The 72089-nt window shown below is 38.9% G+C and overlaps 1 protein-coding gene across 1 annotated transcript; it reads right to left on the bottom strand.

The window, feature by feature from the left end:
• Positions 1-42778: 42778 nt before the first annotated feature.
• TMEM242 (transmembrane protein 242) lies at positions 42779-67095 on the bottom strand. Its single transcript, XM_027904934.1, has 4 exons — positions 66945-67095; positions 64830-64930; positions 58750-58887; positions 42779-44010 (listed from the first exon to the last, which is right to left on the bottom strand). Exons 1-4 carry the CDS (start codon positions 67078-67080, stop codon positions 43912-43914), a joined length of 474 nt encoding a protein of 157 aa, XP_027760735.1. The 5' UTR covers positions 67081-67095; the 3' UTR covers positions 42779-43911.
• Between the last annotated feature and the right edge of the window lie 4994 nt (positions 67096-72089).

The following is a 72089-nucleotide window of genomic DNA, read 5'->3' as shown; positions in this document are numbered from 1 at the left end:
AGTACTTTGCTCTGAAAATAAACAAATTCTGAAATTGCCTCATGCTTGGAAAATGATAGTGCAACTAACATTGGTTTTAATGCAAATTCACTGAAATCTTCACTGAGTTTCCCAATGGCTGCTTTGCGATAAAGCAAATGGTACAGGAAAAAGTCTTTTGATAGTCATTTGAGCATTTACATAAGCACAGAATGAAAGCCAGCTATTGCATGAACTCTTTCAGTTTAAATATAGAGTTGCAATTTTAGGGTTTGGATTTTTTTTTTTAATGTCTTCTCAAAAATTATGAATTTTCATTGATAAGTAGTCCTTTCATACTAAAGAAAATGTCGGTTTGGATATAAATGTTACCCTTGCAGGTTTCAGAGGCCTCTGAGTTTTGGGGATTGGGGAGAAACAACTTCTATCTGGGGGAAGGGGAGAGTAGACTTACGATACTGGAGAAAGGACACAACTAATATGGCTAGGAAGAAATAGATAGGAAAATAGTGTGCATTAGAGAGAAATCTGTTTAATGTTGGTCCACTTGTCTTTGCCCATATTAAAACACTGGAGCACTGATTTTTTCCTGAGCTGTTTAGTGCAAGGTCAATGATTATTAAAGCACTGTATCTATCATTTTCCTGCAAGTCCCCCATTCTCACCTCAGTTGCTGCTCTCTGAACTCTCTTCTACCTCAGTCTCCTGCCCACTCTGTTTATCCAGCTCATGTTTCAGTGCCTGTGATTCCTGCCCTTCACAGATGGCATGGAAACAGTAAAATTTTTCATTTCTATTCTTGCTTATTCATGACTTTGTTCTGACAATGCTTCAGAACGAACAGTAATAGTACACTTCATTATAAGTCTTGAAAACAAGGAAATTAAATCAATGCAAACAGTCTTTCTGTGGGAATAACTCTACTCACCTCAAAGCAGTTTTCAGCCTTTCTTTGGATTGATTGATTTTTTTTCCCCTTCACCATTATTATGCCCTGTTATAATGTCCTGTTATTCTTGTACCGTGTTTTGACCTGATTTAGGACAATATTCTGAGAGTCTGAATACAGATATTCAGGTGTGGTACCAGAGAGTAGAGCTTATTCCTAAGACTACTTATTGCTACGTGTTATAGTGTGCACTGCATGAAAATAAATCTTACTTTGCTGATACAAACTGTCAGTATTAGGGGTTTGCAATACTGAAGTTTCTTCAGTGCAGTGTGAATTCCTCTCGTATTCCAGGACCCACAGGATCAAGGGGCAAGGATCCATGTCTTGTTACTGGATAGTAAAATACCATGCTCATAGTAGGGTAGGTATAAATAGCAGATAACCACACTTCCATGGCTTTTTCTCACACTAATTAGGACTGATCTGGACCAATACTGATGTGTGCTTCTTCTCTGGTCTCCTTATGGTGGCATAACTCAATATTTTGGTTCACAAACCTTAATAATATGCAAGGAGACATTTGGAAACATAAATGCATTTCTAAGAATATAGAGCTAATCATTACTCTGAAACTGATCTCACAGAGTATCCATAATCTGGTATCACAAATGCTCCACTGAGACAGTGTTAGAATAGAAAGAGGGTTTGACATTGACATTAATTTGAGGAGAAATGGGATTCACAGGAATGGAAGAGCAGTAAGAAAACGAGATTGATTTCAGAGACTGCAAGTAGGTAGGCCTTCTGAAAGGCTGAAGGGAGAATATAGTCCTTCCTTTTCATGTGAAGGAATAATCTGAAAGCAGCCTGTAGACCTTTAGAGGTCATCAAATCTACAGACAGGAGTCAGTAGGAGACCGGAATTTGCTGATTAATATTACACAAACTTGCTACTTTCCATTTGAAGAAGCTCCAGAAAAGCCCTGATGGCAACCACGGTTTGTCTAAAGACATTTAGCAAGGGAGGGACATGTCACTTCTAAACAGTTCCTGATTCAGTACCCCCTGAGCATGAAGAAATGAAACACTGCAAGAATGTGTGGCTCCTATTGCTTCATTTGCACACTGCTCAGGTCTCGAATCTATTAACACAGCTCCAGGAAATCTTGAATTCCAAATGTCTGTCTGCATTGAGCTTTGCACTTGACTAATCAAGTCAAACATTGTCTGCTAATCAGATTTACAGGTGTGAACCTGTCAGCATGTGGGGATAGGCCACGTAAACATGCAAAGAGATTCAGATAGCTGCCCAGTAATATCTGAAATTACAACCTGACCAAGAGAGCTGAGTATTGGATTCCTAGGCTTCAAGCACAGTGATAGAGGGATTGAGTGAATTATCCGTATTTTCTTCCACATACCGTGCTTCTGATAACTGGTATTTTGAAAATTGTGTTCCTTAGGAAAAGAAATAATCAAGTAGTCCATATTCTTTGATAATCTGTACTTCCACGTAAAATGCCCAAAATTAGAGGCCAAAGGAGGATGAAGTTATGTGGGATCAAAAATGGAGATTCTATTAAAAAAGAGGCACTTAGGGATAAAATTCCCCTTGGACTGTTTACACACAGACATACTCCCTACACAGATACTTACTAGTGCCCAGTATTGTTTCATTTGTTTATCAGTGACTCGGATCAAGGGATTGAGTGCCTCCTCAGCAAGTTCACTGTGAGGGGTAGCCAATACCTCAGGGTGTTCTGTGGTCACTCACAAGTGTCTTGAGAGGTTGGAGGGATGGTCAGAAGGGAAAACTTTGAAATTCAGCAAAGGCCAGTACAGGGTCCTGCACCTGGGGAAGAATAACCCCCTGCACCAGTACAGGCTGAGAGCCAACCTGAGGTTCCTGATGGACAACAAACTGTCCATGAGCCAGCAGTGTGTCCTGGTGGCCAAGCAGGCCAATGGTACCCTGGGATGCATTAGGAAGAGTATGCCCAGCAGGTCAAGGGAGGTGATCCTGCCCCTCTACTCAGCCCTGGTGAAGCCACTTCTGGAGTGCTGTGTCCAGTTCTGGGCTCTCCAGTTCAAGAAAAAAAAGAACTCCTGGAGAGGGTACAGTGGAGGGCTGCAAAGATGATTAGGAGTCTGGAGCATCTCTATTCTTGGGAAAGACTGAGGGAGCTGGGCCTGTTCAGCCTGGAAAAGAGACAACTGCATCTTATCATCTTATCAATGCATAAATATATCTTAAGGACGGATGTCAAGAGGATGGGACCAGGCTCTTTTCAGTGGAGCCCTCTGACAGGACATGAGGCAATGGGCACAAACAATGTATGATTGCAACATTGTTTTCTTTTATTATTGCAACAAGGAGACTTATTTTATTATTGCAAAGCTACTGTAAATTTTTTAAAGGAAATCAAGGCATATTTAACTTAAAATAATTACAAGGCTCCATACACGGTATATATCATAGTAGGCCATCTAGAGTTGCCTTTGACTATACTGTATGATCAAACATCTAAGGACAAAATTATTTGTTATGGTTCTGCGTAAAATGTATTTCTAAACTATGTTCCTGAATGTAGCTGTGGTTCTGTTAGATGGACAAACCTTCTTCAGGTCTAGTTTATTGCTGGCAGAGGCTGCAGTAAGAACCCTTGCACATGATCTCTAGGAAAGTTATTCTGCTGCAAACTGCAAAGTCTGAACGTTACTGCAGTTTTTACTGTAACTATTACTCAGTTTAAACAGAGCTCATGCTTTGCTCTGTGACAACCTTTTATGGAGCTTTTTAATACAGAGAATTTAGCCTGCTGAGGTCTGAGACATTTCAGTATCTCTTCCAGAAAAATTATAGATTGCAAGTTTAATTGAGAAAGACTGACTGTAAACTGATCTCAGGAATTATTATTGCTAATTACATTTTTCCTTTAGTAATTAAGAAACTCTGAAGTATTTCATACATTAGGTGCTTGCCCTCAGTTCCAATGAAAAATACTATACGTTTTCTGGGGACAAGAACAAATATTGTATTTAAAGGCCAATACCTTGTATATAGTCCAATACCATGGTTAATATTATTTATTGTATAATTATTTCACAGACTTTTGTGGGTATCATTGTCTATATGTTTGGAGAAGCTTGAGAAAACTGGAGGTTAAGACTTTCCACTTCATATTTCCTCATAGCATTGGGGAAGGTGGGAATTCAGCAAACCTTGCTTTTCCATAGATAAATCATACAGAGTGCACATTCACTGCTCCCTCCAGTTCCTGACATGACAGAGATCTATACAAATTTGTGAGTAATGTTGAGTTATTATTTTAAAGCAAATATACTCTTGTCTAATACAGAAAAGATGGGACTCATTTTGAATATGCATGACAAATCATGCCTTGTCTTCTAGATTATGCATCTCTATTAATTTAGAAATGTTACAGAAGTGGCAAGTAAGGGCTTACTTTGACCTGTGATGGCCAAGGAATTCCTACTAAAATATCTTAGCAATAAGACATGGATAATTTATGATCAAGAATTACCATGAACACTGTTAAAATAATGCTTTGGAGAAGTGTTTGGCTTGACTGTACTCATTGTAATTGCAGATGGCTAGAGTTCTTTGAGGGCTAAAATTTCCTTACAATGTCTTTCTTTTGGGTTGCTTTGTTTTGGGGGGTTTAGGGAGTTTTGTTTGTTTATTTGGTTGGGGGCTTTGTTTGTTTCAGGTTTTGGCAGGGGGTTGGGGTGGGGTTTTGGATTGGGGTTTTTTGTTTATTCTCAGTAAAGAAATTATTTTGCACTCTTTTCCAGCAATCTGTTCACAGTTTGGGCAGATTCACATTTCTTGTTCTGAAAAGAGAATTTACTAGATACAAATTCCCCACCAGCTAGAGTTTCCTCTTGAGGCTGTGAAGACGAAGGTACAGTCATTCCCAGAATATGTGCTGCCAGTCTCAAAAAGTATTTTCTCCTTATTTGAAAGGGGATATAGAAAATAAGTCACATTAAATATACTGAAGGTGAATATAAAATCCAGAGTCTCTGTTACCTGAACTCATAAAAGAAACTGAACAACTGTCCTTGCTTCACTAGTTTACTGCAAAGAGCTGAATCTTTTAGTTTTAACTTTGCAAATTGAAAAATGCTAAGCCAAGTGAAATCCCAATGTGACTTGGACTTTGTCTGGAATCATGATGTCATCACCTAGAACTCCTTCATTGGTTTAACAACTTTTTATTGTGGCTTTTTTTCAAGCTGTTGCTTTTGGCATCAGATAGCCAGTTTTCTTTTTAAAAGTCATCTTTTTCATCTTGCAGTTGCTGAAAGAGCACAAAAACAGAATCCCTACTTTACTAAAATATTCATCCCAGATTATTAGGTTTTTGTAACCTCATAATCTGCAATGAAGCCTCCTAGTCCCTTGAACCCAACTTAATACTACTGGATTTTATTGTGGTTGTTATTTGATCTTTTGGTTGTGTTTTTTTGTTTTGTTTTTGGTTTTGTTTGTTTGTTTGTTTGTGTTTGTTTGCTGTTTGATAGTTCAATTGAGTGGAAGTAATCTTGTTAATTTAGTGAATTTAACCAAATGGGTCAAGCAGCAGAAGAGCAGAATAAGTATTTGTAGTTGTATCTTAGGATTTTTCTAACTGTTGGTATATCTGATACCAGCACAAACTTACAATTTGAGTCGACCAGTGTTATTTACTGAGAGTCTCCACCTCTGCGAGGTTTCTTCATCTCTTTGCAAAAGGTAAGAAGTGAAGAGGCCTGAGAGGAGTATAAAACATATACCCAGTGCAGGGTATACAACTGCAAGTGAGTGGAGAGCATGGAGGTGCACATCACAGGTGGAAATGCACATTATCCTCAGAACTGCTAGGCAGAGAACCATAACTTAGGCTGTTCTTCATGTCTGCTTTCCAATACCACAGGCCACTCTCACTCCTGTGACACAAAGGGAGTGTCACCCCTACCTAAGTAGTAGAGTAAGAAAGATGGAGAAAAATTTATGACTGTTAGCATATTTTGGGAATGACTTCCAGGTGAGAAATAACTACACTACTTTGGTTCTGTCTGGGGAAGCAAAGACCAAAGATGGTGACAATCCAAATCTGTGAACCTGTGAGATACATGGAGAAGTGAAAAAGGAGTTAGTGCTTTTTCCAACACAAGAAATAGATGCTGCTATTGGAATTAGCAAATGGCTGATTGAAAGCAACGATAAGAGATGCTTTTTAACAAAACATTGTAATTTGGATCTCTTCATGTAAAAAAAAAAGTCAGAAGTATATATGAGTTTCAAAAGCAATTAGCAAGATTCCTACAAGAGGAGTTTGTGATGCAACCTCTGGCTTTAAAAGTACCTGTGTTCTTCTATTGTGCTCCAGGCATTTGCTCTTAAGAGATAGCATTGCATGCCAGACAGATTTCTGTTATGTTCTCTCAGTGCTGCTCCTCTTCAAGTGCAACTGCAGCCCGCAGTTCAGATACATGATTGCAGCGTGATAGTGACTACAACCTCGCAGGGTTTGACATAGGCTGCTGGGCCCATCGGGGATCCTGCATAATATTTGGCAGCTGAAAGCTCTTATCTACAGGGGTTGTAGTTATGCCTCTGAATTGTCGTGCTCCCAAGTGAATTCAACAGGCAAGTTGAGGCAGATCTAGCCAAGGAGGGTAGCGCTTGCCTACTCGTCTGCCAGAGGCTGTAGCCACAGCAGCAGGGGCAGCAGATCAGCGTGCCTGTCTGCACCTCAGCCAGCTCTGTTCACAGCTTGCCACAGTAGCAAAAGCCTCCGGTAACAATGCTGAGATGGGTTGAAGTGCCTGCATGCGTTGTGTTCCATGGTAACCCAAGGCAGAGAGGTGAGTCCAGGGAAACACAGGGAATAATACCCTAAACTGCTGCAGCTAGATTTGTCAGACTTCATCTGTTAGTTCCCTTAAATGCACGAATTTGGAAAAGCGCTTGTTATAGAAAAAGATGATTGCTGATGGAGAGTTTCTCTGGTGGTTTTGCTGTGCATTATAAAGTTTTCACTGCTCTAGGAAGAGGGCTAAATCTTCAGTCTCATTTTTGTTGTTTCTCATAGGATGCTGACTTATCTTTAAGTAATATACTGCTTTGCTTTGTGCATTCCTATCCTCCACGGGAAAGAAGGTGGAATGGCTTTTTTTCAAAAACTAGGTTATTTTAAACTATTCAGTGACCTGCTTGTCAGTGACCAGCCATGATACCTACATGATACCTGGGAGCAGGCTCTTAATTACTAGATTGCACTGTTAGCAGCATACGTGCTTTCAGTTCTCTTGCACGCCACCAGTTTTCATCTGATTCTTGTGAGAGTCTAAAATGTAAAAATTCGCTTGGTTGATTTTTAACCTCATGAGCTGATATCTCATTTGAGAGATAAACAGTGCCAGAATCTCACTGCAGAAGCTATGGTATATCTTTCTCTACAGAATTATATCAGTTTGCTGTGAGACAGATTTCTGAAGAGTCTCAAAGTTAATAAACCTTTTAAATACATTTTAGTAGCCATATTACAGGCTTAACATCTGTGAGAAGACAGCTTATTAAGGGAAAGACTTACCTGGCTGAGCACCAAAACATTGTTAGACACGTACAATGCAAACAGAGGCTGCTTCATGTATTTTTTTTCCAGGAAAGGCAGTAATTGCTCTGCTGATCATATCTGTAATTCCTAAATTATTCAGTAGGAGGGGGGCAGGGGAGCTCTGGTCATCTCTGAACAAAGCCAAACATCCTCATTTCCTGACCTGTCAGTATTTCTGTTTCAAAACCCAAACCATTAGTTGAGTGCATCACCTTGGGCAACTTCTTCAATCCCATCTTCCTGTATCCCAAATGAGTAACCTATCCACGGGATACTCAGTTGATCCATACAAATGTGTTATTACCTGCTCAATATCTTTTTTGTTATTGTGAAAGAGATGACATTAAGTTTACGGTGCCTGGTGATAATTTGTGCAACTAATTAAAGTCTGGGATGAGTTGTACTTCTTTTTTAAATGCTTAATCAGTCACACAAGTGCTACCTCCATTCATGAAAGCAAATGCTAAAGTAAACAGCTTCTTATAATTTATGCTTTAAAATAATAAAAAGCCCAAGGAAGTTAAGTATCAACCTAATGTTAACTTTGAATATAAAACAGTTTGCTGAAACCAGGAAGCAATTAAAACATACTGTTTTATAGAGTCCTTTATAGCAAGATAGTTTTTATAGGTCTATGTCTGCTTTTATTTTGGAGGGTGAGCCATAGTTCAGTTTTGCCCAGGAAATAACAAATGGGACTAAGAACACATCAAAAATGCAGATGTTTTCAGGAGGTAAGTGTGTGGTGGCTTTTTGTGGGGAAGAGGGAGTGAATAAATCCAGCACACAAACCTTGCCGTTACTAATTCTTTAAGGAAAGGACTGCATGCCTTTCAGGGTCTCCAATGTACTCCAGTATATACATATTTGTCATGGATACTGGCTCATCCAAAGTGTCCTTGCACAGGGTGTATGGTTCTCTTGCCTTGTCACGTGGTGCTTAAGAGATGTGCTTTCCTTTACTACTAAAAAATTAAATAATTGGCAACTGTGCTTCTCAAGAGACACATAAGAATAATGATAAATGTGATTATGCTAATAAATATGAAAATCACACAGAAGCAGCAGGCCAGATATAATTCCTTTTTATTTTTCCCCTTTTAACATGTATCTCATATCCACATGGGGAGCCAGTGTTTTCTATGAATTTATACTTTGAGTGTTTGCTTTGCTTGATGGGACCCCTGCAGGAACAAAAGGGATCTGAAATTAAATCATACCTGCTATAGTAGCTGGGTACAATACTGCTGTGTTGGAAAGTGTTAGTAGCTTCTGTCAAGTAAGCCTGTGATCTCCAGGCCATTGCAGCTCCAAGTAAGGGTGCTAAACACCCCTAAATCTGGCTAAAGGGAAGGCTTGATTAAGGCTCTTTATACAAATGAAACAGTTGGAAAGATTAGGAGTTTCTTTCTCTAGCAAAAGGCTTCATGTTAGGGACTAATTAGAAGTCTGAGTTCACCAACTACAGGTGGAGGTACAAGGTGCTTGTTTGGCTCTAACAGGGAACAGAGGAAAGAAAAACACTCTAGGGCACAGAACAGACTGGAAAGGCAAACTTGGCAATCACGAGTGTGAATATCACCTAGATTTATTTTGTGTTTGGAGATACAGGATTGCAGGTGTTTTCAGTAAGTCAGTAAAACTGCATCAGAGAGCTGATTGCATCATTCCTTTCTCCTTTTAACAAAAGTGCTTCCTGGTTTTCTTTCACTGCCAGCGCTAACATGTCCCATGGGCCAAACAGCATATGCAAATGGCAAAGCTTACTTATGAATTTTCAGACAATGAAAGAGAGTATCTGAATAATTTGTGTTATAATTAATTAGAAATATGTGTGCTGCTAGCAATTAGTCACTCAACATGAGTTTTTTTGGGAAGCCCTAATAACCTTCACATGAAGTATTATAGGCTTTCAACACTTTCCGTGCAATCAAAGGTTACTGAGTACAATGCATTGTTCATATCTGAGATCCTTAGTAGAGAAAATATGGAAGGAAAAGTGTCTTCTTTGCTGGTATACACTTCTGAAATTTCCTCCAATGGAAGCTGCCACATTATATCCTTTTAAAAAAATATATCCTCTCTCAAAATCATTGCCATGTCCTAGTTTTTCAGTGGGACAGAGACAACTGCCCTAACACTCAGAATGTCTTTTCCAAAATAACTGTCATCACCCACTTTCCTCCATGGGATGTGGATAACAGTCCTTACTAACAAAGTCTAGTCCCTAACCCCATTTGCTCTTTGTTGGTTTTTCTCTCAAGCACGTGGTGTCAAAAGCTTCTGTAACTCCTCCTGAAGGCAACTTTACTTTGCTCCCATTGCTTTGGGGGAAAAAAAATCAAATAGGGTGACCAAAAAGAAAAATAGGAAGCAGTAGTCATTTTGAAAACATCTTTTGAAAAGAAAGTAATTCTTCTTGAGCTTTCCTGTACAGAAAAACTTAAAAAGATAAACCCCCAAAACTAGAATAGCAAGATTATACTCTGTTTTCTTCCTCAATGACAACCTAAATAAGGAAAAAAAAGAAATGACTTTTTAAAAATATTTTTAAAAAAATCATATACTCTGTTGATTTAATTCTATGTCTTTGTTATATGTTATACATTATCTGCAGTATGTACTGTCAGGCTTGATTCTTTCTTGCTATGTTGATTGGGAATTACTTTATATTTTTAGTTTAAATTTCTTTATTAGACAATGTAGTCTAGTGCTATTAGATATGGGGATATTGCTATTTACTTTTGTTCTTTATGTCCATTAAATCAGACAGATGCCTTATTTTCATTTATGTCACCATTTTTTCCTACTTCCTTTCTTAGCAAATCATTGTCATACCCAGACCTGCAGAGAATGTGGTCATGCATGGACCTTAGTTAAGGCTACTATGAACTTTATGAACTTCTGTAGAGACATTCAGATAAAATTATTAACAGTAGAGAAAATTATGAAGTAAATTTTACTGAGAAATTGAATCTTCTATATTTATTATCAAAACTAGTCCAATTGTTATAGAACAGAATACATAGAAACCTCTATATAGTAAATATTCTTTCCCACTACTTTGTTTCACACTCGAGCTAAGCAGATCTAACTTAAACATTTTATGATGACACATATTTTCACTTCTGTTTCCAGACAGAAGCACAAGCTCCATTCGTTATTGCCATGGTTTTTAAAAGTAATTCCAATTTCAATATTCCACACATCCATTATTTAAAATAAGCATGGGAAAACATTAATTTCAGTTTCTTAACTTCCTGGAATACAATTTTTGCAGACAGTTTGGGTACATTAAAACAGAATCTAAATATATGGTTTTAGACGGCCACCCTTATCCTGCCCCAATAAATCGCCCAAGCAGCAGTCAGTGAGGTCATCAGAACCTGTCAGAAGACTTGTTGCTTCTAATTTCCGCAATTCATAATCTATGGTAACCTAATTTTTCCAAGATAATAATGTAAACTAGATCTTGCCAACTGACTTGTAAATGAAACAGATGCTACTGTGGTCCAGCTCACTCACATGGGCTACCCTTTAGCCCACAGCAATAGGAAGGCAAAGGACTGTAAGGACAAACTGGAGTCCAGCTGTTTGCAATGAATCAGCACAGGACACGAAGGCTGAATGGATGTCAGCATAACCTGTTATCCCCATAAGCTCCCTTAAATTCCCCATAAAAAAAATCACTCTGTCAGATAAGAATGAAGGGCAAAAATCAAGGCAAGATGACAATTCAGGACAACTGAAAGGATCAGAAGGAGTATTAAAAAGGACTATAATGGAAAAGCCCAAGTATATGGATTAAAGCAGGTGTGTTACTTGCTAAGAGTGTAAAGTATTAATAGATAGTTAAGTACAACCAGTTAAAGTTTTTCTTCTATTAAATATAAGAAATAGTTCTTAATATTACAATTTTTACACCTTGAAATGGACTGATGGCATTTTTCAAAAAGGATGGAGAGGAATGACCTTTCACAGCCTACTGGCATAACATTGCTAATGACTGGCTTGTCCTAAGAATGTGTCCCATTGATTTTAATGGCACTATTCATGTGAACAGGTTTATATAACTGAATGCAAGTTTGAATATCTGAGTCTTAAATTAGAAAAGAACATAATGAGGCAAACAATGAGGCAAGTTAAATGAGCATTATAAAATATTTCAAGTTAATATTTTTCCCCTAATCTCATAATGTAAGGATAAGAAAGGAATCATCTGCTCTGCTAGAAATTTCAAACATCATCTTCTTTAAATAACAAATAGGCAGCTATTTAGATTAAAGACTTTTCATACAAGCCAGAAGATTCAATGACCCATTCATCTCAAGAATTTTGGAAAATATTTGTTTACTTCTTACATTTTGTATACTAACTTTTATTTAAATTGTCTTTCTGTTTTAATTCCCAACCTAATAAAATAAAATAATTAAAATATATTTGTATATATTTTAATAACAGCTAGAAATATTTTTTTTCTTGTAAGAAAATATTGTCCCTGACATACTTCTTATGGGAACAAAAAGCAAAGAAGAAATTACAGCAGCTATAAATCAGTTTTGTGGTTTTGATAATTTAATACATTTTTCACGGGTTGCTCTCTCTGTCTGGCATCCTCATAACAACTCAGTTGGCATGCAGCTTTGCAATTTCATCTCTTTCCTCCACTCTCTTTTCCTTCCCAGTATCATATACTTCAAAGGAGTTTAGATTCCAAGAAGTGTTTTACCAGGTGTACAAGCCAAAGGCTCATCTTTTAATCCCTTGCATTTGCATGATCCAATTCTGCAGATTAAAAATTATTTCGTTCTTGTATTGTATGGGCAGAGCAATGAATATTATTGTAGAGTTAGTAACTCTAAGTAGCTATGCTGATGAGCTAACTTAATCCTTTGGAAGGGGATAATAGGGTAATAAAGCACGAAGGAATAATCTTAGTCATGTCTCTCTGGTATTCTGACAATTGCACCCTGTTCAAAAGTAGTCTCATGCAAAGTCACCAAAGAAAAAACGACTGTAGTCGTCAACTGCACAGATGAGGGAAACGTCCGCGGCTGTGTCAGTCATTTTAATGAGTCACAGGAGAAGGGAAAGTGGAGGAACAAATTAAAAACAACAGTATTTTTCTCCCTTCCCCCAACAGAAGAAATGAGAATAGTTACAATTTCATTTGCTTTTAAAGCACAGCACTTGGGTAATAAACGACTCCTGCAAATGTGCTGAGCAAACACCTCCGCATTCATCAATATGCGGAAGCTGTTTATTGCCTCATAAACTTGGAAGCAAGTGATATTGTCTCTTAAATCAATGGTTGCATGGACATCCTAGGCACTGTAACAGAACAGTACATCCAGACAATGCTGATACCTAAATTAATGGTTCTAGTAATGACTGAAAGGTGCTTTGTGACTACTAAAAAAGTTAGATATAGATTAAAACTATGCCTAGGACACAACGTATATATGTTGAAACAGGGACGTGTGTATGTATGTGTCTTGCTATGGTTTTTATTACTGTTTATTACTTTGGGATAAAAACTTACTACTCCATGCAGTTTCGATTTGCATGTGGGTTGGGCTGCCAGTACTAATAAGGTCAAACTTGGTTTAAGCCTAGTTTATGCACAAACCCAGTTTCTAAATCTGTGGGAAAGATGGCTTAGCTTGTGTTAGCTGTATCAATTTTAAACCAGATTAAAGAACCAATAATAATCTGAATTCCATGGTATCCATTATCTGAAAATTATTTATAAACACTATGTAATTAGCTGACATTGCACTGTAAGTTTCTGATCTGCAGTGTCTCAAGCTGATCCTATCTTCTTTATCTGAAAGGAAGAGAATACACAGCTCGAAGGCATTTCTCCTCCTATGCAACTGTTAGTGTTTGAAGGTACAAAGTCAGTGTAGGAAAAGATGTGACAAGATTCAAGGAAGGACTGACTGATCAAGGACTGTGTTTCCCTTTCTGCTACTTGCAGTGTCTATATTGCAACAAGAAGGACTAATTGCTTCCTGATCAACTGTAACTTTAATAACAGCAGTGAAATGCAGCAGAATGTGAATTAGACTTCCACGTAAAATTAGCCACCTTACTATATGCCATTGGTCCCAGGCAAACGTGAGTAGCTTATGTTTTTCACGCTGCTGAGGAAAACTAATTTAGCAGTAATATAGGTACACTTACCCTTGTTGCTGTCACATCTTCTCAAGACAATCAGCCATGCTGCTAGAGCATCCCGTTTTGCAGAATAGTAGCACAAAAGTACTGAAAGAAAAAATATTCCATCTCAGCTTCTGCTCATCTTTTACCACAGAATGATTTACAATTACTAATGAAATACTAATGCTACACTATAGTGGAGGTTTCCCATCTGCAGATTGTTCCAGGCAGATCCTACTTTGTGCATCTAAAATACAGCAGTACTCTACTTGAAATAATTTATACATATTCATTTATTTATGGAGTATTTTCTCCTGATCAAGTGCATTTCTGAAGATCTTATGTTGACATCTAGTGCCACAGGTCTCAATTCTACAAGAAACAATGTACTGTTGATCATCATCATGGCCAGGTTTCGTGAACAAAGATTTGAGAGGGGCTCTACCCACGCTTGCTACAAGCACGCTGATGGCTAAAAAGGCCAATGAGAGATAGGCAAGTCTGGTTGCAAAAGGCACAGTGGAAAGTCTCCTTAGGCAATATCAGTAAGACATAGTTCTTTCTGCATTGTCTTTTCTCCTCAAGAATGATTCTACACGTGCTCTCAAAAGCAGCAGCAGCATTATAGATGGTGTGTCTCCAGGCCTCCCAATTGGAGGCCAGGGTAGACCAATGGTGGTGATCAATATGGCCAAGGCTGAGGGACTGTTTCAGGCAGTCCTTGTATCTCCTCTTCGGGCCTCCTCTCTTGCGGCAGCCAGTGGCAAGTTCCCCATAGAGCACGATCTTAGGGAGGCGATGGTCCTGCATCCTGGAGACGTGCCCTGCCCAGCGCAGCTGAGTCCTCAGCAGCATGGCCTCAATGCTTGGGACTGCTGCCTGTTCAAGGACAGACGTGTTGGTCACATAGTCAGTCCAGTGGATGTTTAGGATTGTATAGAGGCAGCTCTGATGGAAGCGTTCTAAGAGTCGCAAGTGGTGGCTGTAAATGACCCATGATTCAGATCCATATAAAAGAGTAGACAGTACAATGGATCTGTAAACGCTGATCTTTGTACTTTTCTTCAGGTATTTGTTTCGCCAAACTCTTTTGTGGAGTTTACTGAAAGCTCTCTATGCCTTCACTAACCTGTTGTCTATCTCTTTGTCAGTTTTACCATCCGAGGAGATTATGCTTCCCAAATAATTAAACTACTGGATTCACCTGAGCTCTGATTCGCCAGTGATGATATGGGGATAATGAAAGACTTCCTGAGGTGCAGTTCGGTAGAAAACGTACTGCTGATGATGTCCCAGGAAAGTGCAGCATAAACTCCTTACCAAGCCTACATACTATTCTGATTTTAATCTTTGACTTCTAGCCTTTAACAAGTGCACTTTGAATTAGCCATGTCCATTGGAGCATTAGAATTGTTTCCTAATTAGCAAAACTTCCATATTTTGGGTAACTAAAGTCCTAAGTGGGCTTTCTTCAAACTTTGCAAAGCAAAATTCTGTTTTCATTAAGTGAAACTGTTAGCTGCAAAAGGAGATATATATATATATATATAAACAGCTTACAAAGAAAATAAAATAAAATTGTAATTTCTGGGTAAAGTCCACAGTCCAATTCAGATTTCATATTTTTTTAATGACATCATTACTAGCATTCAAGCAGTCCTCAGAAAGAGCATAAACCAGCTGAATAGCCTTATGTCACTGTCTTACATAGTGTTAAAGGGTAATAGTGAACAGAAAATTAAACATGCATATGTAACATGACACAGTCGCAATGAAGCGTAGCAAAATTTCAGGCTGCCTCTGTGAAAGCTGTGCATCACTGAGATCTGTCTTAATAGCCCTCTCTGTGTAGTTCTGTTGTAGCCTGGATAGAATACTAGATATGTTTTTGATTTATCACGTTGCTAGAATGCAGTCGATAAACTAAAGCAAATCTAGAGAAACATAACAGGAAGATGAACTTGCATGAAAAAAAAAAATGATCAAGTGTAAGCAACTTAGGGAAAGAGTAACTGAGATGAAATATAACAAGTTTTAAATTTTTATAGGATGTAAATGCTAAGGAGAAAGAAAAATTACCTTATTTGTAAAGCAAAGACAAAATTAAGAAAAGTACATTAGGAATAATGGAGGGTGATCCCAAAAGGAGAAGCAGAGGACCTATCCATCAGGAATTTAAACGAGTTTTGAGAAGACAATAGAAAATTAATATCAAATAGTGTTCTTTGTTATCAGGATTTGGTTTTGGTCATGTAACTGCTTCTCCCTCTTGCTGCCTCTCAGAGAATGAAATAGGTGCTTTGTTAGTGCTTTCTCCCTTCAGAGAAGAAGAAAATACATTTCTATTGCCTAGTGAAGCAGCAGTCAAATATTTGTATTTCTGCTTGGAGAAGCATTGTAAGATATTTAACAGGTGAAATACAGCTTTCCACATGAGGAGAGGTGCCCCTGGTGTTGTCTTCTCATTCTGGAGAAGGAAGTCTCTAGGCAGGGTTCAGATGTGGCATCCTTGAAATACAGATGCGTGCTAAAGATCCTGAATATTTAAGTATGTAAGTTTGATACTTTCTGGAAACAAAATATATTTTATAGCTACAAAGTAAACAGATACAAAACTATGGTAATATTGTGCCAGATTCCCAAGCACAGTCACAGTATACCTCTCTTTCCAGACATCCTGAGCTTTACTCTTTCTCGCCATGGCCCTCAGTTCAGCCCATTTGGTAGCAACAAATTCTGCTTTGCCTAGAATAGCTCCAAGTTCTCATCGTGTCTTCCTCCTTTTTGCTTCATCTGCAGTGCCTGACAATTTTGACCCTCATCTGTTCCTTTTACAGTCTTCTATGGATATGCTCTCTCATCCACCCTTTATAGCCCTAGTCCTTTCATGATCTTGCTCTATCTGTGGTTTTCCTATCACTCCTGCCCTAATATTCATCAGCTTTCTGTGTTTTCTCCTCTGGTGCTTTTTAAAACCATCTAAATTAGATATGTTCACACAGGCAACATTTCGTCAGCACCCTTTTAGCTGGAAAGTGGCTGCACTACAGGAATTTAAATTAATATATTGCCTCTGACTTAAGTGAGGCCAGGATTTCAATCTTACACTTCTCATATTTCTTGACTGTCTCAAAAGCAGGAAATTACAAAGTCCCTAGGCAGTACAAATATAGTTATTTGTGCCATGCAAAATGTTGCCTGGTTATAAGACTACTACTTGGCTTTTCAGTACTACCAGGATACTTTGGCAAGCTTTCTGCAAAGGTTAACAAAAGTTAGATAAATAAGGGCCTGGTGCACTTAGATACTTTATCATTCCATAATATGTCTTGCTAATATCTGTGTATTCAGCCAGAAGAATGTTGGCCATGTTCCTGTCTCATTTCTAAATTCTGGCAAGCTAACTGTAATCAAGGTATTCCTTTTAACGGGATTGATTTAAGGCTAAATGGGGCTCTCTACTCTTTGCAGCTTTGGGTCCTTCAAAAATCAGGGAACACTGAACTTGTGAATAGAACTAGTAGCACTGCAGTTTTTCCCTCACTACCCTTGTTTTCAATCCTTTTCCCATGTTCTTTATGAACTTTCCCTTGCACCCTCTTTTTTTAATATTTGTTACTCTAACTTGTTCTTCCTCATACTTGAAGGCTCTGTGACATTCAGCCCGTTTTATCCTTGATGCCTGATTTCTGCTTTCTCTGGCCATACCATCATCTTATCTCTTTCTCTAACCTTGAAGGACAGATTAAGAGAGAGGAATAGAGTGAGATGCTCAGTGTAAATTAATCAGAGAAAGAGAAGAATGAGAGAGCATGAAAAAAAAGTGGTTGAGAACACCCAAAGAAAGAGGAATAAAAATAACACCTGAAGGAAGAGAGCAAAGAAAAAAAGAAATAAAGAAAAAAAAAAAGAGGATATGTAATATAACCATGAACTGTGATCAAAATGTATATAAAAGAATTGGTCAGACTTTATGCAGAAGGAAAACAAACCCCAGGAAATGTAGGAAAATCAGGGAGACCCCTTACTAGACAAAAGTAATGGGGTAGGAGCAAAAAAAGAAAGAGGTAAGAAAATGAAATTTTCTATTGCATTGTTTCAGAATTAGATGGAACTGTTACATTCACAAGATCCATACAAGATAATAGACGTACATAAAATCACAAAGATTTAATTATTATTTATGCAAGACACATATAATTTTGTCCCTGATTCAACACAGCACTCAAGCACTGTGGTAATTCCCATGAAGTCAAGCAAAAATAAGTATTTTACTCAAAATGAGTCTAAGCTCCCTCCAGATTACTCAAGATGTGTTGGTTGAATATCCTGCACTGAGGGTTCGGGATTTGCGTTGTTCAAACACAAGAGTTATCGCAAGGTTTCTCAGTGATTTCAGAAAAATATCTAAATAGGAAAGGGCTTGCAGGAGAAGGTGGAGCTGGGCTGAATCACTGAGGGTACAACTTTCTGCTCATGTAGCCCCAGGGGGTCAAAGTTACTCTTTCCTTCTTCCTCCCAGCAGCACCTGTTACTGCAGCGTCTCCTTGGAGGCCAATCTTGCTGCCTAAAGCTCTGACATAGTGAAAGTAGAGGGCATTTTACTGCTATGTGGTGTCCCTAGCCACCTGCTGCTATAGACCAGCCCTGTGCAGTGCTACTCCCTTGCTGTCCTGTGTGCTCCTAACCAGCTTTTGTTCACAGGAAAGCTGGGCACCAGGTCTGGCAATGCCAGGTGCACTAACACAGAACTGACGTCCACAGGATCCTTGTCCAGCTGAGCACTTACATAGTGTTGAGTTTCTTTTTCATCCTTACAGGAGTTCTAGTTCCTTCTTCACCCAGCAACCTATCGGAGACGTCACTGCTTGATATTCCATCGCTGCATGTGCTCTGGGTCTATCATACAGAGACCAACCAAGAAACTATTCAATATCCACAGTTTTTCTGCACATAAACTCATATTCTGTATTATAGGAATTGGTCTGATACCTTCTTTACTCAAGCATGATTTGGTTTTTCAGGTGGGGTTGAGCAAAGCTAGGAGCTGGTTTTGGCTGTGATGAAGTTGCAATCACAATAAAAGTGAATAAACTAAATTCCATCTATTTGTAGTCCCCCTCAGCCCAAAGGCGTCAAATAAAGGACTCCACAGAAAAGTTCATGCACTAAACCTCACAAACACCTAAGCACAAGCATTTCTAAGAAATCTGGAAATGAATCACATAATATAATGCCCTGGTTACCACCTTGTCATGCAGCGTTCACACCAACTTCCATCAGAATTCAGGGTCACACTGTACTCTGAATATCAAGTCAATATTTTCTTCCTATTCCCAAGCAAAAAGAGCATCAATTTTACCCACTGGTCACTAGATGACCACCTGGAAAAACTGAAGCTGTCTTGGACATACAGATCAGGAGTTTTCAGGAGCTTTTGCTTTCAATTGAGCAGAAAGGAAGTTTTTTCAATAGACAACAAGAGAGATAAGAAATCTTGTAATAAAGATTTCAGTTTTCAATGAAATAGGCATCCACACTGGCAGGAAGCAGGTTGAAGGCGTACTGGTAGAAGATAAATCCTCCAGCTCCACTTTCCTTATCCCATCTCTGAATCACAATACATTGAGTTGTCATCTGCCATTTGTGTATTCATTCTAATTCTTTCTGCCTTGTTATTCTGTCAATTTCTTAATCTATTTACACTGACTTTATTTTCAGTGTGTCTATTGTGACAGCAAATCCTAGAATTGCCTTGGGTGTTGTCTGAATATGGCCATTATCAAATCATAATGTCTACCCAGATGAGGAACTGTAAAGGCCCTAGGCATCACTAGGAGTCCTTAACAGCTGCCTGCAGTTTAGACCCGCATATCAATTTCCACCTTGGAGGATCTGCTGAAGTATTATAAGGTGAATAGGCACTATGTGTATTAAATTTTGGATTAGTGGTTCAACCAAAACATTCACTTTCCCTCCCTCTCTCTCTTTCCCTCTGTCTCTCTTTTTTTCACATTAATAAACTTGCTATCTCCATCTTTTGTTGATAAACTATATAAAAATGCAAATGATCCAGAATCCAATTAATTTCTGGAAGGTTGCAGCTGTTTTGGGCCCTATTCACAAAGACATGTGGTGTGCTTGCGTGCGTGTGTGTGTACGCGTGTGTATGCATCTGATTGCTAAGAAAATCAGGCCTTATTATTGAAGCCTTGACTCTCAAAATTTGAGCTATTGTTCATTGCCAGTGCTGATGCAAACAGATAATTTCCAAATTGTATTCCATGTTTATTAAAGTGGTAGAAAATGTGACTAATTTCAGACAAAGCTGAGAAAAGGTGGAGCTTGAGAGCTGAAATAGGAGATCTGGGAAATCTGTTTCTATTACAACAAAGAAAAGTTTATCTAATATCTCAAAAAGCATTAATTACTGTGAGGCACAGGCAAACACATTGTGGATTTCTTCATGTGTTTTGTCATTCTTCATTGCTTTATTCTACTACTGTGAGTTGTTTGGTTTCATTTTGTGTTTTGTTTTTAGTTTTTTTTTTTTTTTTTTTGCTTATAGCTAATGTGTAGTTATGAAATTGAGAACATCCTGGGAATATTTTTCATTACCCCAGCTCAGCCTTTGAATAGAAATTTTTCAGGGCCAGACAGTTTGAAGCAACGTATATAGTTGTTTCCATCACTGACTGAATTTGGACAAGACACTTAGAACTGGTTTTTTTAATCTATATTTTTATATTAAGGGGTATTTATGGCTGCCCACTTTGTACCTGCAGCTGAAGCAACAAACATCAAAACACACAAAACTCACAACACTGTGAGCAAGCAGGTCTTGATCTCCTGTGTATCTGTTCCCCCACATTACCATGTTATCCATGAGCAACAAAATCAACAGCATCTAATTTTCTCTTATATTTATGTCTTCATCTACTCCTCTTTGCCTTCTCTACTGTCTAATATAGGTTCAGCATATTTCTGTCAGTGTGATAGTACTCTCTCTCCTCTACATAATGAAGCCCAAGGGAGTTTAATATCCATGAGACCTCTTCCCCTGTGCTCTTCTGTCTATTTGTTCAAGTTGGCCACCAGCTCAAAATTTAGTGAAGAGAGTGCCAGTGAAGAGAGCCAGGGCTGATGACAGCATGACCAAACACCAGGCTGAAAAGGGGACTTTTTCTTAGCTGTAAAAAATCTGGGAATCTTATTTCATTTATTCTTAAAACAAGGATTTGGTATTTTTCTGTAACAGTCAGTAATGAAGTACAGACACCATTGACAATGAAATGTGAACTTAGAACCATAATAATTTGTCATCGTCATTGTGTTGCAAGCATTTGGTGAAATTTTAGCCATCGTGGAAGTCCTACATTTCTGGTACATAGTAGCCCATTAGACATACGTAGAGCAAGCCCTTCTGGGTTTATCATAGTCAGCAGCTTCAGCAGTGAGTGCATGCAAGGCTAAATTCAGCCTTGTGCAGAGAGCTCGTGTCAGGTTGAAGCACCATATAAATACCACTTGAGCTCTAAAAATAGAATTCCAAAGTGGAATTTAAAGCCCTGTGATAGTGTCTGGTACAGACAAGAATTTAACAAAGAGGAGACAATTTTTGCCAAGGTTGTGATAGCCTCTTTAAATACAGTCCAGCACCCCTCGATCCTCAGAGGCAACAATCAGGTCAGTTTGCCCAAGCATGGCTTTTCACTGAATGAGGTGCGAGGTGCCTTGATTAATAAGAATAGGCTCCTCTATGGGCAATAAACTGAAGATTGCTCTCTTCCCTGGGAAAGAGCCAAAGCTTTGGATCAGATAACTGGGGGTATAAGTTAAATATTTTAAAGGCAAAGCTTTTCTTCTTTTGGCTTTGCTGTGGCTGATAACGTACAGAGATAATGCATATTGGGAGCACTGATAACAGAAAGAATAAACAGATCTATAGAATGAAAAATGGCAGAGAGGCTCCCATTTCAAGCACTGTTCTGGAAAGCCTGAGAGAGGAGAGATACAATCGATAAGGTTATGTGTGGATCAGCTGTAGCTGCTTGTCTTTCTGCCAAAGCAACACGCGACGTTAGAGCCCTGCAGGTAAGCTTACCACTGCAGGGCGAAATCAGTGTGGCAGGCACTGGCTGTAGTCGTGGTGCAGGATACTTTATTTCCACTGTCATGTAATAGTCTCTTTGAATAAAGAGCAGTAAGGGCTCAGGTGATGTCTTCATTCACAAATCCTGAGAAAGCAACAAGAATTCCCACAATAGCAGCTCTGGTGGAGATATTAGGACAGAGAGCAATCTTCCCTGCTATTTGCCATAGTTTGGAACACAGAAATTATTTCACAAAATTATGCAATATATAAAGTCTTAAAAATGAGAAGGTCCTTGCAGGCAAAGGAGAAGCATTTAGTAGAGTGTAAGTAACAGCTCCATCTGGTGATACCGCCTTTATAGCAATTTATTTAAGTCTCTTTTATGTAGCCCCCCTGCCTTCCCAGTCTTCTTTCAAATTTAGGTCCTTTTCTTCTCCTTTTCTTCTTTCCCAGTTGGCATCATTACCTGAAATAATTCAGATTTCATTATAGTGAACAAAGTATAAATATTTCTTTAAGGTAGTGACTACAATGGAAGATTATTGGAGATCCTGGCAAATTGTCCCAGATCTCTAGATAAGGTGATCTCTGCCATAATTCATTTGAGAGTAGAAGGAGGAAAAGTCTCTCCCTCTGGTATAAAAAATGTCCTGTTACAGTAATCAAAGAAAATAGATTGATTCATGTGAGTTAAGAAGAAATATCTGAAACTATATAATTTTCTTAAAGGGACTACTTCTGTAAAGTGTGCATTGCCTTCTGCCAGCTACTAGTTATCCTTAACTCATATTGGCATAAAGTTCAAGATACCTACCATTTGTCTGAATTGTATAACATGTGTTATTCATTCCTTCATTTTTCTTCCCTCATCTTAGTTAGTCAAACACGTTTTGAATATCCCAGATGCAGCAAGCTTTCAGAAGAATGTAAGATCATATTAAGAGCTATTACTAAGACCAAAGGCCCATCTAGCTCAGCACTGTCTCTGCATGATACTTGCTGTTGCTGCTCTTCAGACTCCAGCTATGTTCATCCTGAATAGATGTAGTCATTATGTTTTGGTAGCTCTCAGTAGGTTATTAATCTACTTGTTTAGTTTCCCCTTTTAGTCCTTTCATCCGGATTATCGTTAGGCAATGATTTTCACAAGTCTACCATTATTGTATGAAGAAGTGCTTGTGTTTGTTTTGGATGTGGTTCTTAATATCTTCATTTGATGTTCCCTAGTTCTCATGTGGGAAGGGTCCAGGTGTTCATGATTTCTGTGATTTCTATCATATTCTTATAGGTCATCCTTTTTTTCAGGACTAAGTGTGCCAGCATCTTCTGTTGTAATTGCTGAGTAGCTTTTCTTAAAATAATGGCTGCTCTGCAACTTTGATAATTTTTGTTGCTTTCCTCTGAAATTTTCTGTTTTACCTGTATCATTTTTGAAAAAAGGGGACTTGACAGTATTCAGTGTGGGGTTGAGTGATGGTTTTCTGTAGCAGCACAGTGATATTCTCTGTTATGTTCTTCATTTATTTCTTAATGTTTTCTAACATTTGACTTGCCTTCTTGACTGCTATTAAGTATCAGGCTGACATTTTCATAGGACTATCTGTCATAACCCCAGATCTATCTCCTAAGTAGTAATGATCAACTACATCATATTAATATGTGGAGTTAGAATTGGTTTTCCCATGTGCATTGCTTTCCATTTATCTACAGTGAATTTCATTTGTCATTTAATTGCCCAGTCACTCAGACTTACAAGGTTTCTCTTCAGGTTTATTTGGTCGCTGCTTGCCCTTGCTGTCTTGAATAGCTCTGCATCCTCATCAAACTTCCTGAACTCCCCACTCACCCACTTTCCCAAATCATTTTTGAATGCATTGACTATCCCAGTTGCCAGCTCAGATCCCACCGGAACTCTAAGGGTGAAACATGCTCTGTTGCAAAAATTATTAATTCACTTTCCCTCTGTTTTCTATTCTTTAAATAGTTACTTATACATGCAGGAACCTTTTCCTTTATCCCATCACTGCTCAGCTTCCTTAAAAACTTTCTATTGAAGGATTTTTTAGAAGACCTTTGGAAATCCAAGTAAATTATGCCAACGGAGTTAACACATTCACACGTCATTCACTCGAGTCAGTCTCTTTAGAGAACTCCAGTAAATTTGGAAGACAAGACTGTCCATTATAAAAGCCATATTGGCATTCCCAAGTGGATCAAATTTACTACCTACTCTTTCTTAGGCTATTACTAATTTTATAAGTAGACAAATATGATACCTTCAGCGTTATTCCAGCAAGTATTTCTTGAAACTCTATCTGGGAGGGGTTTTTTTTGATGGTTAGGCAGGAAGGTTAATAACATTTTATTTGGTGTATATGCTTTTTCCATGTTGACCCCAGTACTCTGCTACCTCATGGACACTACAAAGGTGGGTGTTCTACTCAGTGTGAAGGAGCTACAGGTATCTACTATAGCACTCACTCCTTCGAGGCTTGTGCATCAGTGCTCTCACAAAGGAGTTCCATGCATGTCTACACACCAAAAAGGTCAAGTCATCTCATATGACTCAGTGACTTCTGTTACCCCTCAGCTTAGCAATAGGACAGAGGTTCAAAAGATGATGTAAAAGTCTACCTAAAAAGATTGTTTGTAATCCATGCATCTTAAGTGTTATGCTAAATATTTCTGAGTGTTAAACACTGTCACTTTATCTATTTATTTTTTACACTGTGCATAATGCAGCAATAACCTATTGCTTTGTCACAACGTAAATAGAGCACTAGGGATAAGTCTTCTCTGTTAAATCTATCATCATTATATTGAACCTGGTAGAAAAGACATAGGAACAGTGATGAAAAATGCCAAAGAAAAATAACATTTTGGAGGGTTTGTTCTTTTTCTGTGTGTGTGTCTGTACCCTATTAATGTGCCATCTGCTTCTAGGATGTAGATTCATTTACCATTACAGTGTTCTAACATGATTACCTTTTTTTCCCCCTCAAAAGCCACAAAGGGGCTAAATATAGATTTACTTAAAATTCTAGGAAAAGAGACGGTCCCTGTCCTAGACTCAGTTGTTCTCTTGATTTTGAGAGCATTACCACTAGCATAAAATGTAATTTACTTTATCTGATGACAGTTTGCTGAACAAGATCTTAAGTTTTAATAGGATCAGGACATAGATGGTAAGTAGAGGGAATGAGAGAAGCATTGTGGGTGGAATTCATCCCACCCCATTACCCCCTCCTTAACTAAGAACAAATTGAGCACAAAGAAGATATTACACCGTATACAGGAGGTGGGCCAAGTCAGAGGGCATCAGCACATCCAGTCTCTAGGCTGGAACAGAGTCTGATGCCCTGCTGCATTTCCCCTGGTGCATTGTTGCCCTGCTGTAGTACACTTGTGAGCTCATTACTCAGATATATGCTTCTCTCCTCTCAATTCACCACTGCACTTCTAATTACCCTCTAGTTTATGATAGCTACTGTGGGCTCATGCAGTAGCTCAGGGTACCTGTTCTGTAAGCCATCCACCATTTACACAGCAGAACCTTTTCTTTTTATGTCTTATACTATCACAGGCAAATTTCATAGTATGATAAAGCCCTTCACCAATCAAAGCACCAAGTGTTAGAGGAGAAATTGGTTTCTCATTCAGAGTTATGGGACTATTATGACCTCCCACATTACTGCTGGTTCATTTGCAATCAGCTTTTTCATTATCTTTCAGCTACACCGGACCAGAATTATGTTAATTGCCCATTAACTACAGTTGGGTGATTCATTTATTCTTTTAATTTAGAGTATCGAAAATGGATCTAACCTCTATTTTGCTTTTAAAACTTTCTGATACAATCTCTGCCACTACTGAGGTGAAAGTGAAAACAAGACATCAATAAGGCCATGTCCTTCACTGGGTATGGAGCCTCTTTGGACAGCAGAATATCCAGTATTTCTTGCAAAGTATTTGCAAGGAATGGCAAACAAGTTTTATCAGAAGAATTAATTTCTTTCTCTCTTCTTTTCTGCTGGTATAGATTTGCCTGCTCTTAATTTTGGTTTTCACTTTGATATTTCTACTTATTTTAAAGAGGTTTGTGCTTCAAAATTATTCTGTACCTAGCAAAAATTTGGATATGCCTATTGCAAACATCTGTGGAGTTTTCTGCAGTTGGGATGTGTGGCCAGTCTCACCCAGGTTGAAAGTAGGTGAGAGGGAAGACAGGTGTCAGTGAGGGATGGAGTAATTCGGGCAGCTGTAAGGTCTAGGGAAAAGATAAGAAACTTTGAAGCAGGAGGAGAAAGGAAGGCCATCTTGGATCACACTGGTATTTTGGTGCAGACAAAGTTTGCTGTAGCCAATTTAAATTATTATTTTTAATGGACCAAATCAGATGAGCACTTCGGGGTGGAGGTGCAGCTTTGAAAAATCTGACATTTGAGCATGACAACTTTTCTGTTTTTTTTAACTGGAGTTCTTGTGCAAGGATAAGTCAGAAGTACAAGGAGGGAGCACCGGAGTATGAAAAAGGCAACTAGGTAGCATTTTACTTTATCATTCCTAGGGGATTTAAAATTACTTAGAATGTTAGATTGCAAATACTATACACTTAAACTATAATCATTTTCCACTGAAAAATGCAATGAAATGGATGTGGTTTTTAGAGTTACATAGATAGATACATGTATTTATGACGAATGTCTACATTTTACAATACATAAAGTCAAACTTTGTCTTTTTTTTTATTCCATCCTTTTTTCTCCCCACTTTTTAGTACTTTTCTTTAGTATTTTCTCTCTGCAGGGTTTTGTTGCCAATCTTTCTATAGCATCTGTTTTCTTTTCAATTAACTTTTGATTTCCCCTTTCTATATATCCTCAGACCCTGGCTTTGCAAAGCCTTGTACTAAACTGTTCACATTAAAATCAACTGTATTTTTATCACATGAATTTAGCTAGAATTACAGGATTATGAAGAAAGTACCAGTGGTTTACTGCTAAACCCTTGTTTTTCAAGAGAATTAATGGAGGTGGGGTGGGTGTGGGGTTTCTTTTATTATTATTAGTTTGGTTTGGAGTTTGTTTTGGTGTGTTTTTTTTTTTGTTTTGTTTTGTTTTTTTGTTTGTTTGGTTTTTTTACTTTTTTTTTTAATTCTATTTGTTTTCATTTTGGTTTTTCTTGCTGTTGTTTTGGTTTGCTTTTGGTCTGTTTTTTTGTTTATTGGTTTGGTTTTGTTTGGGTTTTTGTTTTTTTTTGTGTATGGTTTTTTTGCCCCTTTTTGTTTGTTTGGTTTTGTTTTGTTTTGTTAGTTGGTTTGGGGTTTTTTCTCTTTCCTCAGAGAAAGATTTGTAAATAAACTAGAAATGTGTAGATATTTATTTTTCTGAATGCTGTAGGGTTGCCTACACAGGCAATTTAATTTTTGAGGATTATTCACACCAGTATCATTTTATCAAAAAGATACAGAGCAGAAATATGTTTTATGCTATATTCTCATTTACACATGTTGAATGGTTTACCATGATTTTTCAGTACGGCAAAACCCACAAGATCAGTCTGATAGTCAGCATCATGAAAACCACACATAAAATTCACAAATTTGTTCTCAGTCAGTTGCTACCCGTTCCCATGAATTACATCTATGAAAAGAATGTGTGTCTCCCACACTTGCAGATGCACTTTAAAAGTCCAGGGGTTAACCCAGCATCTTAAAACATGGCTATTGCTTCCAGTAGTCTCTTTAACTTCTGTTTATGTAGCATCACTTCCCAGGCTCGCTCCTGTTCTCCTAATGAAAGGTGTCATCGTTTTGGAAGGGGTAGCAGCCTTGTAGATTAATCATCTCTGAATTGTGACTGCAACATCCTAACTACTTGCCAGTCTTCCAGCATCCTTATAGTGAATGGCACCACCCTGTTCATAAAGTTAAGCAGTATCATGTTGTAAAGGCATAAATTCAGGCAAAGGGACAGCTAGAAGGAAGGAATACCACAGATAAGCAGAGCAGCCCCAGTATGGCTCAGCCTCTCAACATGGGCAAATTTCTTGTAGTTACCTTACATTAATACAACTAAATTAGATTACTGAAAGAATGGAACTGCAACAATAAAAAACTATTAGGCTCCAAGAATAGCACTAATTTATCTGCTTTTGCATGGATAGACTGTTTCCCCACTCCACTTTTTAAAAGCCAAGGGTCTAGAAGCACTTAACAAAGCTGGTCAGGTGTATGTCTGCTGGAACTTGTTGACTTTATATACACACAGGAACGCATACACACTAAAATTAGCTCAGTTGATTAGAGTGTGGTGCTAGTAACACCAAGGTCGTGGATTTGATCCCTATATGGGCAATTCACTGAAGAGTTGGACTAGATGATCCTTGGGGGTCCCTTCTGACTCAAAATATTCTGTGATTCTGTGTTCAGTGCCTTCTGAACTGAGATTCTACTCCCTGACTGAGATTGATTGATTTAGCCATTCCTGAAACATCTATATTTAATCGTCACACTAATCAGTGTTATAATACCGTCTGTGTTGTAAAATATGCAGAATGCAAGATCTGGAGAGAGTTCAGCTTTGATTCTGGAATCTCAATTTCATTGCCGATAATTTTAATTTTAAAATGTTAATCTTGATTTCACGTTTTTAATATCATACTTTTCCATGCTTTATTAAGTGTTCAGGTTCGGGTGATACGTTCATTTACCTGTGAATCGGTAAGAAGGGAAAAGGCTGAGATTCCCGGGCTCCGTAAGAAAGGCAGCAGGAAGCAGTTGTTAGAGGAGACCAGCATTTTTCCATATACGGATGCTGCCCTCTGCTGAACAACTGCTATGCTACAGCTTAATTATCTATCCGAGTGTTACTCCGAGTAACTCTTCCCAGGCTCACTGGCGGTGAGAAAGGCAAAAGCAGGTCGCTGTCCTGATTCACGGGTTTGCTTGCTCTGAATAGCAGCTACAGAGTTTTCTTGGCTGCCCTCCCCCTGGAAGATACGACGTCTGAGAGATACCTGTGACTTCCTTGCAAGGCTCTTAAGAACAAAGCAAGGCACGATTACCTCTCCGGCAGATTTCTGCAGTTCAAGTGCGTTGCTGTTTTCCTCTGCTGCTGATGGGGGTTTGTGACAGCAAGTTTAGTTACCTGTGTGCAGACACAGACGGCTACTGGCACATAGCTGTTGGATGAATACAGGGTACCAGGCTGTTATCAAAACCTCAGATTAAATTAAATTGGATCACGTGGCTGCCCGAGTTTTGTCCTGACAGGGAGGGCTACCCTGTGCTTGCCAGAAGAACCACTACATGGCAGTGACACTGCACAGAGCCCATCTTACCTTCATCTCAGCCCTGCACTGACAGAAGAAGCTGATCCAAGTGCTGACTTCCTTGCATCTTTCTTTATTTGCATGGAAAGGATCTGCTTGGGTCTAATTCCACTTCTAGTTTTCATTTTTTCTCTGTAATCTATCCTCAGTCTGTCTTCTTTGGCAACCTACCCTTTTCAGGGTGACTGTGCAGTTCAAGAGAAAAATAAGCTGAATGGATTTTTCTTTAACATTAGTACTAGCCATTTGGATTTGTAGTTCTGACATTAAAAGATTTCACTGTTCCTGAATTAAGTTTATGCAACATGACTTTTTAGTCATAGTTTAGAGAGTAAGAATAGAGCTGTAAAAGAATGTAACGCAATGCAGTCAACGTGCCAAAGAGCCAAAAGAAAGTGTAATTTATGCCAATTTGCACTACCTTGATGGGTAAGCCCAGCAGAATATATTAACAAATGATACTTCTACATGACGCCATCTGCTATAGTTTAATGTATAATTATGCCTTTAGTACTGAATACTAAAGGATGATTTAAAAACCTGTAGAACATATCTCAGAATTAAAGTTATTTCTATTGATCCCAGTTATGGGATACATAGCATAAAGCTTTGTTGATTTTTTCTTTCATAAAGTATATGCTGTTTTCATAAAGAAACGTTTGATTCTAGTTTGCAGACTTCATAAGCAGAAGGGCTCATAGGAGCCCTCATATTTATCCTGCTGCTGCAATATGTGTTCCTCATATTGGGCAGAAATAAAGCAGGATATTTACTGGATAAGCAGTTATTATTTGTAAAGGTACAAAATTCAGTTTCACATTTTGCGATAAGGAGAGAGCAGCCAGCTTTGTCACAGGACTCAGATCTGATTTTGAATCAGCTTGTGCTACTTTAGAGTTTGCCTCAGAGGCCATATGAAGCCTGTCATTTTAAAATGGCATAAAATATGGAGCTTTTTTATTATTTGAGTTCTAAACAAAGCTTGATGGGGTTTAAATCACAGGAAAAATGTATTCTAGCATCATTAGAAACAAAATTATTTCTACTTTCCCTTATAGCTACATATTATTTAACTGTTGTTCTCTTTATCAAAATTTTTGTTTTCCTTCAATTCAGAAAAGTATTGAAAAACAAGTTCTTGAACCTTTCCTAAATAACCAGCACATGCAAAAGATCAGCAGATCAGCAGATTCAGAAACTTTGAGTAATTGCTTTTAAGATACAAAAGATGTATTTTAAACCTTTCAGTTGTAAGTTGGACAAATCATTGTGAACATTTTAGAATATTCTGAGTTGCAATAAATTTTTATCTTTATTGTTTACCTCCAAAGCAAGAAAATAAACCAATGTATTATAATGTTTTGCTGCCAACTGCATAAAGAAATCCTGGAACCTCAACTATGCATTGGGCAAACAAATATATTTGACATTCCAAATTAAGAAACATGGAGTTGATTGACGCAAAAATAAACAGTAATAGACATGCTACATTAAGACATGGGGACCAAGAGTAAAGAACTGTTTTCGACAAAGTATTGGAGGAAATCAGAGTAAGAAAACTTTTTGGTTTTTTGTTTCAGTGTTCAGTTTTTCTTTTAAAAGATTTCTGAGAAAAAATGTCAGAAATGTTACCCAAAGGTGTGTTTGCTATGGATGTATTCATTGCCTTTTAGCACAGATATTTGTTATCTTGTCTAACCTGAAAAAAAAAGACATGAAAAGTTTCTTTAAAATTCCTGGGCAATACACACTAGCATGAAATTCAAACCAGTTTATACCAGTAGAGGATCTCATCTCATTTATAGTATCCTCCTGCTTCATTATCTTTCTGTGTCAAAATATTTTTCCAAGCAGTACTCTAAGTGAAAGAAAATACAAATACTGATACATAGACCTTAGGAAGTAATTAAACAAAGTCAGTTTTCCGAATAAATGGGTGAAAGGTCGCTATGAATACACTTAGCCTGGAAATCAGAAGACCATTCTCAGTTAGAAGCGAAGCTCATTCTGTAACAGGCTTTCAGTGGGTTTAGTGAGAACAGCAGCAACTAAACTCCTAATTTATGAAGTGAAGAAAAAAATACGGTCCTTGAAATCACACATTCTTGAGAATCTAGGAGGTCTCTTCCACTGCTGTGTTCCTAGAAATAAGGTATGTATTTGTACTGAGCAGCTGGCTGTAAATGGCCAGTATTTCTTAAACACTTCTTTCCAGTGGTTTTCTACATTAAACCCCTCCTCTTAGTAGTACAAGATTAGAACAACCCTCAGGCACCTGTGGATCTTGATATCTAGTCTTAAAACCGTAGCCCAGGTTGTGGTTTTGAATTGTGATGTATACACCGTAGCATGTGACAATGCTTCTCATTACAGAAGTTTTCTTTAATTTAAGGTAATTTTGCTCTGAATGCTCACCTCCTGAACACCAACTAGTGGAAAGAGCAGATTCCAGAGTGTTGTGTTGAATGGCCCTCCTGTGACCTTGAGATATGTCTCCTACTTGCCCTGGATTTCCTCTTTCTCCCTGAACCTTGATAGTACTGTTGGGACCCAGATTTGGATATTTACCTACCTGCTTTCCTTTTTCATTTTTTAAAGTACAAACCCTTCAGGATTATGATCAAACCAACTGTTGAGCTAACTTTGGTTTTGGAAGGTACTGGAAGAGACATCCCCAAGTATGATGCAGAATAATCTCTTGTCCCATAACCAGATCAGCTGTAAAACCTTGATCTGGATATTCTCTTCCTTATGTGGCACATTTTACAGTGCCTGCAAGTTCTACTGTATTTATAATGTCTCTCTTTTTCCCCATTTGCATTCTAGCAGATTTGAGCGGGCCTAAAGGTCACTCTGCATGTAGCCACAGTAGCTTTTTAAAACCCTTTGAATGCTAATCTAGTTCTGAACTGCTTTGCATTTGCATATTTGCTTAATCAGAAGTGTGTAAGGTCAGCACAGGAGCTTCATTAGGATATTCATAGCTAAAATTGCTCTCCTCATCACTTCTCTTAGTGTTCAGCCCAGCTCTGCACAGGTTGCAAACCTCCCTCATGCCCCTGCAGGCAGTGGCAGTGGGGATAAAAACAGATCCAGAAATAAGTGGGAAGTCTGAAACCCTCCAACAAGTAAGGGGTCAGAGAGAGCTCATATATGCCAACCATGTTTTAGGCTGTGCTATTTTAGCTATTGAGACAATCAAAATAAAATCTGTTTGGGAAAGCAGAAGGACAAAGCAAAGATAAAGAAGCTAAGAGCTGTAGAGACTGGAAGCAAGTTGTTTTCAAGAAAACTTGGTTGTTAAATATCAAGGGTGGAAGAGTGCAGTGGCTCTGGGGCTGGGTTCAAATTTATCCCATGGAATATTCCTTCCAAGGAGGCAGTATTCTTAGAAATCCGCAACACCGTCTAATAACTGAGTGACTCCCACTTGTGTAGCTGTTCTATTCAACATACTAGTGTCTCTCACCAGGCAGAGAAACTGCACACTTTACCTTATAGTGTGTCAGTGGGTCTTCAGGAAGAGATACTGTCCTTAGTCTCCTCATCTTTCACATCCATCTGCTGCCCTACTAAGGATTTTCCTCTCACTGAGGTCATCATTTAGTCCACATTCCTAACCCATTGCAAACATCCATTTCTTCGTTCATCAGCTGCTTTTACTCTGATTTCTTCTACCAGTCACGGATACAAAGCCTCACTGTATAAGTATTTCATAAAAGAGGAGAGGATTTAGAGGTGGGGAAGAGAAAATTATAACAAAAACATTAAGGGAGACATGTACATGACTATTTTAGAAAACTAAAAACATTAATGTCAGGAAATTGTGTTGCAATATATGCCAGACAAATGTTTGACCTTTTGCACCTCTGCCTACCATAGGGGAGGCACAAATCCTTCATGTTCATTTGGATAGCAGGATGCAAAACACCCTTGTGTGACACTTCCCAGACTCATTTCACTATTAACTACACATGTTGACTTCTATAATGTGATGCAAAATAGTGGAAAAACTCTATTTCAGTCCAAGTGCATGTAGTATCAGACAGATATCCCATTCCAAAATTTTTCCCTACTGTGTGAACAGACAGCCCATTTTTTTGTGACATCTTAAGAGTTACAGTAGAGATAGTTAAGACTTTCAGCTTTATATTTCAGAATGAATAGGAGCTCCAGGGATTATAGCTACTGCCCATTACGGATAACTGCAAAGGCTATTTTGTGAAGATGCTTGAATACTGTATCCTCAAAGAATGGAGATGTTAATAGAAGCTTTCTATTCAAATTTCAAGGGGATGTTACAGTTACTGTAGAGGCAATATAAGAAAACTTGAAATTCTGAGAGTACAAAGCCCATTAAGAGAGTTGAGAGGAATTACAAAACATACATGTAGAAAAAACGAACATCTGCTAAGGATGAGATGGCTTTTTAAATGGCAAGTGGAATAATGCTAACAGATGGCCCACAGGGCAATAAAAAAAAGCAGAAGTTAATTCCAAACGTTGTCTTACAGGATGAGATTCTGGTGTTCATTACATAATATTTTGGTAAGATTTATTTTTCAAGATTTTCTGAAAATTAATTATTGTATCTCTGCCATTGTCATGTCTTTCTCTCTTTCTTGCCATTTACCCTTCTTCTAAAGCTTCATGTTTCACTGGTTCAAGCTTTGCCTGTGTTTCGGTGAGATTCCATTGACTGTGGAAATTTTGGTATAAAAGTGATTAAAGCCTGCAGAATTTACCTCAATGTGAAAGTAACTGCAATGGGTTTTCCTGTCTGTTAAAGTAATGTTTTTTACAATAAAAGACTCCAGGTCTTTTTTCACTGAGATCATGGTTTGCTTGCCCCAAATTAGTCCCCATCCTCTACCTTGTACCCTATGCCAGCACAAGCTAAAGAACTGTGATGCGCTAGGTCAGGGAACCAGAGCAGCTGGGACACAAACCTTTTGGGAGAAATTGTCTTTCATCTTGAACTGTCACTCAGCTATGCAATTGATGCTGGTAGCTCTGCTGTGGGATAGTGAAAGATGTGGCTACAGGAAAAAGAGGCTTACGGGCTACTTTCTCATGCAACAGTATCCCCTTAAATGAATGTCCCATTAAAGCCTCAAGTGAAGCTAGAAGGAGTTGTAATAGGAATAAGCAAATGGTTCAAGGTTGGCACATCACTAGAGACAGGTCATAAGTAGAACTAATACATCTTTATTTTAGCCCAAACCATCTCTTTTGTCAGAGCCTAAACCTGGAAGCAATCTGTTTTCTTAACAACATTTGAAGTGACACATAATAGGAAAAAAAAACATCATTCTTGAGAGATTTTTGCCCTTGAAAATATTTGGGCTGAAATTTTCGCAGTCTGTGTGATTTTGAACATCATTATACTCAGACCACTTTTGTAATTTAGCCTTGAATTTGAACAGCCAAATATGGGCTGTGTATGATCCCTTGTCACTATCTGAGCACTGCCGTCCCCACCTGTAAGTAGGGGCATCTGGCCAATGGAGGAGACAGGATGAGTTGTTTTTCATACAACAGTGTCTAGATTTATGAACCTTTAGCTTGTGATAGATATGTTATTCTTTCCATGATGAAGGTAACAAAGAAAAATTTTCCCTTTTGTTTCTTTGGCTATAGAAACATATTCTCACCATGCAACTCAAGGATCTCCAATGATCAACAAGACATGATGAAACATTGCAAAAAAGTGCATATATGCACAATTAAGCAAGCAAACAGAAAAAAGATGAGATTCTACTTTAGTTCAAAATTTTCTATAGTTTTCTTTAGATGAAAAACACTCTAGTTTCACTTACACAAGTTGGTCCCTAGACTATTTCAGAAGAAATGTGGGCTTCTCTATTCAAGAAGCATGGGCAATGCTGCAATAAGCTGCTGGTGTAATAAAGGATTTTTCAGAACCCTTTAGATTAATGGTAATAGAGCTTACAACAGTTAAGGATCCGGCAACTCACGAAGTATTCTGTCTGTCTAGAGCTCAGCAAGGAAAAGAATTCTGAAATAGAAATCTTTTGATCTTAAAATGACAAGATCTGAATAGTAAACCCCCCTCTCATAAGAAACACAGGCTGTAATTATGGCACATCTATTATTTAAAATGTTCTTGAAAATTCACATAGAAGCTGTTCAAAACAAAGTAAAGCATTAGGTCATGAAGTGGTCTACAATACTGGGAAATCTAACTTTTGTTGAAATAAATTTCTGTCTTCTTTACTCAAGAATTTGCTTGCCATAGATGCCATGCAATACATAAAATGTTTGGTTCAAATTACTTGATTCTTTCCATGTAAAAACAGATTCTAATTTATTCTATTTTGTTTTAAAGAAGACCCTGTGCATGCATCTGCAAAGTGTTTGATGAGGCTCAGATCTTTCACTTCCTATACAATCTCCTCCCTGGACAGCTGAACTGTATTTGTGCCTGATGGCTGGCAAATCTGGCAGAGTCACTGCTAACATGTTAGCCACAGCTATTATAAACAAAATTCTGCAATGTAACTGTCTCACAGCAGGCATCAAATAACCTAGGAAAATGAGTGAGCTGGAGTTTAGTCATATTTGATAATTAATGTGTGATGGTTTCCAACCAAAATTAATTTAGTGATGGAGTAAAACATATGGAATAATGCTTAAGCTTACATCAAAGGCAAATACTGAATACATTAGGATACATTATCTCTACTCTTTCTGGAGTACATTATGTTCTGTTAAGATGTGATGTTCTGAATTTCTGCCTGGGCTTCTCAGAGAATTTGTGTGATGGCTCACAAATGTGTTCCCCAGTGCCCTCCTCTTCAGCACTCTTCCAATTCAACTATCATTTTTTTGTTTCAGATGAGGCATTAACACTCATTATCTGTCAGTGGAATAAAAAAAAAAAAAAGAAAAGAAAACAAAATCTTTAAGACCCAACACCCCTTTTTTTTTTTTTTTTTCAGATGAAACATCTTTCCTGGGTGACACTTCTGAAGTTATCAGTAGGAAAAGCCTTCAAAGAAAATGGGTATCAAGCCTGAAACATTACATAATGCTGAGTTGAAAGACAAAGCGTTTTCTGGAATTTTAATTTTTTTAAGCAGCTGCCTTTAAGTGAACACAGCCATCACTGTTATAAAATATTCAAAGCCTCATACATATCAAACAGAGACACAGTTACTAGGGCAAACAATCTCACACATCCGTTAAACAAACACTTGGAATTTTTCCTGAGCCCACTCTGGGTCTTTGCAATGCCTCTAGTTTTAATTGATTTTTACCCAGTATCCATTTGTTCTCTATTTTATAGTAATTTCCAACTTTCCAGGGCCCTGCTACCTTTGTGGAAGAACAGGTTGGCATGCACTCATGGGAGTCAGAGATTAAAAGACTTCTCCATGTTAGGTCATTAACCATTCCACTTGCTGTACCATAGCTCATTTTCCCATTCCTAATTGATCACTTCATTGATCAGACATTATGGAGATGGCTTAGTAACCTAAGCCTTAGCTTTGAAACACAGTAGAGACTGCAATTACCTGAAAATCTTCAAGGGTGCCTGCAATTTTCAGACAGTTGGAAGCTCAGTTAATCAAAGGTTCTGCCTAATGGAAAGGAGGGAGAAGAGCTGTTTCAGCTGGTTTCCCTGAGGCCAGGACTCTCGAGAGAAATCTGGAGAGAGAACAGAAATGTGCGTATAAAATTTTCTGAGCAAAAGTACCAGTGCATGTTGAAAGGAGATACAGAAGCCTCTGTCCTGAAGATAGGTTGGCATAACTGGCACCTGCTGACAGGTGCAACAAGAACACCTGCTGAGCCAACCCCAGCAGTAGGGGTTGTTGCACCCAGGACTTTGAAATGGTTCACAAAAGGCTGTTCTGCCCCCTGTGATCAGCTTCTTTCCTCTGCTCAACACCGTATCTCTTAATGTGTACTGTCTGCCTTGTAGGGTCTTGGAGAGTAGAGGGGCTCTGGGGTGTTTGCTACATGGGCAGCTAAAGAGACCCAAGATGGCACAGGGCTGGGGCAGCTTGCTTAGCCAGTCCTCTCCTACAGACACCTGTCTGAGCTGGGAATTCAGTCACGACGCTGTGCATGTATGCATACCTGCTCCTGTGTGCAGACACTGCCAGGACCTCATGTGTTTTCCTCTTGGAATCCCTTGCAGTGCAATGCATTCCAGGGATGTGGACAGTTTTAAACCGATCACATGCAGTGGCTAACTGGAATTGAGGCAGTGACCAGGACTGAGATAATATGCTGTCAGACTGCCCTTGTATTACCCTTACTCCCTTAAAGATGCATCTCTTTCCAGTTTAGATAAAAATGACACTAAAATATGAGGTCTTTACTATTTTCTCTGGCATTGCAAATTCTGCCAAATAATGTGTTTTTCTCTACTTGCTAATTATGGCCCTACTGTCAGTTAATATGCATCATGCTACAGGTCATCATCTACTCTGAAGACTGGTTTTCAGTGGTGTGCACATTGTGGTATAGAGGATAAGATATTTCCCTTTGAAGGCAGTTTATGAATCTTATCAGGCTTCTTCATGATGAAAGGCACTATAGATATATAAGAGATCAAAGCTGTGTAAAGATCAGTGGTATTTGTTTGCATGAGGTTTCTCTTTCTGTTCCTTCTGAGGATTTTGAGCTTCAAAGTTTCAGCTTTAAAGAAACTCAAAACCCGAAAGAAAACCCTAGCAAAAGCCACCATGTTATAGATGGTTTGAGGTCAGGCCAGCCAAGGGCCACAGGATTCTGACACGGACTCAAAAAGCTCTTCTCCAACATTCTCTATCTGCCAGCAGAAAAAAAGCTGGTGCACAGAAAATTTTTGGTCTTTCTAAATGACAGTGAGGGTCCAGAGAAGTAAGTTTTGGAGAGAAAGAATGCCCCTTAACAACCCAGAGGGAAAAACCAGCTTAACTCAAAACATGTGTTTTTATTGTGACTTGTCAGTCTGCTAGCAAAATCATTATAAATTGTGAATAGCAGTAGCAATTGGACTAAAAAATCAGATTAATTTATTACACAATTTGTGGTATATTTTTTAAGATATACTTTATTTTTTACTTAAATGTTTTAATACTGAGAATTTCAGTGTATGCTTCTGTAGATATCTATAGGAATTGGGAATAGAATTCTGGTACATCCACAGAAAAGCACTGGTTCCAAGCAATACTGGTTTTGCCTGCACTGTACTTTAATATCAGATTAGTGTTTGGCATCGAGCAAGTCATCCCTGATATGTGTGCGAGCTTTTATTTTTTGACAGGATCACTGCAGTACATTTTCTTAACTTCATAGTGAATTCTCATAAAATATATCAAAATAAACCTGTGACTCATAAGAACAGATTCCTATAGCAGAACCACACTATGGTCACACAGAACCTACAAACATATTACATAATGTAGCAAGACAAAATTTTAAAAAAAGTGCCAGATAACACTGTACCGAATCTGAAAATCCTTCTCCTTTTAAGGGCTGAAAAAAAGTATTTGTTAGTATTATCTTTCTATCCACTGTCAATAAAGCTCTCACTGTAAGCATCAAAAATCTGCACATCTGAAACAACTCATCTTTTTTTTCATTCTTTTTAAAGAAAAAAAAGGATCTAAGTGAAAGAAGTAATAAAGAACTGCTATGGCTCTACATATGTCTCTGTAGGACAACAGAGTACGAAAGCAATGAACCAGACTGGGATATACGAGGGGATCGCAGACTTTCTCCGTATCATCTCCACAGTACTCTTCAGGTAAGTCGTACCAAATAGTAAATAAGCTGTGTAACCAAGCAGAGTAGAGAACAATAACCTGTCCAGTACACTGTATCAATACAAAGTCATAGTTCAACAGCCAAGGGGAAGGATAGGAATCAGGAATTGAGTTTAATCAGTTGCTGTTGCTTACAAGAACTCCAGAGGCCTTACAGAAGAGACAAATGCAAATCAAGTCCAGTGGTGCACGATAAAAATGAGTTCAGTCTTGTGGTGAAAATGTTTCTTTTAGGGAAGAGTACAGGAAATGTTTCTGTACTGGAAAAATCCAACCAACCACGAAAATAAATGTTCTCATTCTGAGTTATTTATTTTTTTGTTACGAAGGGCAAAGCAGGGAGCATTAAATTTGAAATATGTCTTCATGTCCCAGGAGGCTATCCTGGGGCATAACCAACACAGAAGGCATCCCTCTCCACTGTTGAAGCTGTCCCCCCCTTTATGTTAATTATTCTTGAACTTTACCCTTTCCTATCCCCAGGGAATAGCTTGGTCACAAAATTGTCATATCAGCTCTTCAGGTTTTTTCACTTTCTCTCCGGTGTAATAATTATTGTGTTATTTACATTGAACGAACAACTTCATCGGGAGCTAATGAGGCAGACGCTGTTCCTGCGTGTTCCTCAACCATACATATGCAATAGAGCTTTGGCCCGGGAAACTTTCCTGTGACTTGGTGCATTGTTCTGCAGAGTGGATGGCACTGGCTGCTTAAACGCTTTGGGGTGAGTGAATGCTGCACCTCCTCCCTTAGGAGAGGAAAGCCTCATGCAGGCAGGTGAGTGTGGGTTAGCTATAGTGAGGGCTAGAAGACACAGAGGAAGAACCGTGCCCATACCCAAATTGTTCAGTGATAACTATCTCCTTCCTGCTCTGCTGATGATCAAATAACACCTCAGATTTAAAGGAGAGTAGGATCCCCAATTGTCAGGCTGATGAATAACTGAAATTACTATCTTGAAGCTCAAATTAACAGCAAAATGTCTTTCACAGAAACAACTGTTCAATCAAATAAAACTGATAAATTTTGGACATGGAGGATTAAAAATTACAGTTTCTGCATAACAGTCTACAAGAGCTGATTTGTTTCCTTCCAAAATTTCAGGATTAGTCCCCAAATATGCTTCACTAAAGTTTCTGCAAATACCTTTATTTAGATGTGAAAGGAAAAAGAACTTGTCTTGTTCGCTCCATTCTAAGTTTCTAGTGCTCAGCATCTATGGAATGGATTGCTTAAGGGGAGATAATGTCTTTTATTGTGCCTTCCAAAATCTCTGAAGAATGTCTTTCTCGTTAATAGATTGATTTAAACTGTGTATGCTCCAGAATATAAATATGATTATTTATTATACTTCCCCAAGATAATGACAGTAAAGAAGACAAGGTTGAAATTCTTTTATGATTTCCTCTCAGCACACAATACGCAGATGGTGCACCACATAAAGGATCGTATTAGCTGTTAAACGTTTTTTTCTTCCCATTAACTAATTAAACAATATGTCCCCACTATTAAAGAAATAGACAAATTGCAGAAAACTTCTGTCAGCTTAATCCCGATTGCTAAAATAGGCCATTTGCCCAGATGGGATTGTCTTCTGGCCTATCAGGTTTGAAACGCCCAGAAATTCGGCAACTGCTCTTGCAGTGTTGATTCAGCTCTTCATCCTTAATTGTGTTTCAGGCATGTAACTCTCTGGAGATTTTTGAATGACAGCCTAAATATTGAAGGCTTCTCTGTTCTGTGTGTATGTTAGGTGACCTGCATTTTCTAAAACGATGAGCTCTTATGAGTCTGGCTTAAGTCAGCAGGTGCCATAGGTGACAAAAATCACAACAAAAGCCCCTGAGACTTTTTTGTCAGAGTGGGCAGTAGACCAACTTAAACAAGCATTTCCAGTTTGTCTTCATTTGCAACCTCCTGCACCAAGGACACTGTTACTGACTTTGGGGCTGGTGGTGCTGTGGCGTCTCTCTCAGTAAGCACAAGAACGGCAGAGCAGCCTGCCCATCACCGTTTCTTGCACAGCCATTTGCCAAACTTTTTCATCATGTTTTTTTTACTTCTCTTTCTGTTTCTAAGCAACATATTAGTATGGAGGGAGCTCGTGGATAATTAAGCATTAGCCTACAAGCTAATTTTAAGAACATAGGTAACCTCCATTATTCCTATAACTAAATCTCACCAAAAAGTTGGAGGAAAACCAGTGGAAGTGAAACACAGAGATCAGCTGAAGAGTGACATAAATCAACTTGAAACTCACTGTGGTTATTCTACATTAGCCACTTTGAATAGCAGTGTTGTGAGCATCACCTTCAGTGTTACTGTTTGCACAGGAAAAGTTGATGATGAAAATAAACTTCTTCCATGTTTTGTCCTAATAATATTCCCTTTATAGAGAGAGTAAGAAAATGTTTAAATAAAAGAAAGCAATTAGGGAGCCACTGACCCATCAGCTTTTCTGTGCCAGTATCTACTTCTAGTATTTAACACTTAAAATCCAATTTTTTTTTTTTATGTTTATTGTCTGGTGTAAGTTTTTGCCTAATTTTGTTTGCTCAGGTTCAGTAACTACATACACTATGGTATCTAGTTGCTATTGGTGTACCAGGTACTCTTCCCCTCTATTTCTTCTGTGTTTTTTGTGGTTTCCAGTAACTCTTCGCCAAATATTTCATAAAAAGAAAAAATGAACCATCACAAAACCAGCAGAAATGTTCCAATAAAGAGAGCTTCACAGTGCAATAACAAATATCCAAGATCTCTCAATGTTTTTTCATGTCAACTGAGACTTGATTTACTCCTACATTATATTTGCACTCTTCTTCACAAATCCTTGTCCAGAGAAAATCTACTTCTAGCCAAAAGCATTGAATAAAGCTTGGAATATGATGATCTATGAATTCCTCTATCTCTGAAACATGTTTAACGTTCAGCCTTATACTCAACATGGATTTATTTCACCACTGTACTTGCCCTGTAAGTGATTCTATTTTAAGTATTTCTGTCTGTATATTCCACCATGCTAGGATTTTTTGAAGAACATCATCTGCTATGTCCATATAACTGGGTACCTCCAGATTTAATTTGCTTTATCTGTCATAGGGGAATTTTTTTATGTAACAGTTACACTGATCCAATAGCTAACTGTTACCTGAAGGTACAACTGTCTTGTGCCGAGACCTGCCACTTCCCTACCCTCAGAGCTCTAAAGCACTAGAAAACCAATCGTTTTACTTCCAAGTTTCTCCTGAACTGTGTTCACATGCAGTCACCGTGCTGATGGAAGGCAAGGAAGGTTAGGACAGCTCTCTTCAGAGGCAGCCAGCAGGTCAGATCAGTTGCCTTGTACAATTCCAGGGAAAGGCATTCATTTTAGTACAGTGCAGCAACCCTCTGACCAGTCCTGTCTTTCTCCACTGACTGTGCAAGGAACTTTAGATGACTGATTTAGGTGAGTTACTTAATCCAGATAAAGACACATGACCTGAATCCCACCTTAGAAACTAAAAGTAAGTAACCTTAAGGGCATCACGCAATTTGCATTTATTTAGTTCACTTTAGTACTTGACCAGTTTTAATGACACAGCTATTTTTTAAACTGGGTAACTCAGCATTAATATGCCTAAATGTAAGCAATACAGGTATCACCACTCTCATAAAACAAAAATATGAAAATAGTATCATTGTTCATGTGTATATGATGGGAGTATTGACCATAATTTATTTAATGTTGAATTACAAGCATCAAGCTCTGAAAAAGATGTCAACTATTACACTTCAATTGTTTTAAAGATACTATTTTAGTGTCATGTTTCATAGGAAAACCATACTTCCCTATTATTCATCTGACATTTAAAACTTTTTTTTTTATGTTCTTTCCTAGGAATAAAAGACTTAATCACAAAAGACAGGTTTTAAGAGGACTTTATTAAATCTGACAACTGACTAACTGGACTGTGTGCAATTAATAAGAAAATCTGACAATTGAGTAACAAAGGATTGTTCACTGATAGCACTTTTTTTATTCCTCCATTTTTACAGATCTTCAGTTCTTCAAATACAACATTTGAGTCACACATTATTTTTTCTAGTTTACACCCACACTGCATGAGATTACTGCAGTGTGGAAAATGTCGCATGGCTTCCCCTGGTAGAAGAGCCACAGAAATGACTCAAACACACAGAAAAACTAGCCCTGCCCATACACTTTCTTAGATGAAAATATTTGTGTAGGATAGACTGGGTGTCTCACTATTTCATATCTTTTTTCACTTACTATTTCAAGTGATACACAAATATAATAGAGACATTTATACAAATTATCAGATTCACTATTGTGGGATCCAATTAAAAAAATCAGTATAATACTGAGAAAACAGTGCACTTGGTAGACATCTCTTCTGATGCTCTGCAGAGGAGCTCAGTAGGTCACTACTTGCTTATTGGGCATTTTAAACTTTACCTTCAGACATAGAAAAATATTTTAGTTTAGATACTTCCTCTGTTGTAAATTTAAATATCTTCTGTATTTTTGAATAGTGCACTGTATGCTTTATCATCAGGCCCAGCAATAGATCTGTTACAATTGACTTGATGGTTATATTAGTAATACATCATGTACAAGTCTCTGAAAGTACTGTTCTTTTGTTTCCCAGAGAAATGTCATAAAATTCTTCTTGAAATGCAGGATAGAATAGGAGTTTACTGGGATTAGGTCCATATATTTACTAATGACAATCAGTTTTTTCTGTAAGCTTTGATAAAAGTCTTCAAGCTGAATCCAACTTATCTTGGAGGGTTCATTTTCTCACAAATCAACTATAGCAAACTTGCTTAAACGTGCAGTATAAATTGTTTGGCTTTTTTTTTTTTTTAATTCCCTTGCTGCCAGATGTTAACTGGCATTCACAGATTCAGTGAACTCAGTCAGTATCTTCTTCTTGCTCAGTCTGAATCTTCTTCGTTTTCCACAGGGGACACTTCTGCTACTTCCACTCCTGTTCTTGCTGAAAGAGACATCTCCAAATGGCTCTGAGTCTTTCACTTCGATTTAAGCAAGTTTTCCCATTCAACAGTGGACTCACTATTCTTAGGAATTGCTGGAAAGATTGACTGCATCTTAGTTTGGAATTCTTTCATCTATAAAAGAGATTTAAAAACAAAATCAGTTAACTGCTAATAACGAGCAAATAAAGTAGCACCATACACCCCAGGCTTATTCCACAAAATAAACTCTGTGAGGTAAAGAAGAGGCAAAAAAACTTCTAAAATAACTGAAGATTAAGACTTTCCCTCTGATTACATTGGTCCAATTGGTAAAGTGAAAAAAGCATGAAGGGACCCACAACAATTACCCCTTCTAAAGCACCACACTGGGGTGAATGATTTGGAGTGCGTACCTGAAGGATTCACTACTGTTACATGAATTACTACACACAGACACACACACACATTTAAAATGTTTCCGTTTGGAGGAAAATTACCTCCATAGAACATGCTCATATTTTGACTGCAGTGCCTTTTTCTATACTTGTAATGGATGAAAGATCCAATAGGTCTGTTCAAGGATTTTAAAACAAGAGTTAAAGAAAAATACTGGTCAGCTCTGACAGTTTAGGTTTATCCCAACACACGGACATGGGTGACAAAACAAAGTCTCATTCAAAAGTATATAGTAGTAGGAAGGAAAGATTCATAATGATATATAGAACTAAGCTTTTCTTTCACTGTTGTTAACATGCTGTGAAAGAGGAAGTATATCTATATAACATACATGGTATTTATAATTTATATTTATGCTAAGCATTTTATCACCAATGTCTGATTCAGCAGTCCTGGAAATCCAGAATTGAAAATTCTTCTATATAAAAATCACTTCTATTTGAAGCTAATACTTACATCTGGTGGGTTTCCTTCTTCCAAGATTTTTACATGTATTTTTATATATATTTTTAAAGGGTAGGCATGGAAAAAACAGATCAGTGAAACTCCTATTACACTAAAAAGCATGATGTACAGGGCAGGTTTTGGACTGCTATTTTTAGGAAGCTCTACAGAATCTACGACATTCACACAGAGAAGACAGGATGTGGTTATGCAAGTACTGGATGCAATGACCTCTTGTAGACCAAATGCTGTTTCAGGCAGTATGTCCCACAGAGAGGTTCCAGGAAACCTAGATATTCCAAACAGTCACACAGGCATCTTCTCTAATATGCCTATGTCTTGTGTGCTATGGGTCATCAGTATTTTTACAAATACCTCTGGGTTATTTTCTGTTCCAGTCCTTGTGTATGAATAATTCTCACAAAAAAATGGTATTCTTTAGAGAAATGCTGCTGGAACACAATTACTCAAGTTACAGCTGATACAAAGAATGAAACAATTTACAAAGAAATTACCAATCCTTTACTAAGACAATAGCTAACTATGATGGATGAAAACATTTTAGAACTCTAGGTTTTGTCTAATAATGCCTGGGTATTGTTAACCAAATAAAAATATATGTTATACAAAGTAGAAGAAAGATTCAGAGCCAAATTATCCTTTTTGCTTTATCCTGATTTTGTTCTTAAATAAAAACTAATTTGCTCTCTGTTTTATATTTCATTCTGATCAGATAGCTGTTTTGATTAATTATTTTTTCCTGGGTTTTTAAAAATCTTGGCAATCACACACAATTGTTCCTAAACTAACATTTTTGCTTCTTATTTAAAACTGAGAAGCCCTCATAGACAGTTAATGTTTCCAAGAATAATAAACATCAGTATCAGAATTGACGTAGGGAAACAGTCCAAATTACATTAAACAATTGCTGACAATTAAATACAAGTATTTACAGTAGTAAATGTTTTAGGAGCATTGGCTTAGCTGTTTTTTCCAGTCCTCTGTAATTAAGTTACCCCAGTTCACTGATGTTCAGAAAGTATTCAATTTACTAAACCTTTTTTTCTTCCTAAAGAGTGATTCAAGTCTTCTGCTCTTTCATCTCACTCTAGGTGTTTATTCTCTGGGTGTTTGGTAGCGCAGGAATGGTCTGATATTAACCTGATGTAAAATGCTGTAGCTCTATTGGTAAAAACATTTTATACCAGCTAACGATCTGGTGCAATGTGGATTTTTTTGGTTGTTTCTGAACTCAGATTTTTAAATTGCTTTTAGGGTAAAATTTAAATGACACACTCATAAGCAGACACCTTTGTTACTTCACTAAAGACACAAAAAATCAAAGGGAAACTAAAAGCAATTCTATAAAGCCTCCAAAAAGATGATGGGTGGAGGAGCCACTACAGTGATTCCTCACTTTCACCTTATAATTATTAACATGACAGACTCTAACTCTTGAATGCAAAAAGCAAGCTTGTCTGGGAAATAAAACTCCACAGCTCTGTTCTAAAAGAAAAAAGATATTTATTTAGAAAGCACTAAACCACTACTAGCAGCTGCAGATTTAAGAATATTAGACAGATTTTCTCCTCTCAGAACACTAATTTATGTTCTGCAGGTAAAAGCAACTCATTTCCTGGAAAAGCAATTTTTCCTTAACACATGGACCAAATCTGAAAAATTCAGTATTTTTCTTTTGCTTTTAAGACTCCCTGAAAAATTTCCTCAGCCTTGTCTTCCCAGATTTTGATGCTTATTTGTAAAACCCTTTTGTAAATGATGCCAGCCCCGAAGTCTCATTTACCACTTCCTCTCCTGCCTGCCCTTTTCCACGAGCTCCCTCTGCACAAAAATAGTTTTCCATTTGCAATTCACAACTTTCAGCATGTGAACACAGTTGTCCACAAATCTTCTTCCTTTGTGATTCCTGGGCAGTGAGCTATTTCAATAAATCATACTGCCAAGCTGATCACCACCGTGCATTGTCTTCTCGGTGTAATGCTTTAGGCTGTCAGCTCTTTCTCAGTGTAACACTTTGGGCTGTCAGCTCTTTAAGAAGGACATTATCTGTAGTGACTGGCATGGGCCTCATTAATACATGACTTCAACGTATGTCTAAAAAGGGCCAATTTCTTCCCAATACAAATATCACAGCTACTAACTCTTACTAGAAGTTTTCATTTCTATATCAGTTAAAAGATTATTTCTTTCCACAAGTTGTTGAGTCCTCACTAGTAATACATTACACAACTTAATTAGTACTGGTCACAGACTTCTATTTTCCCCCTCTCCCTCTCCTCCTAGCAAGAAAGCTAGTATAATATTTCATTGTGTTTTTGATCTGGACCTCTAAGGTATCTTCCCCCGTCTCTTCTGTTCCACGAATATCAGCTTTTGAGCTTCTTCCTTCATTTCCACACTTGTGCTTGTTGCTCTCTTAAATGTACTTCCAAATCCCAATCACTGTCTTCCCGGTCCTCAGAGCTCCTCTAAAGCTCACTTACAACATTGCCTAAAACCATGGAGAAAGCTTTGAAAAAGAACTGTTCTCTGATGTAATGGAACTGGTGTATACATACAAAAATAACCATGGAAATGGCATCCCAAAGTTCCTGTCCCTTCTCTAGCACTGACAACATCTGCCTGCTTACAAACCATTCTAGTATTACATTTTAGGCCCTAACTTCTTAATAGATGGACTTTGGAGGTTTTTTAACAACATAAATGTTTCCGATTGTGTCAGTCAGAGACTTATAGCTCAGTCTTCTGCGCCTTGACTGGCCAAATTCTATTTAATATATATATGACATAAATATAAATATATATATGACAAAAATATATTTATACATATACTTATTTATAATGTATTTATGACTAAATTCGGCCTTCAAACTAACTCTTACTGGCCCTGGGGTTATTCTTGATTGCATTTAATTGACAGTATCATACTAGGCCCATTGTAACTTCAGAGGATCCTTGCAGTGAAAGCAAAATTTGTTCACTAAACATGTAAATTAGTCCCTCAACAAACTGGGCTGGCCAGCGTCCAGTCCTCCTGTAGTGGGGTGAGCTTCTTGTGAAGATGATGGATCAGCCTTATCTTCTATTAATACTGCACAATTGAGGTGCAAGAATTAGGACTTTGTCTTTACCTGCTTTAACTCTCAGGGTACAAGTATATTTCTTGACCAGGGAAATGATGCAACTAGGAATCTGTATCTTGCTTTACCTTTTCTTTTTAGTAGACTTGCCACTCAGGAGGTCTCTTCTTCCCTCTCCTCCCCTCCTCGAAATCTCTTGTATTTCCTCCAGATTTCACAATATACACATCAGTGGTCTCAAATCAAAAGGCATTAATTTAATTACAAGAGGTAATGTGCTATGTATTAACTACTGGAATGTTTTGAAATAATTCACTGAAATGGCTGCCTTTTTATTACTGTCAGCCACACTGACACTGGGGTACTTGGTTCAACTGTGATAATGTCTTCAATTAATAGTGCAGTAAACCAAGCGCTAAAAGCTGAATGTATTTTACCTCTTTCTGCTGCCTTCAGTATCACAGGCCACTCTCTCAGCTGCTGCTTCTGAACCCAGTGGTACATGAACGATTTGTAACACATTTCTTAACATTCCAGCATGCTCCATTCCTGCAGGCAACTCTCTGAAGTGAATTTCACTCAAGTGAATTTTATTTTTTTTGTCCCAGATATTGCAAAGCCTTGATGCTGTTTTTTCTTGCCAAATAAATTACAGTAACTGTTCTACCTCTGTCAGGCTTCTTTCTAAAAGGGTATCATCTACCTTACTGCATTAAATAATCTGTAATAGCTACAGATCACTGTTATTTTCTTATCTTAACCTAATGATCCTGCCTCAGATGGCAAAAATACGGGGACCTAAAAGCATCATCCATTTAATAATCTCTTTTTAATGTACATCGTTGACAGAATGTCACACAAAAATTGGGATAGCACTATTACTGAGAGCACTTACATGGCCGTTCATATTAAAATGAATGGAAGAGGGGCTAAAAGAGTCTATTTGAATCCAAGAATGAAAGTTTTACGAAGAAATGTTCTCTTTAATGTCTGACATTCATAATAGGCCAACCCAGATTCTAGGAATTATTAGTTTCCTATTTTAGTACTTGTATCAGTAAGAACTGCTTACATTAGCTTCCAAGTGAAATGAGGTTAGATGCCCTGAACTGGGATATCAACTGGCAGCAGAATACAGTATGTGCATGCCCTCTGTTCTCAGCCATCTTCCATTTCAAAAGGCTCGAAGATGAGGCAGGCTGCCCTCGATTTAAAAGCACCAGTGAGGATTGTTCTTGCCACCTTTTCCCAAATCTTAAAATGACTGCTGTTGCCCTTGTTAGCAAATGACTACCAAGGGCCACATACAGAAATAGCAAGTTATTTGTAGAAAACAGCAAGTGCTGAGCCCTTACAGCACTGAAGAGCAGAGCAGCCAGCCTGCCAGCTGAAGGTGATTCGCCTTTTCTCAGTGTAAATGGGGCACTCACTGCAGGCCACTCTGTGCTGGTTTGCCTCCTGACCTCTGAAATAAGCATGGAAAATGCAGCCCTGGTTCACATTCTTATATCTTGCCCTTCATTGGCAAAGGCATCATGAATGCCTGGATTATACAGAACTACAAGTCTACTTAAAAAGTCCCTGAGAGGGTCAGTCCTGGCAGCATACACCCTAAAATTTAACAGCTTTACACTGTACTGTCATAGTACACTGTTCACCACCAGTTTGCTGAATCCAGTGTTTTAGGCATGCATTCGGAAAAGCAGCAGTAGAATTTTATTAAACCTTCTAGAGAAGTCAAGAGCTCATACTGGCCCCCTGTCTCATGGAGGCTTACACATATGCTTAACCATATGCAGTGCTGAGCACTCTCTTTGAAATCAGAGGGTTATTTACAGTGCCTAACGTTAAACAAACACATATTTTCCCACAATTTTATTTCTGTAAATGTTCTCTAAGTGTCCTGCATGTCCTGCACTTTTTTAAAGAAAAATAACACAAAAATAACCTAAGTGAACTTCACAGGGAGAGAGGACCATCATTGTTTAGAATGAAGCTGTCACAGTTCCCACTTGACCTGCCAAGTCACAAAGGTCAGGCTACCTGTTTTCCAGTTATTGGGTCACACAAAAAGACAAAACACATGAAATACTTCCCTCATGTTACTTTTCCAAGTGTGCGGCAGCCATGTTATTCATAAATGAATGCGTTTCCCAACTGGGAAGAGGGTTGGTCTACATCACAAACATGTTTTACTAGTCCTTCTTTGCCTGGTTTAATCTCTGTGCAAATGTCACTTAGATCCCAAAGTGGGAAGAAGGTGCTATTCCAGTAGAAAAGCCTAAAGAAAGCAACACTATTTAACTAGATTAGTTTGAATTTTTTAAAAAAAGTGATTATGATCAATGGGAGAGACAGCATTTAATTTCTAAACACAGAGACAGTAATTTTGTAAACCGGAATCTGAAAAAGAAAGTAACTTCCTTAGGTTCGGAGATACAGGAGTGTCCTTTTAAGTTTTATACATTTCCACGTCGATATTTCTGAAATAAAATGTCAAGGAATTAAATTTTTGTAGTATATGATATGTCAAAGTAAAGGCTTTCATGCCATGCAGAAAAATTGAGAGTAGAATACTTTTGATATCACCGAGGAATGTGCCATTTATTTCTGCAGAATCTTACTTTCAAATCTGGGTGCCTGGAAAGGACATCCACATGATTAGTCTATTATGGTGTATTAGTCATTGCCCCTTAGTCACCCTGGGCAATTTGAAAAATTAATCGTGAAATAATTTTAAATTTAACATAGTTAAATATCCAAATGTATAATGCTAGCTGGTTAATAGACCCAAAATCTCAGGATGAGTGTCCCAACCCTATAAGCTCTTCTGTGCTGTAATTCAGATTTCTGAATTAAATTCAAAACACGAATTGTCTGCAAGCAGGCAGTTCCTGAAAAGGGCAATCTGAGTAATTCTTTTCCTCTCTATGTCCAGGAATTCATTATATGTATCATCCACAAGCAAGATCCAAGGCTGGGAAAAGGGCCAGCACTCACCCAAAACTCTTCAGTGAAGCCTAAGCCCCAACACCCTGACTGGGGCTGAATTCCACGCTGGAAACCTGTCAGAGCCAGTGTGACACCCAGAGCCAGGCAGGGACAGCTGGATGCCTCCAGGCAAGCAGAGTAGCTGAGGTCTCTGCCTACAGAGGGGTAAGACAAGCATGGCCACACCACCACAGTTAACGTACAGGAAGATGCCGTGGAACCAAGACGAAGCATGAATAATTGGCACCCATTAGAGAAGCTTCGATTCAGATTTTAATTGTACATGTACACTTTACAGTTATATGTGGTCAAGAAGTGAATCAACCCACTCATCCACTTAGGGTGATGTGGGACTGCTCCACAGAGGCATTTCGGAGCATAGGCTGAACATGGGTTTGTTTTCTCTAGCTTCTTAGCACGCTGCTGGCAGCTAACAGCTCCCACAGCACAAAAGAGTAATTCCTCAAGACAGCTACAGTTAGTCTTCCCATATTCTTGAAATACTCACTTACAGCTGTCCCTATTTATAAAGCAGATGTAGCAGCTTTCCAGAGCAAAATGATGATCTTAATCCTTGAATAAGCATTCTGCATTATCAACTATACAGTGAAGTTCATTGGTTTCTTTTTTTTGCTTGTTTTCTAGAGTAAAATACTAGCAGAACACATGTAGACGCAAGGCTTCTCCAAACCAAACTAATTAGGCAATATAAGCAGTACAGAAAAATCTAGTATAAACAGGAAGTGCTAACTTGTACTAATACTCCTTTCTAAGAGCTTGAGTTTGAATAAATATTGAAGAAATAAAAGAACACTAAAAAAATGGGCAGATTTGATTTATATAGAAATATGTAATCATGAAATAGCAAGGAGAAGGTAAGTTTTTGTTTTGTGATCAGACGTAAGCATGATAGGGAATAGAAAATTCATTAATAATACTTATGTGAGGATTAAATATAACAACAATTTAAAACAAATAACAACAAAAAAATCTAGGAATTACTCTAGGATTACTCTATAGTTATTTTAGGAGATATGCTGCTTTTATGGCAACATTTCTTCATTTATGAAATAGCATAAGAATTTCAGCCATTGCAATATGCCTGTATTTAGTTGAGATTTATAAGTCTTAGTACTATTTACAAACCCAGTAATTTTTGAAGACTGTCTCCATGTTCTCATCTTCTGTTTTAAATGAATTCATCCTTACAGCCAATACTGCTTTGTATTTATACTGTGCCTATGACTATACTTTCCCAAAATTATATCAAATATCTCTCAAAAAAAGCAGGCAGGGGGATGTTATTTTTATACTTAAAATGGTGATTTAGAGGTTAGATTTCCTCTAGAGAAGGGCAGCCCACTTAGGAAATGTCCTTACCAACAAAGGCAAGCATATATTCTCTATATTGTTTTTAATTGTTTTAGACATCTCTTTGCAGACATGTAATAGTTTCAGACTCAATATTTTACAGGTTAAGATCAATGAAAAACAAGATATTTCACTAGGAAACACCATAAAAATGATAAACTAATATAATAACATTAGTCACAACTTGCTAAGCAATTATTCCCACTATTTTTCCACCTTTTCATGGAACAGATGTGGAATTAACAATCAGAATCTCACAAACCTACATATGAATCATCCAGGCCCTTCTCCTATGGGACAAAGAATGCTTTTATTTGTGACTAAATGAAACCTAACTTAATGAGGGCATGAAGAGCAAAAGGGCTTTTAAAGTTTATTTATCTTGTTTGTTAATTGTTGTAAGTTTCAATCTACAAGGGCTGGGGGCATTGTTCTGTTTTTAAAAGAAGGATCATAATCACTGACAGTCAAAAAAAAAAAAAAGGAAGAAAAAAAGAACACCAGACATTCACAGGTATGTTTAAGTATCTGTCAAGTACTCTATAGCTGCAAGTTTAATTAAAAATGAGCATTTACAACCCAACCATAACTTCTAGAAAATTCTAGAAAACTTCGAGAAAACAGTGTCACCTGCTCTAGGTGACCCTGTCTTGGTAAGAGGGTTGGACTAGATGATCTCCAGAGGTCCCTTCCAACCCTAACTCTTCTGTGATTCTGTGAAACTAACATTTTTCCAAGCAATAAAAAGGTGTAGTGGATCATAACACTTGTAGAATAGGTCAATAAAATAAGAAAGGTTTAATTTATGGAAACTTCCATGAAAATACTTGTTTAGTTCAACTGTAACAACAGAGGCTTTAAGATAACTTTGAGTATTTTACTTTTAACCTTTTTTACTGAGTGAAACACCATTTACCCTTTCACTGAAAATTTAAAACTTAACTGAACATTCCATATAGAGAATCTCGAAATAAGATGTTTCAACTCCTATTCAACTTTAAAAAAAAATTGAAATTGTAAATTGGCCAAACCCAATCTTTTCTACAAAAATTATTTCAATACTGCTGTGGTTTACATCAGAAAACAGTCATCCCACTGTATCAGGAGTGGGCAGCTACACGGTTCTGAGGCTGCAAGATCAAAACCTGTAAGATAATGCCATGGAAGATAGTGCCTTGATGTGAAAATAGTTAAATAGCAAATAAACTTATTAAAAAAGGTAGTGCCATTTTGTTTCAAGCCAGATATCAATTATGAAGCTTGTGTTTAACCGGCATGTGTCCTTCTGTGTTGTAAAGTGCCTCAGAGAGGAAGCCTGTGGGTGTGTCTGGATGAGTCTTGGGTTCAGATCAGGATGCTGCTCGGAAGCAAATCTCCCAGTTGTCCATGTTTACTGGCCCTGAGTTTGTGTACTGCTGAATGGTCTCAAAATGCATGACTCGAGCATCTTTAGGGTGACACAAAACTGAAGAAGCTTTCTAGGAGTACATATAACATAGTCCAACTGCAAACAGGCATTCAAGACATGGGACAAGACCAGCGTCAGTCCAAATTTTGAAATTCCTAGAATGGTTGTAGATGTCAGGTCCTCAGTCTGCTAACACTATACTGCCCCAGCGCTGCTGGTCAATGATACCTGCTAATATAGACAGAGCTTTTGTGTTCAGGAATAATCAAAGGTGGAGTGATAAATATATTTTAAAGTATTTTCCTAACAGATTGCAGCAAGCAAGTTAGAAGAATCTGACTTTTACTGATAGCTGGTTATTTTTTTCAAGATGTACAATATAAAGTCAGATAACCACCATCTTCTAGGTTTTTAAAAAGAAGATTTCTCTTTTTCACTATTGAAAAACAGAACTTAAACCATTATCAAACCAAGCCCCCACTGAAACATCACTTCTCAATTTCAGAATAAGAGTTGAGTGGATTTAGTAGGGTTTATTACTTAACCAGCCTGTCCTCAGATTACAACAGTGGCAACTGCAGTCAGGGGATATTAACAACCCAACCTGAGACAGCGTAAAATCTTTTATATTCCTTACCAAGGCATAAGGATCAGATACTTACTATCACCCCTGGGTTTTGACACCAGCATAAAAAGCAGCAGACTGTAAAGCTCCAGGGAACCACCTTTAACAATAAACTGTTAAGAGCTGGAAGTACGCATTGTCACAGCGCTGTTTTAAGAACCAATAAACCACAAAGATTAAATAAAAATTTCGTATCACCAAAGCTGGTGCATCAACTCAGTGCCTGGAAGAGATCTTAGCGACTATTTGCTTCTGTGGCAAGCACAGGCTGTCTCAGAAGGTGTAAGGATAAGGCATCTTGAACTGTGGCTTCGGTTTCATGCCACGATACAAATTGCTGAGCAGTCGCGACACTGCTAGCGCAGATTAATTACAGCAATTATAACTCATCAAGGAAATATCGTCCCACTTTGCTCCTGTCGTCTGATCTCTGACTTTGCAAGCGATGACAAGACAATTTAAACACTCACAAAGCTCAAGGTAATATATATTTTCATCAATCCCTCACTGTCCTGTCAATAATCCATGCCCATAGGAAACGCATCCCCCAGCGCTAAAAGCTGTAGCATTTTGACGGCGATACCCAGTGAAACCACAGCCTCTGTGTAGGGGCAACACCCTTTCCCGCTGCTTGTCTGAGTGCCGGGGTGTTCCTCACAGGACCAAGCCTCTCCCTGCTCCGGGGTCAGACGGGATGGGCCGCTGGCGCCGCGGGTGCGGCTGTTCCGGCCGGCGCCACCAGGTGGCGCTGCGGGGCAGCCGCGGCGCCCCGGCCTCGCCCCGCGGGAGCCGCCGGGAGCGGCGGCGGGAGCGCTCTCCGACACCGATCGCGATTGGAACGCAGCAGCGCCTTCCTGGATTAGTTTTGCCCTTCCAGGTGTGCAAGGCGCGCTAACCACCGCTTCCTGCGGCCGCCGGGACGCTCTCAAGGCATTCCCGGCGGGTGACACAAGGATCAGGACCATTCAGTGACACCGACTGCGCATCATCCCACTGATTCCCACCGGAGTGTGGCTGGCGTGTGCGGTGTTCCAAGCACAAAAAGCACTGCGCTCGTCTTGCAGTGCACTTCCCCAAACTCAGGGACCAGCTCTGCTCTCCTTCTCCTGTACAGCCAGCCCAAGCCCTGGTGTACATGAACATCAGCTGCAGGCTGGTGAGCCACGAATGGAACTGCCGAATAGCTTTCCTGGACAAACCAGTTCTGCTTCAGGATCTCCTCACTCTCTTACTCCTTGTGGTGGGATTTCTGCCAATCCATCACATCTGATTTTCCACTCTGCCCTCGGTATTTTACTCCTTCAGATGACTTGAGGCACTAAATACTTAACAATTCAGTATTACTTGACTTAGAGCTCCCCTTCAAACTCTGCAAGTGACAGTCCTTTTTTCACTAAGATCCCCCCAAGACAGTCACAGGGACAGAACTGGCAATGGATTTGAGAAAGCAAGGGACTTGAGGTACTCCTATGTGCAACAAAAGCAGTTTTCTTGTTTGCTAAATGAAACATCTGCAGTGCTGACAATCAAAATGTTACTGTCATTAATAATTTAATATCATAAGAAACAATTTAGTACCAAGAGATTGTATTAGCTGCCAATAATGTTATCAATATTGCCAGATTAAGCTGCTGCTTAGCAGGATCAGGTCACTAATTAGTAGGTCCCAAGGGCAGCTCGTTACTATTAAGGTAAAGAGGCTGGGAAGAAACTCTTCTTCTCTATCCAGCTGCCAAAGCTTTAGTTATTAAGTTCATACAGATTCCTGGCATCAAAATGAGTCAGGTCTCCCCTCAGGTCACATAGAGTGTAGCACACTGAGAGGCTAAAGTCTACCTTAATTTGATAGCTTTCAAACCTTGGTATCTAATGCTAGGTTTGAAATTGTGACTTGAAATTCTACAGGTATTGGGAACTCGTGTGTACTACAGAGCCAGTGAACTCGCAGCACTTAACCACCCCGAAGACTCAAGACATTTTATTCAGGTGATTCTGTAAGAGCCTCCTTGTAAAATGTTTAACAGAAATGAAAATGTTCATTTGAAAATGTTGAGCTTAGTCCGAAATCTACAGTGTCTTCCATGGTCTGAACAGTTTTGTGGAAAGAAACTTTCAGTCAGTGGTAACTTCAGTTTCTCAAAAATAAAATTTTATTTATTATTTGTGGCTATCTAATAATAATTAGACACAACACATGCATCACTGGTCTCAAAAATCAGTATTGTAACTGACTTTTAATCTATTATCTCTGCTTACATGATAGCAATTAAGAACTTTCAAAAGTACCAGAATGTCCCCCTGAAATAGGAAAACACATCAAGTAAAAATAGGCCCTTCTTAAAATAAGCATATGTTTAAGAGCCCAGAACTTATGATGTACCAGACGCTTATAACACTTATTTAATCTTGACTGTTCAGGAAGATGACATTTAAGCACATAAATACTGTCTTTCAACAGCCAGTGTTTGCTCCTGAGTGTTGTGTTAAAGGAGTAGGCAAAAAGTGTCAACAACAATAAACAAATCAAAGATGGCTTATTCTATAACTATATTTTTAATTCTAATGCACCTCTTTGGTCACAATATAACATGCTTCTACTTTTGAACCTCTAGCAATTTTAAACATATATATTTTTTATTTTAATAGATACATAGTAAAACAGGAAAAAGAAAAAAGGAAACTTACAAACTGCTAATTTTTGATTCTGCAATAATGAGTAGCACTATTGTATGTGCTTCCTTTCTGCAGTGGAAATTTAGAAGTCTATAGTAAATGGAATATGTCAGTGGAGAGCAGAGAGAGCTGTTCCAAATCATCTCTTGACAGAAATTTACTTCCCTGAGCATCTGCAATTCTCACCTTAGACAACAGTGAAACATAAGCACTCTACAGGAGAAACCAATAGCAATAGACATTTGCAAGAGCCTCTTACAATACAGTCCCTCTTTTCAACACTAGCACAACACAGAACATAATAAGGTGCAGTTTTCTGACTAGGAACACTCAACAGTTCTCTAAAATGCCTGCAGTGTGCTTCTGACACAAGAGCCACTGCTGTCAAGTAACCAGAAGCACCATCAGACTCAGACATGTCCAGGGGCTTTGCCATCTCTAGCTTATGCGGGTGTTCCCCATCAGGCAGTCTCAAGAAAAGCAGCCTCACAGGAAAACCAGTAACTGTGGTTCTAGCCAGTACTGCTCAGGGAAGTAAAAATTTAGCTTACTGAGAACCAGCTAACATAAACGGCAGGCTAAGGTCAAATTCTGCTGTCCTTCAGCAGGACTAGAAACACTCTGACAGAACGAAAAATAACAATTAGCAGTACAGTGTGAAATGAATCCTTTTGACTGATACGACTGACAAGAAACTGAGTGAACCACTGTCGTGCAGCATGCAGCGAGTACAAACCAGTATTCCCACTCTTCTTCCCCCTTCTCTGACATTCCACCACAGCCTCACATGGAGGCTTTCAGTTTAAAAATGTGTTGTAGCTGCCTCCTATGTCCTGCCATGCTTTTTTGGCATTCTGCCCTCCTTTACTGGCTCCTACTGAGAATCAGCATTGAAAGCTAAGGAATAAAGGACTGTATAGTGCTGTATGCTGCGATTCAAATTCTGAGCTACAGGATACATCAGCAGAGTAGACAAGAAATGAGAACTTGAATAAAGGTACTAATGAGAACAGTACTGAGATAAAGTAGTATCTTCTTCCTCGCTCTTTATATATTCTTTGCTGAATATATAAATAATTTGCCATGAACGATAAAGGAAGTCTATTCATTCCTAGTCCTAAAGAGGATGCAAACAGCTCTGCCAAACTTATAGCTGCAGGGGACTCTTAAGTCACAGCTCATTACTATGGGCAAACAAAAATGCTCACATGAACTTTAGTGTTCACACTCAACATTTTGAAACACTGGAACATAATCAATTAACTAAAAATAGCCGTAGCCTCTTGGGATGTACAGATGCTTCCTGAGTTTCTTTGCCTTGACGTGGCATGTCATGGACCACCGTTATACTGCACATGATACTCAATCTTCTGTCCCCTCGCCCCTTCTAGAGAGCAAGCTGGTTTCCTTTCAGTTTTTCTTATGTCCCCAGTGTCCTGATGCAAAAAATAGAACTTGCACAAATAAACGGATTGCTCTAAAGATAGGATTCAGGGGGTAGCCTTCAATTCAATAAGCAAAGGATACAGAAAGTTTGCAGCTACTATTTTAGTCCCCAAATTAGAACACTGGCTCTTTTGTGAAGTAGCTGAGACATCTGTGCAAATACATATAAAGCAGGACAAAACCGCTTCTGCCCCAAAATTGTCTCCTCCTAAAACATCCCATTTTTCGCAGAACCAAGAACACCTTCCCTGTATGTAAACATTCTGGTTGAAACGTGATGAATGAAAGTATAACTCTTAGATCGAAGTACTATAGAGATTCCATCCCAAGAGGCATTACCCAAGCTAAAATATGGTAGTTGAGAGGATCATACTCACACTGTGCACACCCAGAGCCTTCCAGATGGCAAAACTCAGCAATCCAACTCCGCACCATGCATAGAGTGAGCCCCATCCTAGGGCTCGTAAGGCCAGTGAGGAACCACTCTCTGGTAATGCAGCTGTGGCAGTAATGCCCTAGAACCAAGAATAAAGTGATCAAGACAGCGAACAATAACTGGGGAAAAAAATAAGAGCTAAAAATGTTAACTGGTGATTTAGACTTTTTCCTGATTTGCCAGTTCTACTAGCGTGGCCAGCAGACCCAAAGAGCCAAGCAAGGGGCTGGATGAGCTGCCTTCCTACCAGGAACAGCTTTCATGGTTGCCAGTGTCACCTGGGGATGATTTTAATAGCCCAGAAATGCTGAAGTCACTTGTTTCGTGGGCACAAGAATCCAACACTTAGTTATCCCACTAGTCAAAATACAAAACTGAATCAAAACCAGTTACAAGCCCTTATGGCAGTGACATAACATAATCATTATACATCATTGATTTTGGTACTTTTTTGTTAGGGGTAACCTTTGGCCTGGAGGTTGTTATTTGCACTTTTGAAATAGCACATTAGGAAAGTAGAGGAACATGAGCAGCTTTCAGCTGGACACAGAGAGGGCCTACCAGTAACCCAGGGACTAATTTCCAGGGGCTACAACTCTGAAGAAGCTCTGGAAACTGCTTAGGAAAATTTTGTAAAGAGCAAATGACAACACTGAACACATCTCCCTGCGGAGTTCACCAAGAAGCAACACAGAAAACACTCTGCAGTCTCCACACTTCTCATTATTGTCAGAAACAAGAGTAGGTGGTTTTAAACTCTTGTTAAGATACTGCTGCATAAAAGCCTGCCATGAGACGTGTCCTGAAAACACAAAACACTGTGACTTGGAAAAGCCACTTCAGGCCAAGAAGAATGGAGCCTCCCAAGCACAATGAAACCTTCCCTGTCACAGAACATAAATGCATACTGCAGCTTCCAAAGGCATAAACCACACACTGGCTGACATCAACCAAAGGTGCACCTCGTGCTCATTGTTAGCCAGCCATAACCATCTCACAGTGGCCACTTGGTATAGGAGAGCTTCAATCTGTGTAGCCCACAACACCAGTCATAAAATTCTCTTGCCCATGGTGGTAACTGTCATTAGGAGGATTTTTCTTCCTCCCAAAGGATCACTGTTCCGTTCTTCACATGGAAACACAGATTTCAGATGGTAGCTGTTAAAGATGGGCATATACAGTCCTTACAAAGATTAACAGTCCTACTTACTTACTTACTGGGTATCTTGGAGTAAAAACCTAATTATTGCGCAGAGGTAGCATACAACAATAAAGTATCATTTAATTTATAGACTAAAATACTGAAAAGGGAAATTAACTTGTGGAAGGATCAAAAAAATTTCCTCCAAACATGCAAAAGAACTGCACTTTTTTATTCATTATAAAAAGTGGGGCAGAAAAATCTTTTGTATTCTTTGTTTGAAAAGACTTAAATTTTTTTACATTTTTAAAATGCTTCTTTCTTCTTTGATACAATTAGATATAATATTTGGTGTCTACCACTATGGCCAGTCAAATAGCATTAGCAGCTTTTCTCCTCTTGTCTTTGTATTTATTGAAATGTTAAAATGATCCTCCGACAGCCCTCAGCATTAACATTTTCCCCTGGCATTTAGCTGTAGGCCCAGCTACCCAAGGAGAAACACACACTTATAAAGGGCACAAGTAGATGTATCTTGACCCTTATTTATTCCAATTTGGACAACCCAAAGTGGAAGCTGTTAAGATAAACAGTGCTCTGAAAGCATATACACACACAAACAGCAAAGATCTCTAGTCACATTGTAATATCAGGTCCTATTATTTCCTTACCACAGATAATGAACTATTATAACTCTTTTAGTAGAGACTGCTCTGAGTAGATTTGAAATGGTGATGATTATTTTTGACATTTTTCCTGCTTCCATAGTCTAACCACACATAACAACATGCAGAAAAAAAATCTCCCATTTGGAAGATGGGAAATGAATGGGCAAAAATATCCTCTACACAGAATCTTTAAATAGGAGTCATTATCTGTGAAAATTGCTGGGAAAAAACACACGAATACTATTTAAATGCTTGATTGTCCCAGAAAAAATAGCAGTAAATGGAAACAATCAATCTGGTTTTACTGACAGCAGTCAAACAGCTCAGTCACAGGCTGATTCCTCAGGGCACTTAAGTACACAGGTAAGGGTTTCTGTAAACAGGACAGTTTGTTATACTATTATCAGATATGCTGTTTAAAGCATGAAGAAAGCTAATTAATGAAATGCTAAAAATTTAAAAGGACAACAGTAGCATGGAAAAAAAAAAAACAAAAAGAACACAAAGAACATTTTTAGGAGAACTGAGTTTTATTCACAAACCTGTTATTCTGTGTCCAGATTGTTCTGTCATTACTGCTTCCGTATTTTTTAAAACACTCTTTAATTAAAAAGATACACTTTTAAACAATACTTGAGTCTTTCCAAACACCAGGCTGTGAAAATACAGGGCCAAATTAGCTGATTTGTTTTCCAAATATATGCTCCTTTCTTTGGTTTTTTGTTTGGTTTGGGGAGGGTTGTTTGTTTCTGTTGAGGTTTTTGTTTTTTCTTTTTTCTTTTCTCCTGCAAGATAAAAGTAGGAAGTGGGAGAAGACACAGGCCTCAATCCTGTGACTGTCCCCTTGTGCATAGTGTGTCTAAAAGGAAGTAGTGCCTAAAAACCCAGCGTGCTTAACTGTTTTAGTTGATTGTATTCAGTGTGTTCGCTGTTTTGTATGACCTAATCCATTGTTAAATTAAACACCTGGATGAATGCTGGTAAAACCGGACACATCACAGGGAGGCTACTGAAGCTGAGCATTTCATTTTAAGAGCCCCCTCTCCAGTAATTTCTTAAATGAAAATCTCTGTAGTGGTTCATCACTAAACAGGATTATATAATCTCAGTTTCAAGTCAATTTGGGCACCAGTCCTACAAATGCCTATATTTACTTTAATTCACTACCATGGAGGAGGTACAGGAGGTACAATTTTAGCTTTATCTCTTGCCAGTAACACTGATAACTACTTTAAAAGAATAGCATCTCATACTATTGCTTCCTGGAAGTCTGAGTGCAGTCACGAAGCCATGATGCTGTGATGCTACAGGTTCCCCTCTTAACTGCTATGTTTTTTTTCTCCCATAAAACTATTTAAATCTGTCACAGGCTGCATTACGTTTGCTTCCTGTTTCCACCTGACTTGCATGCCACCATTTCACTGACAGAAAAAATGGCACAAGCCAGAAAAGATGCTGAAAGAATAGGTCTCATATTTCTTCCCTAAACACTGAGCAATAGTTTTTATTCCTCCAAACCTTCCCCTAAGTTTGTGACAGCACAGTCACTGCAGTCATACACTGCAGTGGAAGTTTCATTTGGCCTAAAACTAATGTAAGAAATAAGAAAACCCCATAGAATTAACAAATCTCACCATCCCAGTAGCACAAGTATTGGAGCCTTTACAGGGACAGGAATGAATTGCAAGAAACATAAAGGTATGTAGAATTAATTCTTTCAACACCAGTGCTGCCTGACGTTGGCTTGAAATACCTGTCGAGCTATGTCCTCACCTTAACATGAATAAAAATAGTATTTAGGGATTGAACATCTAAGAAGGATGCAATCATCTGTAGTTATTCACAGTTATGTTTTTGTTATTATACATCATGTATTATTAGAAGTTACTAGCGGTTATTAAACAGTAAGTAACTATAAATTTGTCAGAATGCTCCTGCAAAATCTCACTGGTACCTCAGAGAGCCTCTACAGACAGTTAAGCCATTCTCAAAGTCTAGCCTTCCCTTTCACTTACATACACCTTGACTAAAAAGTATCTGTCTATATTTTGCAGTATTTGAGAGGCCCAGGAATCAGAGATTTCTGCTAGCAAACTATCTTAATTCATTGGCACAGATAGTAGCAAATACAGTTTTCAGCAAAAATTGAAAAGGTACTGTCCTAATTACAGAGGCCAGGACCAGTTCATCACTATGTGGGTGTAACCAAAACTGTGTATTCTACACCCTCTATGTCATTTCTGATGGACTGTTCATATAATGGGATTGTTTTCAGCAGCTGCCCAGGGCACACCTGACACCTTAGGCTACAAGCTGGGCGTTAAAGAACCCTGCGAGGCAGAGGAGTGTTTCTTTGTCTTCACACCAATGACTCAGCTGTGATAACTCCCCTCTGGAAAGGCATTAACACCTTCACACCCAGCCTGAGGGGTCTTCTCTGCTAAAGGGCCATACTGGACTGGCATAATAGGCAGCTGCAAGGACATAGACCATCAAAGATTCCAGAAGTATCCCATGACTCAAAGAGTTAAATCACCCATTGTGCAACTTCCCACTCTGTGGGAGGTACTGGGCATTCCCATCTGAACCTAAGCATGTATAATCTTGGAGTTTTGGGACTTCTGGTACCACTCGTTGGATCCAGAGAAGGACCAGGACTTCAACAGGACTGTGACTGCCACTCTTGATGAGACTGTAATCATCATCCTGACCAAGAGATTTCCTTTCCTTTTACTTTGCCCCCAGTGGGGCCACGTGGTGCTCAACACAGGGGCTAACAAACAACATTCTATTCTTGTCCCAGGGTACTGTCTTTGTGGGTTAAAACCAGTTTTTCTCTGTATCACTGTATTTATTGTAATCTTTTTAGTAAATTGTAACTCTGACTTGTAATCTCTCTTGAGTTGGGTTCTTTTCTCCTGCCAGTTTACTTTTAAACCAGCAAAGGTACATATCACTCGATGCCATTTCCAGCAAATATATTCTTGGACGTCAATGCAATGTCACTCTTGGTAAATTTCACGGTGGTAACAGGACAGCTCAGACACCCAAGAACAAGCGCAAGCTGGAAAAAATGCAGTGCTCAAGAGAAAGGAAGGGGTTTTTTTAAAAAAAGAGAGAGAGAAATTTCCTTATTGTACTATGTTTCCATAGCTTGTGAAATAACTTCTCATGAAGTTTTCTGTCTGTATCAAAAAAGAAGCCCATATTTATGGTTTCCGTAAAGGCAAGTTATGCCACAGCAGCCTACAGAGGAAAATAAGATGGCAAATGCAGGATCTCATACTCTTTGACCACAAAGGGAGATAATGGATAACCAGATACAAAGGTTCTAATATAAAATGCAATGGAAGAATTCTTTTTCTCTTGCTATGCACTGAATTAACTTGATACGTTATTGAATTAACATTTTAAAACTAAACATAACTGATCAGTTCTTAATTCCCTAAGAACATGTGTAATACATATTGCATTTTAAAAGTTTGGTGGAGACAAGACTGATCAATTTTAAGGGCTTATTTTTGACACTTCAAGCGATAACAAAGCATTACTGAGGAAAAAAAATAGCCTTCAATTAAATGTGCTATCTTTGAGATTAATATACCAACATGGTGTAACTGGTAGCTTTACTTTGCAATTTTTTGCTTCAGAATGCACAAGTGGATTCTGTTAGTAACTGCACAAGATCAGATTAATTTTGGCCATCAGATCTTATAGTACCCTGCCACTACTCATTCTCATTGGTCACCTTACACATTGGGATGGAAGAGATCTTAAATTTTGACTAAATGGTTCCACTTACTTATTTCACAGCTTACAGGTTTCTACCTGCTCATTCCCATCCTTAATGCAGTTGCGTTGCTTCAAGATTCACTGTAGCACTATGGCACTGTATGGGGAACTGGGTCACTCATACCTGAAGTGTGTTCACATCACAGAATCAAAACAAACCACTAATTCTATTCCATTATATAGAATTAGTATTATTCCATCAAAGTGTTATGTATCTCAGCTACTCTCAAGTACTAAAGAATCTAGCAGTGCCAACTCTGAACTGATTTTTAAGTTAATCCTACCCCTACTCACTTCAGTTAAGTCTAGTGATCTTACTAGCAACTTTGCCAAACTCCACACATATCACCATATCTATAAAGCATTTGATGCATTATTTCTTGTATATCACTATTGGAAAACAGCTCAAAATGTACAAACCTTACTGAACCAGTCTGGGTTCTTCTTTTTTGTCATGGCAAGTGTGGTGCCAAAGCCTGCTATCATTCCTGCCGTAGCAACAGTACCTAGAAATATTCCACCTGCCAAAAAAAAGTTGAAGAAATAAAAATCATTATTTTATTATTAAAAGGAACTAAAACACCCCCCCCCAAACTGTGTAGAAAATATAACCTGGAAAATTAAGACCTGTCAGCACACGTTGAAGGGAAAGGTCCTGTTATCTACAATTTTAATGTTAAATCAATATGGCAAAATAGCAAGAAAAAGAATTGTTTTTATGAAATAGAGCATTTTGAAAATAATGGCATGTGTATGTATTTTCAAGCCACACACACACAGAATAGTAATTTAAATCCCAGGATGCTTTTTCACAGTACTTTGACATTTTTCTCTCACTCCAAAAACCCGCTGACTTGTTTTATGGCTAAGCCTCACCCTTGCCCAAAAGGGAGATGTAATTATTTGTTGCATCACTTGTTATTTCAAATAGTCACCTGAAAATCCACCTGTGTTTCTGAAGACCTTTACATAAGCAACACTTATTCTTGAGCTTTCTTCATTTTATGTTCTAATGCTATTTAAAAAACAAAAAAAATAAAAAAGAAAATTACAGTAGCAGAAGCTTTCCGAAGACAGAAAGCATCCCTTGCTTTTCCATTCTTTCAGTGTTTCCAAAATCACTTGCGGTGCCTGTGATCCCTTCTAGCTCTTGCACCAAAGGCACGTGTAGCCACACCTTCCCACTTTTAAGAAAAAGGCTTGCAAAGACCTAGTGAACAGTAAAAACCCATTCATATTAAAAGTTAAAAATTTCAGGGTATTACACGTTCTTCCTTTGCAAGTGTTGACACCCACCGTTTTCCCTTTCCCAGTACCACTTAATTAAAAAATGGTATGAATAGGAACCAAGAAGCAAAACACATTTACGTTACATGTCACTTTTTTAAAAAATTATTTATCCCATTATTGTGATGAACAAGTTTCCAGTACTCACGTCATTTAAATCTATCAGGTACCTTTCCTACCTGGGAGCATAAGGACCTGACATGCTAGCCGAATTTTGCATCTCTACTGCGTTTTACATTTCTAGGTTTAGTAACCTACATTTCCCCGATTTCAAAAATAACTGGTCTTTAAATTAACTTCTCCCTAAACAGTAACGCCCTGAATGGCCTCCTTGGGAGGGGTAGAAACGTGCTGCAAGGGGTATGCAAAGAGCGTGGCAACAGGGAGCGGTGCCTCGCCATGAGCATCCTCAGAGAGACCCTTCTATCTGCGGGGGAGTACGTCCATCCAGCTGCCCGGCCTGTCCGGCTGATTCCGGGATGTCCCGGCTGGCGGCGCTGGATGGGGCCGCCTGAGCTCCGACCTCCGGTCCACCGGGAGGCGCGGGCAGACCGAGCACACATCAAAGCGGCCGGGATAAGCATATATATATACATATAGTAATACTATTACAATATCGTATCACGCCGCACAGCGCCGCCAGCCCGCCGCAGGTGCTCCCGGTGCCCTGAGCCGCCCGCAGGTGCGTCTGGCTGCGGAGACTCTGGCTCTGCCCCCGCCGCGGTTCTCCCGGCTGCGATCCAGCCCGGGACACCGGCTTGTTCCCTTACGGAATCCACAGCGCTGCCTTTAGCCCGCACGAGCCGCCTCTTCCTCGAGGGCGCCCCGGCAGCACTGGGAGCGGACCCCCGCCCGCCCGGCGGCGCTCGCAGCCCCGCAGGACGGAGCTCCCCCGAGAGAAGGAGACAGCTCCGCTCAGCGCCTGCCGCCCCCGTCCCGCGTCCCGCATCCCGCATCCCGCATCCCGCCCGGACGTGCCCCCGGGAGGGTGACTGAGGGGCGACAGGCACCGCCGCTAATGACGGCAGGGGAAAAGGCGGGCGGTGTTGCAGGGGCTTCCTCGCTGCATCCAGAAGTCTCGCCCAAGGTCATCCCTTCTCCCCGGGGACAGAGGAGTGGGGCAAGACCTCGGGCTACGGCAAGGACAGCACGGCGGGGGGAGGTCTCCGGGCTGCCACACCCGCTGCTGCTCGTCCCTGACCCGTGCAGGGGGAGGAGAGGAGGGGAGGAGAGGAGGGCTGTCTGCACCTTTGATTAAGAAGAGCTTGTCCTGTGACGCTGCAGGGCTCCCGGCACCCCGGGGCAGGGACAGCCCCCGCCCGGGGTCCAGCGGCGCTGCGGCCGCGGTGCCCTCGTGGGCGGCCCCCCCGGCAGCCGCCCCCATGGCCCAGGGCGCGGGAGGAGGAGGGGGCTGCGGACTGCGACCCGGAAGGGAACGGAGATGGGCTGGGACACGCAGCCGCTTTTCCTCCTTCTCCTCCTCATCCTCTTCCTCCTGCTACTCGGCCGCGCAGTCGGGCGGGGGCAGCCGCCGCGCCGAGGGCAGGGCCGAGCCGGGCCGGCAGGCGCTGCCCCCTCGGTGGGGACCTGTCGGTGGGGGCGCGCTCGGCGTCCCCGGGAGCTCAAATCGCGCAGAGGGAAAATTGGCAAAAGTTGTCAGAACCTCTTTTAAATCAAGTCCTGTGTAGGAAGCTCATAAGGGTTGTTTTGGGTTTGTGTTAGTTTGTTTGTTTTGTTTGTATTTGTGGGACATATCACGTAGTGGACTTATTCCAAATTCTGATTCTTTCAAGTTATGTAAATAGTTTTTCACACTACAAGAAAATGTATTTGTTTGTTTTTTTTTTTTTTTCATGTCTGTGCCACTCTAATGCTCATTTGTTGATGAATATAAGTTGCTGTACTATATAATTTTATCACACTATTAAACAGTATACTAACCTCAGGATTCGGTATGGACAGGTAAAGTACATTTTTGTTTGCAACAGTACTTTAACAGCAAGCAAAGAATGTACATAAATTCAAGCGTTTCTTCCCGAGCTTCCTTCTTTGTATCTTGTTAACATCACTTATAGCCTGTATCTAAGGTCTAATTATAGGGACTGGGTTGCTAGGCAAAAATTTTGTATTTTGGGAAACTTCCTGTTCATGGTACTTCGGAAAAACAATCCGAAGCCGTTTCCTAATAGTCCATGTACTGTGTAAGTTAAACAAAATTTTACACAGTTAAAAAGCAGTTACTGAAAAAGAAGTAGGCCTTATCTGTGCTGTATAGCTGGCCCACCAGCATTAACACCGTTTTTTCTAATCTGGACAGCATGTAAATGACTCCTAATCTTCTTCCCTCTAGTCTTCTTTTTCCTTTGAAAAAGCACCCCAAGATGCTGTGTGTGTTTTGGAATAGCATTAGGCTTTGACACAAATAATAGTAAAACCTCCTGGAAAAGCTTAGAGAAGGTAGTCTTAGAAAAACTGCACAGTAACAATATTAAAAGAAGAAATTACTTTTTATCTTCATGTTGAGGTGTATATGATTTTATGGTCTTCAAATTTATTAGAATGCATAAAACTAAAACAGTAGCATGCATGTCATTTTCATTGTAAATTGTGTCAAGATCACCACTGCATTTGATAGAAGAATCCTTGAACTATGAGAGATAATAACCTGTTTTTGTGGGTTTGATGATAAAAATCCTAGACTTGTTTCTCAGGATAGTTTTTTGAGTTCACATCAATCAAGATGTGAATTTCTTTCAAATCTTTTCCAGAACCTGGAAGAAAGAGAATAGAAAGGTATAATGATGTTATTTAATCTTGGTTTGAACAATGCCAAGAATCTATCTTAAGAGAGTCCAGTAAGATCTGTCTCTATTAATCATTCACAGAGACTTGAAGTAGGGCATAAAACCTATGAAATCCACTCTGTCTTACTGCATAACTTTAAATTCTTCATGTTGTAAAATAAATTGTCTTGATTAAAAACGAGATATTCAGCAGAATTGCATTCATTTAGGTTACAATATTAATCTCTTGTTATATAATAGAATATAAAATAATGCTTTCTTTCCTTTTTATTACAATAAAACTTGGTAAGCCAAAAGCAGAGAGTGAGAGGGCCAAAGTTTTCAGCTTCAAAGGATGTGTTAATCTCCACTTGTGATTCTGAAATTATGGTTAGGATTTTTATATCAACCCCTCGGTTTTAATGAAAAATTGGTAGCACAGTGTCTCTCCTGTGGGAGTTCATATAATTGTACAGTATTGGTGAGGGAATGAGCAAGAATGCAAAGAAGAAAATAAAATAAACAAGTTTGCATAAATATATTCCCTAACACATTTTTATAATCCTTGCGAATGCATGGTATTGCTGCCAATAAGCAGCTCTATCACAAAACAGAACCATGGTGTGCAAGCTTCTTAACATAATGCTGTGAAACATTTCAGTACTGGCTTGTGTGTCTCCTGCTCCCCTTTCCTGCACGGTGATACCTGGCCATCTCCACTAAAGGTGGGTTTCACTTGAGGACCAAGCTTGCAGTTTAGGTATTCAGAGGAAAAGAATCTAGTTTATAAGATGACAGGGACATAATAAATGCAGTAATTTGATATATTCACTAAATTACCTGTCTGATTTATATATCCAAAAGTCTTGAGTGCCACTGCAAAAAATGTTGGCAGTTGAGACACAAAATCCTGTTTGGAGCTTGAAAATCCAATTCAAAACATAGAAGAGGTTGATTTGAATACTGGTTAAACTGACATGTTCAGTAACAGAACTGGATTATGTAAAAGACCTTGGGAAAGAGCCAAACACTGGTTTTAGAAAGAGAGAAAATGCAGCAGTTGAGCTACCCTCTGGCTCTCAGGAGAGCTGAGCTTTGCTCTCTGCCTGACTGGCCGGGGTCATTTCGTCTATTTATGGAAGCTTTGATACTCCTGAAAGCACCATCCAGCCGTAGTGCTGTGTACAGGTAGGGGCATGAAGAAACCAGTTATGTATTTCCAAACATTTTTCTGGTCGATTAGACAAGAAATGAAAGTGTTTTGCAGCTAGGATTTGGTTTCTGCAGAAACCTCTCATTTTAGAGTAAGGTGGTTACTGTTATGCATGTCTTAAAAATCTGGTGAGTGAAATTCCCATGTAGAGAATAAGTCCTCTAGGGTTATTTTGCTGTGCTATCACAGCAAAAACCTGGTCATTGAATAGTGATGCAGAGACTTTAGTCACAGAAATACTGACAAAGTCAGTGCTCTTTTGGCAAATGTACAAACAATTATAAGAAGAGCCTTGCACTGGAGAATCAAAAGACACTTAAAAAACACTGTTTGAGCTGGTTTCACACACTTAAGGGAGGGGTATTTTTCCCTTTGGAGAAGATGAGCAAATTAATCAGTTTGCACAGGGTTCTGCTCTGGTTCTCCCAACAAAAGCAGGAGCTGAGTGGCTGGATCTCCAGATCCCAGCCAGGTCCCCCAGCCCCAGAGCTGCCTTTCTAAGCTGCAGCTTCCTTCTACAGAATATGAAATGTTCTTTTTTAATTTCACTTCTACATTTGGTTATTCAGCAGGGCATGTCAGGTGTAACTTTGGGCAGGACTGAGTGTGCCGGCATGCTGCACAGACACCACAGTGGCATTGCTTTTTATGGCCACAGCCTGGCCACGTTTCAGTAAATGGCAAAAGTCCCATTGGCAATATGGCCAGAGTTCTAGTTATAAATGCCAAATTAGCATTTGTGGGTGATGACATTATGGCTGGTCAGAGGTGCACTACAGATTTCAGAGCTGTTGATAATGTATCAAGGCCGTCACATGCCTGGGACACCATTTAGGTGGGGCTGCAGAGATAGGAACACTTATGGAGGGTCTTCTTGCATATGCATGTATCTACTTGTTTTCTGTTCTCATACTTTACTAAATTTTTGGTTTATTAACTGCTCCATGTTTATAATATTCTCTTTTGGCAAGTAAAATATGCCTATATCTCTTTGGCTCTGCCTACATTTACTAGAGAGGATAATCACAGATCCTTTCCCAATTCCTGCAGTATTACCACTGTCTTTAAAGACCTAGCAAATGTTTGCAAGCTGTGTTTTAATTTTACTGGGTACCATGTCTTTAGTGGTCTTAGTCTGTGTTTCATTATAGAATACTACTCTAACAACTTTTAATAGTTACTTTGCTGTACTGTATTAGAAAAACCTCTAACACTGTCCAGAAAAGAAGTATTTCTGACTAAATTTAAAAAAAAAAAAAAAAAAAAGGAAAAAAATTGATTATTATTTCCATGGTGTCATTAGAGTATGGCCTGTTACTTGAGTTTCAGCCACTCTTACTGGATGCTGCAACCTGAGGTAGCAGCAGGGGTTTAGTAGCAGCAGTTTAGACCAGCTCAACAGGTTCTGCCTGCTGACAGCCTGGAAGCAGGATTTTCTACAGAGAAAATCTGCTCCTGTCCCACCTGACCAGAATTGGAAACTTCCAAAATGATGGTTGGCAGGACAAAGGGGGCCTCTTGGTGACAGTCCAATAGTTGTCCATCTTGTGTGTTACCTGCTGTGGGCTTCGGGAGATGACTTTGTTGGTAACTCAAACAAGGACAGTCAGGCTCAGAGCAGACTGCCTGGAGAGGTTGTACAGTTTCCTTCAAGGAAGATTTCATGAGGACAAAGCCCTCAGTGAGCTGCTCTGAGCACACTGCTGAGCCTACTTTTGGGAGGAGGTTGGACCAAGACCTGGGTGTCTGACTCCTCCACAAATTAGTTCATGGGCAAGGGGAACTTCCAGCTTGGCTCTCATGTAACACTCCACACCACAGTTGCTGTAGAGTGGGAGGAATGTGGTACTGGCATACAGCACTGGGCAGCAGAAGTCTCAGATGCCCGTCCAGAGGCTGCTGCATGGCATGGGCCTCTGGGCTGCACCCACTCCATGATGCCACTGGCTGTCCTCACATATGGCCAGTGACACCAGTTTGGGGGCATGTGCTGCAGAGCATCTTGCAGAGGAAGAAATTGGACTGGCACTTCATTTATCGTGGGGAAGTGGCCAGTGTAAACTTGACTCATGTATACTAACTAGTATGTCACCTGCTGAGAAAGCCAACTGTAAAATTAATTGTCAGGAATATGACATGTATACTTTTGCTAATTGGCTTCAGTGCAATTATATCCAAAGGCCCCTTTCACGGTCATTCATAGAGTTTAATTGCTATAGTTTAATATTACAATTTAAAAAGGCCTGGAAGGAGAGCTGAATATTAGGCTTCTGATGAATTATAATTATCACTTTGTGTAGATGGATGGAAAACATTTCTAATTAAACTACTCTTGTTACATAAATTAATAGTGTGATCTGGATAAAGTACTTCTGATTTCACATTTAAAATATTTCT

The sequence above is a fragment of the Empidonax traillii genome, unplaced genomic scaffold (assembly GCF_003031625.1).
Source record: "Empidonax traillii isolate 1590-97213 ecotype Southwest subspecies unplaced genomic scaffold, ASM303162v1 scaffold24:size2376012, whole genome shotgun sequence".
NCBI classification, from domain to species: Eukaryota; Metazoa; Chordata; class Aves; order Passeriformes; family Tyrannidae; genus Empidonax; species Empidonax traillii.
Note: the sequence above shows the minus strand (reverse complement) of the source record. Positions and strands in the feature narration are given on the sequence as shown.

Bases quoted from the DNA above. Each gene is read 5' to 3' on its own strand.
- TMEM242 (XM_027904934.1), bottom strand. From the start codon at position 67,080: ATGGGGGCGGCTGCCGGGGGGGCCGCCCACGAGGGCACCGCGGCCGCA. The intron at 64,931-66,944 runs GTGCAGACAGCC...TTTTTTTGGCAG, and splicing joins CAAGCTCTTCTTAATCAAAG to GTGGAATATTTCTAGGTACT. The intron at 44,011-58,749 runs GTGAGTATGATC...TCTCTTTTATAG, and splicing joins AGGCTCTGGGTGTGCACAGT to ATGAAAGAATTCCAAACTAA.